Genomic DNA, 72089 nt, shown 5'->3' on the forward strand with positions numbered 1-72089 from the left:
CGCGCCACCTTCAAACTCACCATGACTAACCTGCAAGTGCCAATGGTACGTATATACTTTGTAAGGAAGACCTCCTCTCTAGATAAAACCAATCTTTTAGATTATATCTGTGAACTTTATTTCTAGCTAGTGGTTGTTTTAAAGTTGGAGTTTGGGTTGGAAAGTTTGGGTTAATATTAGGTTGAAAAGTTTGAGTACGTAGAGAGAGAGTATTTTTAGTATGTGAAGAGAGTAAAGAGCTTTAGTAAGTAGTGAGAGTAATCCAAAACCAAACTTCTTTCTAGAAGTTTTAGTATGTAGAGGGAGTTAGTACGTGGAGAGAGATGGATTTGGTATGGGGTGAGAGAAACTCTTAGTATGGGGAGAGAGAAAGTACATCGAGAGAGGTAGTACGTGGAGAGAAGATTTTTGAATAGTGGGGAATAAATCTCTCTCTCTCTCTCTCTCTCTCTCTCTAAAACTAATTTAACTAACTTTCCCACTAAAATATCTGGGTAATAAAGCCTAAATGACTAAGATCACTAGGTGAAATGTACAGCTTGCAACATGTCTTCACAAGGTTGAATCATTGAGTTGTTGAGTTATTTTTTATATTTTATAGACTCTTCTCATGATATGTCCCATAGTTCCACACATTAAGTATTGACATAGAAACAATCATTAACAACTTCAATTGGTCGCGGCTGATAGTAGTGTAGAATGTGATACTACAATCTTGGCTTCCCATTGATATTAGATTAAATACAATTTTCAATCCTTTGAGACTGATTTTGATGAGTCATTAGCATATCCACTTGTTAATGGTCTATTGACTCTAAAAGAAGGTCAAATATAGTAGATCAATTCCCCCTTCCCAATACTGGTGCAAAGTGGTGTGACCTTTGAAGGCCACATGTTGACCATGTTTATTCCATCTCACACAATCTATATAACCAAAGGGGTCATAAAGAGTGACAAGAAACAGGTGACTTGGTTGATCATTATCAACCTCTTCTACTGCTGGCTTCATGCTCCATATGTGAACCTCTATATATAAAGATGCGCTAATGTATGGCTTTACGTGAAGCAATTTTATTAGATCAATGCCATGTCTTTCGATGCCTTTATCTGTATTTATATTCATATTGATCAAGAATTCGATCATATGATATGCATGTATGGTTTTGGCTCATTCAAAACCTATCATGAGAAGGAACTGGAAGCTCGTGAGCACTATGAGGTGACCAATTGACATTCAACATGACTTTTCCTATGTGATTCATTATTCTCCCAATCTATGCAAGCAATTTATTAATGGATGAGGCACATGGTCTTCATTTTGAAAGATCTGAAAGCCTTCACAACAAGCTCATTATCTTTTGATTTAGAATCACATTATGGTATGAGATGTTATTTTCTTCAAGCTATAATGAGCATAATGTGGTCATTTTTCACCTATGTGACATTTTGTCAAATGGTTACTTCAACATATCACATATCACTCCTTCAATTTCATCTTTGTAACCGAACTCTCCAACTTTGGCCCATGGCTATATATAGTATCAATAGTTGATCTTATTCCTCAAAATGTTTCTAGCACTCCCACTTCAAATATTGACGAAAAAATAATTATTGAGGCATTCTGTGAGATAGTTCATGTGCCTTCTCTAGGTATGAACAACCAAATTCTATTTTGAAATTCCATTGATATGGCCAAGGAGTAATTAGGAAAGACAATCAAATTCCATCTTATTGTCTTATCATGCATTTCAACAAACATTTTATCAGATATGGCATGCATTGCCTTGTGTCCATATTTTTTGGAATATTTAATGAAGCGTTGACGTTTGCCCCTAGAGCCAAATGCTCACCTACCCCCCCTGACGTCTACAATAGACAAAAAATTTAATATGGTTAGGTGAGGCTTTCAAATTCTGAAAAGAGGGGGAAAATGGAATGTGACAAAAGGACTGTTTATTCATTCATTTTTTTGGAGAGTTCAAGCAGATCAAGCAGAGTAGAGAAAAGGAAGAAGAAGAAAGTGGTCAGCAGATCCACTTGCTGCAGAGACAGAAGGAAGTATGTTCAGTGTCTCCAGTTGCATGTGACTCCTCTGTTCATTCTATGAGTTTGTTGTTGTTTGTTTTGTTTTTTTTGTCCTGTTGAAGCAGTGATTTCTCTAGGCACCTTTGTATGCAGCCATTAGAGTTGCAAGTTTAAAGTTTATTGAAGTTTGAAGTTTTACCAGTTTAGGGTTGTTTTAGGGTTTTCTGGTTGAAGCCGAATGCTCCCAAATTTTGTAATAGTTTAAATCTTAGTTGAATAGAAAAGAAAGTAGGCATACTTGAATCTATTGTTCTTCCTCTTCTATTCATTGCATATGACAAGTTTGTTTGAAAGGTTAAAGCTTTGGCTTTTTGGTTTTAATGGTGAAAGCATTCACGTTGAATTTCTCTAAGCTATAATATTTCAGTTGAAATAGAACACTCAGCACCTACTACATTTTTGTGCCGATCTCTTCTAGTGCCAAGCATTTCCTTTGTGAGCCAAGCTCACTCGGCATCCGTTGGTGTTGAGCTTTCTCCTTTGTGTGTCAAGTTTACTCGGCACCTGTTGCCTGTCACTCGACACATTAAGTGCCAAGCAATCTATCACTCAGCACCTTCCTATGTCGAGCAAGTGCCGAGAAAAATTGGCACTCGGCACCTTCATGTGCTGAGCACTTTTTCAAGTGCCAAGTAAAGATTTTAGGTTTAGGGTTGTGAGTATTAAATTAAATTTTAATATATTTCTCACATGGTATCAGAGCTTTGAGGCCCCACATCCACAGTGAGTTAGGGCATTTTTTTTCTTGGGATATTTGACATGACAACAGATATAAGAAAGATATGGCAGTAGCCACCATCCTTTAAAGGGCAAAAAAATGATACATGGGAAAAGAAGATGAAGACCATAATGGTTGCAAATGATTTGTGGAAGTTTGTAGTCAATGGATTCAATGATGTGACTGATCCAACTCAGTATGCTGATCTCACAAATACATAGAAGACTTATTTGAAAGAGTCAAGGAGGAAGGATGCTAAGGCATTAAGTTTGATTGAAGCAACAATGACAGAGACAGTATTCTCAAAGATTGCAGCAGCAAATTATGCAAAGGAAGCATGGGATATCCTTGAGATGAACTTCAAGGGGACTGATAAAGTCTGTACTGTAAAGCTATAGAACATAAGGAGGGAGTTTGAGAACTATTAGATGAAGGAAAATGAATCAGTTGCAGACTTCAGTTCAAAGACCTCCAATGTGATTAACCAACTGAAGTCAAATGGAGAAGACTATCAAGAGCAGAGGATAGTGGAAAAGATATTAAGGAGTTTACCTCATAAATATGACAATTTGGTCATGACCATAGAAGAGGCAAAAGACCTCACTGTTTTGACAATGGATGAGTTGATGGGTTCTCTTCAAACCCATGAGCATAGGATCAATAGATCTACATCTTCTACTTCCCAAGAGAAAGCATTCAAGGCTTAGTAAAATCCAAGAGAAAGGGGGAGAGGAAGAAATGGCTCAAGCAAGAACTCCAGAGGTAGCGGCTGAGGAAATGGAGGACAAAGAAATGTTGCAGCAGAAAGCTCAGGAAGAGAAAATGGAGAAAGTAGCTCACAAAATACTTCAAGTAAGAGTAATTTAGAATGATACTACTATCATAAATATGGGTATTATGCAAATGAATGCTAGAAGAAGCAAAATGATCAGTCAAGACAAGAAAATGTGGCTGATGTGAACATGGGAAGTGGACCAAATGCTACTGCCTTCATCATGTGTAACATTGGCAAAGAATGAAGCCCTGAGGTTTGGTACCTCGACAATGGATGTAGCAACCACATGAGTGGCAATGAAACCTTGTTTTCATTCATTGACAAGAGTTTCAAATCTAAAATTAAAATGGGTAACAATGAAACCCTACCAATTTTGGGCAAAGGATCTATTATGGTCCGCATCAAGAAAGGTGAGAAAAGGGAAATACAAAATGTGTATTTCACCCCTGGTATGAAGCACAATTTGATGACCATTGGTCAGCTCATTCAAAATGGATACAAAGTGCTAATGGAGAATGACATGTGTGTAATTCATGAAAAGGATGGGAGTAAGAATTTACTAACAGCAGTTCAAATGATCAAGAACAGAATGTTTCCCTTGAGGATTGAGACATGTTTCTCATCTCAAGTTAGTGCTGCACCTCCCACACAATCAGCTCTAAGGAGTGTGATTGAAGACCCCTCACGGCTATGGCACCTCAGGTATGGTCATCTTGGCTATGCTGGTTTAAATTTTTGGTCAAATAAAATAATGGTAGAAGGTTTTCCATGCATAGGAAATTCGTTTGACAAGTGTGAGGCTTGTATTTTGGGTAAGCAACATAGGCTTCCCTTTAATTTTGGAAATTCTAGGAGGGCTAGATATCCATTAGAATTAGTGCATACTGACCTAGTCGGTCCTATGCAAGTTACTTCCATTGGGGGGAGTACTTATTTCATGACATTTATTGATGATTTCAGTCATAGGACATGGGTGTATTTCTTAAAGAATAAATCTAAAGCATTTGATAAATTTGTAGAATTTAAAGCCTAGGCTGAAAGAGAAGGTGGACACTATATCAAAGTCCTAAGATCGGATAGAGGAGGGGAGTATACCTCCAATTCTTTTGCAAATTTTTGTAGGAAACATGGCATAAAGAAAGAGCTCACAACCAGCTACACACCACAGCATAACAGAGTAGCTGAAAGAAAGAATAGGACCATTGTTGAAATGGCAAGGAGCATCATGAAAGAAAAAGGTCTCCCAACTGAATTTTGGGGAGAGGCTGTGGCAACAACAGTTTACCTAATTAATAGGTGTCCTACAAAGGCAGTCCATGATAGAATTCCAATGGAAGCATGGTCATGAAGAAGATGGATAGTTGAACACTTAAGGGTGTTTGGATGTGTTGCATATGCACATGTGCCTAAAGAGAAAAGGCAGAAATTTGATGACAAAGGTGTGAAGTGCATCTTCATAGGGTACAACTCAGAATCAAAGGCATACAAATTGTATGACCCATTGAACAACAAGATGACTATTTCAAGAGATGTGGAATTTCTTAAAAATCTATCTTGGTATGGTTCAATTGATGAGTCACCAAGCACTTCTAGTAAAGTGCCAATTATGAATGAAGAAGATGCTGATGAATAGCAAGAAGAAGGAGCAAATAGAAGAAAAGGCAAGCAGATTCAGACATTGCCGAGCTCCTCTAGGCATGACCGAGTGTCAGTGTCGAGTACCAATGAAGACCGAGTTAGTTAGCAAAGCAACAATAGTGAAGATTATGATCCCACACTCTCCTCCCTATTACCAAGAAAGACCAAGAGTCTTAGGGAGTTATACCAAGATGAAAGGTATGAAGATTATGATGAGAGTGTTAAATTTGCATTATTTTCTCATAGTGATCCAATATATTTTAAAGAAGCTATTAAGGAGAAGAAATGGTGTAAGGCCACGGATGAGGAGATAGATGCTATAAAAAGAAATGAGACATGGGAGCTAACTGAATTGTCACCCAAGAAGAATGTGATTGGAGTGAAATGGGTCTACAAGACCAAATGCAATGTTGAAGGCAAGACTGATAGGCATAAGGCAAGGCTGGTAGTCAAGGGCTACAAACAACAGTATGGAAGAGACTATGATGAGACCTATGCCCCTATTGCAAGAATGGAAACCATGTGTGCTATCATAGCAATTGCAGTCCAACACAAATGGAAGGTATTTCAAATGGATGTGAAGTCCACCTTCCTAAATGGTGTATTGAAAGAAGAAGTGTATGTGGAGCAGCCACCTAGTTATGAAGTTTTAGGTGAAGAGAAAAAAGTATATAGATTGAAGAGAGCTCTTTATGGGCTCACGCAAGCTCCAAGGGCATGGTACAATAGGATTAACTCATATTTGATGAGCAATGGCTTTAGCAAAAGCAATGGTGAGCCCACTCTTTACATCAAGGTAGTAGATAGTAATGTATTGATTTTTATCTTGTATGTAGATGACTTGATTTTTGCTGGAAATGACAAGGCTCTAATTGGTGAGTTTAAAGAGGCCATGAAAAGTGAATTTGAAATGATAGACCTAGGTCTCTTGAAATACTTTCTAGGCATAGAAGTAAAACAAATGCATGATGGCATCTTCATCTCTCAAGAAAAATATGTAGGCCAGATCTTGGAGAGATTTAAAATGCAGAATAGTAAGGTAGCCCTCACACTAATAGCAATAGGTTTGAAGTTGAGCAAGGAAGACTCTAGCAAGAGAGTGGATCCAACACTATACAAGAGTATGGTTGGAAGTTTAATGTATTTGACTGCAACTCGGCCAGACCTAATGCATGCAGTAAGTCTAATTTCCAAATTTATGGAAACACCAAAGGATTCCCATTGGCAAGCAGGAAAGAGGATCCTAAGGTATGTGAAAGGTACCAAGGGATTTGGAATTTTATATACTACAAATGATGGTTTCAAGTTGGTTGGTTACACTGATAGTGATTGGGCTGGAAGTTTAGATGATAGGAAGAGCACTTCTAGATACATGTTTCATATGGGATCGGGTGCAATTTCATGGGCATCCAAGAAGCAACCTATTGTTGCTCAATCTATAGCAGAGGCTGAATACATAGCAGAAAATGCAATAGCATGTCAAACAATTTGGCTAAGGAGGATCTTGATAGATTTGAATGTAAGGAAAGAGGATGGAACCACAATTTATTGTGACATCTCATCAATTCCATTGTCCAAGAATCCAGTCTCCCATGGGAGAAGCAAGCATATTGAGATTAGATATCAATTCATCAGAGAGTTGGTGGAGAATGGGGATATCAAAATGAATTTTTGTAAGTCTGAGCAGCAGCTAGCAGACATTTTCACAAAGGCATTAGGCATTGGATCTTTTGTACACGTAAGAGAGTGTCTTGGTGTAGTTGATTTGGATTAGCTATGATCTTTTGTTTATTTGGCTCAGGAAAAAGGGGGAGTGTTGGAATATTTAATGCAGCGTTGACATTTGCACCTAGAGCCAAATGCTCACCTACCCCCCTTGATGTCCAGAACAGACAGAAAAATTAATACGGGTGGGTGAAGTTTTCAAATTCTGAAAAGAGGGGGAAAATAGAATGTGACAAAAGGAATGTTTATTCATTACATTTTTTTGAGAGTTCAAGCGGATCAAGCAGAGCAAAGAAAAGGAAGAAGAAAAAAGTGGTCAACAGATCCACTTGCTGCAGAGACAGAAGGAAGTATGTTCAGTGTCTCCAGTTGCACATGACTCCTTTGTTCATTCTGTGAGTATTTTGTTGATTGTTTTTTTTTGTCCTGTTGAAATAGTGATTGTTCCAGGCTTCTTTGTATGCAACCATTAGAGTTGTAGGTTTAAAGTTTATTGAAGTTTGAAGTTTTACCAGTTTAGAGTTGTTTTAGGGTTTTTTGGTTGAAGCGAAATGCTCCCAGATTTTGTAATAGTTTAAATCTTAGTTGAATAGAAAAGTAAGCAGGCATACTTAAATCTATTGTTCTTCCTCTTCTATTCATTGCATTTGACAAGTTTTTTTGAAAGGTTAAAGCATTGGCTTTCTGGTTTTAATGGTGAAAGCATTCAGGTTGAATTTCTCTAAGCTATAATATTTAAGTTGAAATAGAACACTCAGCACCTACTACATTTTTGTGCCAAGCTCTTCTAGTGCCAAGAATTTCCTTTGTGAGCTGAGCTCACTCGACATCTATTGGTGTTGAGCTTTCTCCTTTGTGTGCTGAGTTTACTTGACACCTGTTGCCTGTCACTTAGCACATCAAGTGTCGAGCAATCTATCCCTTGGCAACTTCCTATGCCGAGCAAGTGCCAAGTAAAACTGGCACTCGACATCTTCATGTGCCGATCACTTTTTCAAGTGTCGAGCAAAGATTTTAGGTTTAGGGTTGTGAGTATTAAATTAAATTTTAATATATTTCTCACAATATTCACTTTGTGTGCATATCAGCTGTCACTGATCAAACATAACTCATTCCATCATTTTTCATGTCATATCACTATATAGATCTCAAAGTCATTTCTCATTGAGACATTTTGACAAACAATTCACGTGCTTTGTTTACTATAGGAGTAGGTGTATTCAATACAAAGAGACGTAAGATAACCAACTACAAATAAAAACCCATCCTCATTTCTCATGGTGTCGCAGCTAAGAGTGTGAGCATTTGGAGTTCCCCACCATAATGTTTCTTGAGGTGGGCAATGGTTTTGAAGTTTTTCAAACTATTGAATTAAGCTTCACAACCACAAGTTGGAGAATAGGGTATGAGAGGGCATATATTTGAGGAGATTTTTAGTTACACTTAATTTGATACCTTTCTTATCCATTTAACTTTTGGATTATGTCACGTAGTCCCCCATAGACTCCCGTACACAATCGCACGGGCATTTTCTTTAATTGATTTTCTATTGAGCATGAAGACACGAATAGCATTGAATCACTATGCCAAACACTTCACGTGCAAGTGTATTCTTCTATTGACTACATTTTCCTATGCCAAACAATCTAACACTACACAATCTGGTCAGAGACGTCTACTTGCACATGACTATATCATTCATCGCAGGTGTGAAGATTGGGGTTTATCAAGATGGTTATATCTCTGAGAGTAAACAATATGCATCCCAAACAATGATTCTTCATTGTAGAAGAAGATTTTGATGGAGGTGGTAGCCAAGAAGGCACTTTCAAACCAAGTTTCCCCTACCAAATAGTGCCAATTTTGAAGAAATAAGAAATGTCTCTTGACTCACAAACGCCTAACTCAAACTTGAGGGCAATAAGAAATTTTAACCACTTAAACAATAGAGTTTGATAACTGCCTTCCAAGTACATGTTTTGAGCTCCGATCTTAACCTTTTTTTATGAGATATTAAGATTAATGACAAAGTAGAATTAGACATTTATCTTAAGTCTTTATATGGATAGGTTAAGATTTTGAAGTGAAACACATGTTTTGGAGTCCGAACCTTAAACTCTTTTAAAGGTTAATGGTTAATAATCGAGTGGAAAACATGTATAGGGTGCCTTCCATTAACCTATGACAAATTTTGACTCAGGAGTTAGTTTCCAAAAATTTAAAGTGTTGGATGGAGCTAGGAATGAACCAATGATATTTGAAAGGAAAAAATTCTTAAAAATACTGAGGACAAACAATCATTTCAACCTTTAAAAAAAAGAGTGCATCCATGGAACAACCATAATTTGATATGATGATGATTTTGAAAATTCAGAGAAAATTTTGATATCTAGGCCATAAGTGGCTCTATTTGGGGACAAGGACTGACAAGGACCAACCTCAAATCCAAAATAACAAGAACAATTCCTTATCAATTGGGTTATAGAGTCACATGAGTAAAATACTTTTCGAAAGGGGGAACAAACACCAAAAATGGGACAATAGAAAGGAAGACCAGACACGACAAAAACCAAATAGAAAACAACACACCAACAAAAAGAACAAAAGAACTCCTAACTAGACCATGTGCAAGGTAGGTCTCCCTAAATCTAGTGACTCAAGGTATAATCATGAAAATCCATTCACTAGTTGGGAAAAATAAATACCACAGTGTGCTAACATGTGACAACTCTCAAGTTCCTATGGGCTCAAATATAAAATATAATTCTACTCCTTGAATTCTATTTTTGAGATTCCTAGCATGCTCCACATTTCTGGATAAAGGGATGCATTCAAATAAGCAGGCTTCATAAAAAATCTCAGACTTCAAAATCAGCTCTACTTCTTGTGGCATATTATTGGTGACTCCATTTTCAAAGAGTTGAGGTATATGATTCTCAAGTTTCTAAATGCATCTCTTATTTTCTCCTCTACTTGGCAAGCCCTCTACTAGAATTTCTAGTGGTTGGTCATCATGAAGTCCTAAACTAATTTCTAACACCAGACACTCTTTCTTTTCCATTCTCATTATTAGGGTTGAGTCTTCTATAAAACTATTCCAACCAAGATGCACATTTGTGTTAGATTGAATCTTCCTATGATCTATTTCTTCTTCCTTATCTTCTAAAAGATCATCATGAATCTTTAGGCATTTTCAAGTTAAATTGATACCATCATCAACATGGTTGGTCATAACTTCCAGTTCCCTTCCATCAATATCAAAATTTTCTATATGAATGGTCTTATGATAGTTAAGACAAGAAGATATCAAACCTCGTGTTGGATTGCCTTCATACAATCTATGATGTGAAGCAACCTATCAAGTTATAGCCATTGAACCTTGTCTCTAAACACCCACTTGAGAATCTTCAATATAAATGCCTTCCTCTAAGAATAAAGGATTAAAGTAAACATTTTCTTCATAGAGGAGATTACCATCCAAGGATTTTGAGCACAAGCTTGGGGTCAACATATTATAAGAGATTCCTTCATCAAATTTCTCCATAAGATTCCCTACTAACTCATTACTTCTTTTATCATGGTTATTCTTCTCATAGAAAATCTTTGACATAGGATTTCCTATTTTATGAAAAGACTCAAAAAGAGAATTTCCTTGAAATTTGAATGATCCATAAGACACTAATTTCACTTCCATTAGATTAGAGATATTTTTTGTCATATTCACAAAGCTGTCATTTTCAAAATATTTAATGATATATCTGTTGTTTTGAATTATTGATTTTTCTTGAAGACATCTTTCATGAAATGTGAAAGGTTAATATTCTTGTGGCATGCATAATAAATAATAAAGGCTACATGATCCATCTTCTTCTCCTTGAAGCTAATCTTTAGATTTTTCATTATCCGATCTTTTAATCACAAGTTCATCAATTTCATGAAATGTAAAGGTCTCAATTTCCACAGGGAAAGTAGATATTTGTAAAGGTTAATTGGTTCTTTTATCTCCATCAATTGTAGTGGTTTCAAATTGTGTCATAACATCTAAAGAATTGATGTTGTCAATGGAGTCATCACCTTGAATGATCATTGAAGGATGAATAGAAAGATCTTTTCCACATAAGAAGTCATCACCTGAAGCATTGAGGCACCAAGTACGAATAAAATCAATATGAAATTCACCTTGATCCACATTTCCCTCATCTTCAATCATATGTTGTGTAGTTTCTTTAGAAACATTTTATATTTCCTTTTCTTTCTCATTATTATCAAGATGATTGAATACATTCTCATGGGTTTTTAAAATTTCATAGTGATGCCTTGATACATTAGCAATTCCTTCTTCTTCTATAGATTCCATTTTTGACCATTTTCTTGATTAGACACAAAATTGTCTTCTCCTTTCATGCATGTAGATTTAGATGAGTCCTTTCTAAAATTTGGATTTTGAAATGGTCTACTACCGAGAAAATAATTCTTGCATGGGTCTTCTTTCTCAAGTTCTTGCAGTGTTTAAGTAAAGAAGAATGTACTTTGTCAGGATCTAGGCATGCATTTCCATATAAGCTTTTTAAAAACTGAACCTGATTTGGATCGATGGAAGTATGATTTTGATGAGAAATAGGTGGAAGTGTTGGGACACTTTTTGGACCACCATTATCCATCCTTGATTCACATGAATCATTTTTCTGATCAAATTCTTCCTTATAATGTCATGCACAACTTATTTTTGAAAATGATTTTGGATTGTGAGAGAAAAATTGATTATCTTTACCATCTTCTTGATCTATCTTTCCAAAGTTCGAAGCAAAGATGGATGGATATTTTCTAGATCTAGTTTCCATCCACCATAGAAACTCTTCAAGAAGCTAGCTTGCTTAGGATAAACGAAAATTTGATTTTGCTGAGACACAGGTGCATGAGAGACATTTTTATTATTCTTCATTGCTGATTTGGATGAAAGATATTTTTTGAAAATAACTTCTTTATGTTTATATATTGAACCTTTTTTCAAATAAAGACTCATCATCATGATAAATAAATACATAATATATTCCATCATCTTTCTTGATCATTAAAAAAATTAGTAGAAAGAAGGGATGAACCATTCTAGGATCTAGCCTCCTACCGCTATAGAAATTCTTCAAGAATTCAACTTGTAGAAGCTCATTAAGACTTTGTTTCTTTGCATATGGAAATTATTCCTCATCACTATCACTTTTTACTTTCCCTTTGTACCGAACCATGTGTTAAATTCAAACTTGAAATAGAGTCACCAATATTTAATCTTCTAAATAAAGTCACAAACCTTCATTCCAAGGAAGGTACCTTTATTAGCTAGCATACTAACTATTATTTACTTGACCCTGGATGTGACCAAGATTTTCCCTATTTCTTCTTCGATAACAACTATTCTTTCAATCACCACAATTTTTTGATAGATAGGATCTCTTCGCAAGATGACCAAAAATTCTTCTTCTTCTAGAACTTGATTCACCTAATTATATTACTGAGTGCTTTGTCTAAACCTCCATGCTAGAGCATTCAAATCTAAAATAATGTCTTCCTGCATGTCTTGAAAATCAAGATTTGACTAGAGAACTGGAAGCATATTCTCATGTGGAAACACCGTTTTGCTTCATCAAAGCTGATTATTCTTTCTTGTTCATATCTGTAGTAGAGTCTCCAAGAATCTATTGGTAAATAGATTTGTCACTCTAAAGTTACTACTGAAATTGACCCTGTTCAGCCTATAAATAGTGACAACCATGCCAACAATTGGAGAGATTACTATTGATCACTACCACATTACAATCTTCATCTACATTTGAGTGGGGAACCTCCCTCATATGATGTGTATATTTTCTTTTTCAACATAAATGAATTAAAACTTTGAAAGATAGAGAGAAATCTATTGATGATGAATGCACCACATGACTTCACAACCTTCTTGAATTAACATAAACTGATAATAAAAACATTGAAGAGTTATGCTTGAACATGATCATTATTACCATGTTGATTCATGATTCATAAAAATTCACACAATACCATAAAAATATTCACTATAGAAAGAATCAAAAATTTTATATTGTAGCAATCTAGATTTTAGAAAAAGAACCCAAAAACATTTCTCATTTTATTTTCTTGCACCAAGAACATAACAAAGATTTTCAATTTCATAGACAAAATTTGTATACACTTTCCAAAAAATTTCTTCTCATCAAAATTTAAGAATAAATGTTCCCTTATCCCAAAGTTTGAAAAGCCGCTTTACAAAGCCAAAATGATTCCTTATATAGACAATGAGGTTAAGAACTACTCTTCCATGGTTAATAACTACCTCCAAATTATGTGATTTTGGAGAGGTTAATTAACCTTACAAAAGTAAACCCTAACTGACTAAGATCACTAATTCAAATGTACATCTTGGAACATGTCTTCATAAGGTTGAATAATTGATTTGTTGAGTTATTTGATGCAGAATCTTCTCATGATCTTCGTCATAGTTTGACACATTGAGTATTACATAGAAACTTTCATTCACAACATCATTTGGTTGTGTACTGATTGCAATCTAGATAGTGATACTATAATCGTGGCTTCCCATTGGTAGTAGTTGTAGAATTTTCAATCCTTTGAGACTGGTTTTGATGAGCCATTAACATGTCCACTTGTTGATGGTCTATTATCTCTAAAAGAATGTCAAATATAGTAGATCAATTCCTCCTTCCTAAAACTAGTGCAAAGTGGTGTCACCTTTGAAAACCACATGTTGGCCATGTTTGTTCCATCTCATACAATCTACAAAACTGAAGGGGTCATCAAAGTGACAAGCAATAGGTGACTTGGTTGGTCATTATCAACCTCTTATGTCACTGGCTTCATGCTCCATATGTGAACCTCTATATAAAGATGCATTGATGCATGGCTTTATGTGAAGCAATTCTATTATATTAATGTTGTTTCTTTCCGTGCCATTTTCTATAATTATATTCATATTGATCAAGCATTCGATCAAATGATATTCATGCATGGTTTTGGCTCATTCAAAACCCATCATGAGAAGGAATTGGAAGCTCGTGAGCATGATGAGGTGACCAATTTATATTCAACATGTCTCTTCTTGTGTGATTCATTATTCTCCCAATCTACACATGCAATTTCTTAATGGATGAGGTGCATGGTGACTTCATTTTGAAATATTTGATAGCCTTCACAACAAGCTCATTATCTTTGGATTTAGAATCACGTCATAAAATGAGATTTTATTTTCTTCAAGCTGTAATGAGCATAAGAAGGTGATTTTTCATCTATGTGATATTTTGTCAAAATGGTTAATATGACATCACATATTACTCTTTCAATTTCATCTTTACAACCTATGAAAATTCCTATTGTAGCCACTAATTATTAATCTCCTATTGTAAATGATTATTAAACTATCAAAAAAATAATTCATAGTTGATATCAAAAAATATGGAAAGAAATTCACAACACAATGAACACAATATTTTCAAACAAATTATCCCTAGAAAAACCTCTAATGGAAAACCAGTTCTACAGATGGAAATTTGATGCAGCGCAAGGAAGGAGAATCCCTAAAGGAGATGTCCTAGACCCCAAAAAATAACCACACAATAGAAACACAATAAAAATGCAAGATCTGCTATCAAATCACAACTCTTTATTCATAAAAATAATTCTTACATGCAATGTGCTAGGTTGTAAGGCCTTCCCAGCTATGGGCAAATACAAAGTAATTACAATAACAATTCTACAAGATCCCTCAAGATCCAACTCATACACTAGTTAGACCAGATCCACACTCTAGTAGAAACCTCCAAGATCTCAACTTGTGCTTGCAAACCACCAAGCAACCTCCTTGTTTCTAAACTACAACCACTAGCTCTTCTCACAAACTTGTATCTACACCAAAATCCTGCTGTAAACTACCTCACATTCAACGCTCTATCCACAGACTTAGGAAAACTCACTCCTCTACTTCCTCCTTCTCTCCAAGCTTCTACTAGGAAGAGATCACTCCTTGAAGCTTGATTAGAAACACTAATATGCCTTTCTTAAATAGGCATTTTCCACCCAAGATGTTACCAACACAACCAATATGGGATAAAAGGTAAATGTAACTATCTTTCAACCAATATTTAATTCCCACCCCAATATAACTAAGCACCAACATGTGACCCAACAAATATTAGATGCATGATTTAATAAAATGTCCACAAACTTCTAGAGTTCCACTTACACACCTTGATAAATGGAATGAAAACCATATTTATTTATTTTTTCTATTTATGGCACCTATGCAGCTCAAAAATAGAAATTCCCATTTTTCTCCTTTTTACCTTTTTTATTTTTTATTTTTATTTTTCCTCCAATTTTTTTCACTTTCTCTCTTCTGCAATTTTTTTTCATTTTTTTTTGACACAAGATGCTCCTGCATTAGACTCCCCTAGTAGATAGAAAAGTGTGTCCCACACTTTGATGCCAAAAGAAAGATCTACAATAGTCTTCATCTTCACCAAAGGTTTCCACCTCAATAGGGACAAGAAAATTAATTTGCACATCATCCATTTGTCAAACACCAGAATCTCAACCATCTAATCGGCATGCTCACTCCTAGGAACAAACTAAACATAATATGTCATCGAAAAACCTTCATCCACATCAGCAACTAGTGAATTCACACAAGAAAACAAAACTACATATTAGCAACCATATGTAACCCCACAATAACATATTCCAAAATCTCAACACCAACCATCTCATTGCTCACCACAAGATGCTCTACAACATACAAGTCACCACCAACAACAACTGGATCATCCGTGATTGAGTGCTCTGCAATTTCCATGTTAGACTCAAACAACTGATCATGAAAACCAATCTCCATCACAACATCAACAAGGATAGGAATATCTTCAACAAAAACCTCTAGCTACTTTGCAAGTTTTGTACCAAGCTCCATAAACTAATTAACAAAACCAACCTCTTCCACCTCGACCTTGTTATGACATCTTCTCTCTCGAACAAGTCTATTAATTGGCTAGACAACTCTCTTCTGGATTGGTAGAGCCTAGCTCCACAAAAATCTACAAAATGCATTCCTCATCCTATCCTTATCTCAATTAGTTAAACTAGTTCCAAACTAAGCAACCACCTTCTTAGTTCGATCCACCAAACTAGCTTCAAATCAAGCAGACAGCTTAGAAAAATTACTCTCTATCACATCATGGAGATTTGTAATCATCTTAGGGTCCAATCCTCTCGAAGCCATCTCCCAAGATCTTTGTAAACCTTTTGTAACAAATCCTTCCTATGCTCCTTGTGACAAAATTGAATTTTTTGTAAGTCAGATCACAACCTGCCACCCCACATGAATGATCAAAAACCACATCACAAGTCCAAGACCATGTATCTGCAATCCAAAAACTCTCTAGGATCATGCCTCAACAAGATCAGTCTTCCATCTTTATATCCATCAATCCACTTGTAAGCTCTCTATAATTACAAGTCAAAATCATGATTTTCTACCTCACAACCAAGAGATCTATGACTCTAGAAAGAAACTCCACCACTAGATCAAGATCAACTCAGATCAACATCTCCAACCCAAGTCTCTAAACTACCACAAATTTGGCAATCTGTCTACACACTCAGGAACAACCTTCACTCTAATACCATCTGACGCAGCACAAGGTAGGAGAATTCCCAAAGAAGATGTCCTAGCCCCCAACAAAGAATCACACAATATAAATACAATAACACTGCAAGATCTGATATCCAATCACAACTCTTTATTTATAAAAATAACTATTACATGCAATGTGCCAGGCTATAAGGCCTTCTTGGTTACAACTAAATATAAATCAATTACAATAATAGTTCTACAAGTTCCCTCAAGATCCAACCCATACACTAGCTAATCTAGATTCACACTCTGGTAGAAACCTTTAAGATCTCAACTTGTGCTCGCAAGCCACCAAGAAACCTACTTGTTTCTAAATTGTAGCCACTAGCTCTTCTCACAAACTTGCAACTCCACTACAATCTTGTTATAAACTGCCTCACATTCAGTGCTTTGTCCATTCACTCAAGAAAAACTCGCTCCTCTGCTTCCTCCTTCTCTCCAAGCTTCTACTAGGAAGAAATCACACCTTGAAGCTTGATTATAAATGCTCATATGCCTTGGTTAAATAGGCACTTACCACTGAAGATGTTACCAACACAACCAATATTGGATAAAAGATAAATGCAACTACCTTTCAACCAATATTTAATTCCCACCCAAATAAAACTAAGTAGCACCAAGTGACCCAACAAATATTAAATGCATGATTTAATAAAATGTCCACAAACATTTAGAATTCCACCTACACACCTCGATAACTAGAATGACAACCAATTTAATTAATTTTTCTATTTACACCACCTATGCACCTCAAAAATAGAAATTCTCTTTTTTCTCCTTTTTCCCTTTTTTAATTTTTTATTACTTTTCCTCTAATTTTTGTCACTTTCTCTCCTCCAATTTTATTTTAATTTTATATTTCTTTCTAACACAAGATGCTCTTGCATTAGAAATATATTATTTTCAAAAAATCAAAAGAGATACAAAATTCCTTGCCTCTCACTGATAGAATTTAGACAACATCCTAATTTCTCTTGTTGTTATTCCCCATTGATATCCCCAATGCTATCACTGAACCCTTGCTAACATTGCAAGACTATTTGCTATCATTGAAAACTTATTTGCTAACACTATAAATTCTTATATAAGTTCTTGTTCCTCTATTCACCAAATGCCTCCATTTACCCACCTTTTATTCTACCTAACCAAGAGGTTTCTAGTTTCTTCTTGATCAAGACAACCTAACACAGAAGTTTCTAGTTGCTTCTTGATAACAACCTAACCAAGAATTTTCTACTTGCTTCTTGATAAAAAACTCACCAATAGGTTACTAGTTGCTTCTAGAAGGATTCAATTAACTAAAAAATATTTTCTAATAGATGAACAACTACCCAAGCTACCTAAAACTAACACAACCGAACTCTCCAACTTTGGCCCATGACTATATAGAGTATCACATAGTATGATCTTATTCCTCAATATGCATCTAGTGCCCCCACTATAAATATTGATGAAACAATAAGTCTTGAGGCATTATGTGAGATAGTTCATGCACATTGTCTAGGTATGACCAAATTCTATTTGAAATTCCATTCATGCAGCCAAGGAATAGTGATGAAAGATCATCAAATTCTATCTCATTTTGCTATCATGCATTTCAAAAACCATTTTATCAGATATATGATGCATTGCATTGAGTCCATATTCACTTTGTGCACATATCAACTTTCATTAATCAAACATAACTCATTCCATCATTTTCAATGTCATATCACTATATAGAGCTCAGAGTCACTTCTCATTGAGACATTTTAAAAAATGGTTAATGTGATTTTTTTATTAAAGGTGCACATGTATTAAATACAAAGAGAAGTCAGATAACTAACTAAAAATAAAAGCCCATGCATCCACTTTTCTCGTGGTGTCATGGCTAAGAGTGTGAGAAGTTTCTCATCTCTACTAGCATTTGAAGTCCTCCACCACAATGTGTCTTGAGGTGGGAATTAGTTTCAAAGTTTTCAAACTGTATAAATTAAGCTTCATAGCTGAAAGTTGTAGGATAGGGTATGATAGGACATATATTCGAGGAGATTTTTAGTTCAACTTAACTCAATACCTTTCTTATCCATTTAACTTTTGGGTTATATCACGTAATCCCCCATATACTCATGTACACAATCAAATGAGCATTTTATGTAAATGATCTTCTATTGAGGATGAATACACAAATAGCATTGAATCATTATGCCAAACACTTCACGTGAAAGGGTATTCTTTTACTAATTGTGTTTTTCTATAGTCACAAAGCTTAAGAATTGACACAAATAATCTCACACTGGATAATCTACCCAGAGACATCAGCTTGCACATGACTATATCATCCACTACAAGTGTGAATATTGGGGATTATTAAGATGGTTGAATATCTGAGAGAAAGCAATATTCATCCCAAACAATGACTCTTGACTATAGAAGAAGATGTTGATAACGGTGGTAGCCAAGAAGGCACTTTCAAATGAAGTTTACCCTACCTAACTGTTGGATACAATTGGTTAATTGTGTGCTATCTTTTATGTTACACAAATCTCATAATCATTATCAGTCAGTATATGTCGAGCTCGCTTGGGTAGTGAAGACAATTCTTAGTGTCTATTGAGCATTCTTGTTCTTGCCTAGTTTAGAAGACAATATCTACCAAGTTCACTTAGGCATCAAAGGAAAAGTTGTTGAAAGCAAGTGTTAACCAAGCTCACTCAAAGAACAAAGGAAAGTTGGATGGAACTAGTGCTAATTGAGCTCACTTGGTTGCCAAAGGATTTTTGTAAGTTTGCAGTGTTAATGAGCTTTTGTTGGTTTACGAAGAAAATCTGATGCAGGAGCATCCAGAGGTATAAGGGAAATCCTGTGTCACCCAAAAAAATGTACTTAGACTTAGTTTCTGTTTCATGTCTTTACATTTTTTGATACCCATTTGGCTCAAATAAAGGTTCCAACTCTCATAGTTCAACTATCAGTGCGTTTGAAAATCTCGAAAAAATAGGAGCATCTATTTGGGCCATCATTTCGGTAAACTAGAAGATGTGAATTGGCTAGATGAATGTAATCATGATTTAGAGCATTCCAGAAAAAGAATTAGGTCAATAGGCCCCATGGTTTGAAACTTATTGTAGTTTTTCGAGTTTTGGAGACCTCCTAAGAATGCTTCAAAGTCAGGTTTGGGGCATTAAATGACCTCAAAAAGGATAAAAAATGGGGGACAACTGAAGCTGGTCCATAGGGCTATAGAGCGCTTTGAGAGCTTTCCAAAAATGTAAACGGTTCATCAATCGGAGCTAGAATTCAAAAGTTATGCCTCCCGGAAGTTCGGTTACCGTTTCTGGATTCTTCTAGATTTGCACCGACTTCTAACGTAGCTTTCAGAACCTTCTATTTTGTCGGTGGATGCCTACTAGCGCTTTCTAGAATGTACTCCTAGTCCTTAACCCTCCGGGGTCTATTTAAGGAGATTTTTGGCATTGTAAAAGGCAGTTCGGAGTGGAGTTTGAGAGGAGGTGCTAAAAGGAGAAATATTCTCCAGATTTATGCTATTGTAAGCCCTTAGGGCATGTTCTGAAGTTTATTTCCTTTGTACTATTGGTACTAGCTTATTTTCTTAGTTAATATAATTTCCCTTTTCTGTTGTGTCCATTCTATTCTTAGGTTGTGTCCCCATCAAGTGGTATCAGAGCGGGTTTTCCTGAGTGTGTAGACAGAGCGCCGACTGTGAGGCAGTTTGCACCAGGACTGTGTGGTTGTGGGTTTGAGTTAGAAGATGCCTCCATGAAGAGAGTGTGGTGAAAGGGCCAGAGCTATTGATCCTGAGGAGGTTAGAGCCCTCTAGAGGCAGGTACAAGAATTGCAAGAGGAGCTTTGTAGAGGAGCAAATGTTGCCGTAGGTGACAATAGTGAGGATGACAATGAAGAGGAAGTAATGGGACCAAAAGAGGAAGTTGACGGGGAAGTTCTGAATCCTGTAGAGGAAAGGCTTTTTAGGGCCATTACTAAGTTTGGGAAAAGACCAACAATTGAAGTGGGTATATTTTCAAGAAATCTGAAACCAGATGAGTTGATCGATTGGATCAATGAACTGGAAGAATACTTTGAGTATGAGGATATAAGGGACCCAGATAGGGTTAAGTTTGCAAAGGCCAAACTGAAAGGCCATCCCAAAATCTGGTGGTAAGAGGTTCAACTGGAAAGACTTAGAAGAGGAAAGGAGAAGATCACAAGATGGGAGCGCATGGTGGACAAATTGAAGAAGCAGTTCATTCCTGTGGACTACGAGCTTGATCTGTTTAAGAAGATGCATGGGTTAAAGCAAGCAGGAAGATCAGTCCAAGAATATACAGAGGAGTTTTACTGACTCTTGATTAGAGCGGGGCATGCAGAAGCAAATAAGGAGAAGGTTGCTCGTTATATCAGTGGGTTGTGACCTAGCATCCAAGAGGAATTAAGTTTGGTAAAAATGACCAGCATTGAAGAGGCATACCAGTTTTCCCTACGAGTTGAAGAGAAGCTGGGTAAAAGCATAGATCTGTGTCACCATTTGTGATAAAAAAACCTTTGGTTCATGAATGGTTCATAAGGCACAACACTTGGTGAAGGTTTTGCAAATGGGGTTGCAAGCTTTGGGTTTAACTGTGGAGGAAACTCCGTATTAAGCGCGCTCAGGCTGGAGTAGTACTGGGATGGGTGACCTCCCGGGAAGTCCCGGTGCTTCACCCCTATGAGCATCACCTAGATCCAATGAGTGCTAAGTGTCCCATTTATTCTCATGAGAGATGGATTCATGTTGAATCACTACTCATGAAACATGGGTCATCGAGTTTGACTCAAAATCACACAGTTAAATCCTGATATTCACATCACAATAAAAAAACCTGTTTTGGTCAAATCTCATTTCTCTATCAAAACTCAATTTTTAAAAAAAACTAAAAATACCCTTTTATAGATTTCAGATTCAATATCATCATTATATAAATTTTTGAGTATTTTGATTAGTTATAATATGTTATAATCTAAAAATATTATAAGTCGATATTTTAACATTTCAGAAGATGCTCTCTCAAAAAATGAAAAAAATAGTAAATCATATCAAAAAAATAAAAAAATTATATTTATCACTAGAGGAGAGAATCCTCTTCATGAATATGTAATTTTTTTTCAAGAAGGTATAGATTTGATAGGGAAGTTTTGACGGGAGGAAAAAACTATTGAATTCTGACAAGGTCGAACTTCAGTACTTATAACAAAGAAAATATACATAAAAAATAATTATTTCTTTTTTTGTGCACTAGCTATACATGTCATCTATAAAATATTTTCAAATCATAACAAAAAAAGATGATTTGCACATACTTGTTTGACGGGAACTACATCCTATATTTTTTACAGTTAAAAAAGGGACTTCAAAATAAAATAAAATGAATAAATTCTTAGTCAAAAAAATAATAAAAATTATAGGCATAAAATTCATACAATTCTACACATTTCATCAATTTACATCATCTTCATATTTTAAACGCAAATACCATTTTTTTTTGTCATTAATGTTGAACTGTCACATTCTGATATCACTTTTCTTTATAAAAGGTGACACAGGTTTGTGCTTTTACCCAGCTGAATAAAAGGTTTGAAGGAAGACAAAGAGGGTGCAGTCAAAGAGGAAGGGGAAGCGGTAGATCATCTGGAGGCCACAATGAAACCCAAAAGAAAAATAAAGATGTGGGTACTAGCAGAAACCAGAGGAATGAGGGTTTCAACCGCTCCCATGATCAAGACTTTGGAAATCAAAGAGGAAGAGGTAGAGGACGTGGACAAGGAAGAGGAGGCTTCCATGGTACCTTTTTCCATTGCAATGAAGAAGGTCATCGTGCCTTTGAATGCCCTCAATGACAAGGAAGGACAGATAGGAGAGCTGAGGGCCAAGCTAGGGTTGCTCATGTGGATGAGGATGCACAATCATCACATTCAGAGGATGCAGAAAGAGGAGAGACCTTGGTAAATGAAAGAGTCATACTAAATGGTGAGAATGAACTAGGACAACGAAGGAGTTTATTTCATACCAGATGCAAGTGTGAGGATAAATGTTGTGACATGATCATTGATGGTGGTAGCACTGATAACTTGGCATCAGAAGAGATGGTCTCTAAGCTAAAGCTCAAAAGGGAGAAACATCCCCAACCCTATCAGATTTCTTGGGTAAAAGATGATCATAAGGTCCTAGTAAGTGAACAATGTTTAGTAAAATTCAAAATTGGGAGTTACCATGATGAAGTTCTCTGTGATGTTATTTCGATGGATATTTGCCATCTATTGTTGGGTAGACCATGGCAATTTGATAGACATGCAATACATGATGGACATGCAAACACATACTCTTTGACAAAGGATGGAGTTCGCCACAAATTGAAGCCCATGAAAAAGGAAGGTGAAAAGGTATGTAGCAGTGCTAGGATTTGTCTTGTTGATGGAAGGAAGTTTTTAGATAGCATGAAACATCAGCATATGTCTTATGCTTTGATTCCTAGGAAAGATAAAGAAGGTAGTAGTGAAATACCATTTGAAGTTTCAGATTTACTAGGGGAATTTGGAGATATTATCTCTAATAATGTTCCAGATGGATTGCCACCAGTAAGGCAAATAAGTCATCAGATAGATCTGATTCCAGGAGCTAGTTTTCCTAACAAGACTGCTCACACGATGAATCCTACTGAAACAGAGGAGCTAAATAGATAGTTTCAGGAGTTGCTGAGGAAGGGCTTCATTCGAGAGAGCCTGAGTCCATGTGTAGTACCTGCAGTACTTGCACCAAAGAAGGATGGAGAGTGGAGGATGTGTACAGATTCTCGAGCTATAAATAGGATAACCGTCAAGTACCGATTTCCTTTACCAAGGATGAATGATCTTATGGACTGCTTGACTGGATCTCAGTACTTCATAAAGATAGATCTAAAGAGTGGCTATCATTAGATATGGATTCAAGAAGGAGATGAGTGGAAAATAGCCTTCAAGACCAAGGAGGGTCTTTATGAGTAGTTAGTCATGCCCTTTGGATTGACGAATGCCCCAAGCACCTTCATGCGGCTCATGAATGAGGTACTTAAGAAGTTCTTGGGAAAATTTGTTATTGTCTATTTGGATGATATTTTAATTTTCAGCAAGACTTTGGAAGAACATTTACTGCATATTCGTAGTCTCCTTGAAAGGCTAAGGGAAGAGAAACTACTAATTAATCTAAAGAAGTGTGTCTTTGCAAAAAGGGAGTTAGTCTATTTGGGATTTGTTATATCACCTGAAGGTCTCAAAATGGATCCAGAGAAGGTAAAAGCCATCTTGGAATGGCCTACTCCAAGGTCTGCTAAAGAGGTAAGATCATTTCATGGTCTAGTTAGTTTTTATAGGAAGTTTATTAAGAATATCAGTGGCATATGTGCACCCCTAACTGATACAATAAGAGGGGATAGAAAAGAGTTCAAATGGACTGCAACAGCTGCGAGAAGTTTTGAATTGCTGAAGAAGAAGGTAACTGAACAGCCTGTGTTGGCACTTCCAGATTGTAGAAAAGTATTCCAGGTGGATTGTGATGCTAGTGGTAGCGCTGTTGGGGCTGTATTAAGCCAAGAAGGTAAGCCTATTGCATATTTTAGTGAAAAATTGAATGATGCAAAGAAGAAGTATTATGTTTATGATCAAGAGTTCTATGCAATAGTTCATGTCTTAAAGAAATGGAGGCATTATTTATTTCCAAAGGAATTTGTTTTGTATACTGATCATCAGGCATTACAGTACCTAAATAGCCAAGGTAAATTGAATCAGAGGCATATGAAGTGGGTAGAATTCTTACAGAGTTATACATTTGTGTTGAAGCATAGAAGTGGAAAATCTAATAGGGTTGCAGATGCACTAAGTAGGAGACAGTTGTTGCTTACAACAATGCAGGTTGAAGTAGTTGGGTTTGATGAACTCAAGAATTTGTACCCCAAGGATCCTGATTTTGCTGAAGCATGGAAAGCTTGTAAAGAACCTGTTGCTATAGATAGAACCAAGTGGTTAGACTATTTGATTCAGGATGGCATGTTGTTCAAAGGTAGTCAATTGTGCATTCCAAGGAGTTCCATGAGGGAAAATATGATTAAGGAGAAACACAGTGGAGGGATGGCAAGACATTTTGGTTGGGATAAGACCATTGCCATTCTTAGAGAACATTATTTTTGGCCTCAAATTACACAGGATGTGAAGAAGTTTGTACAGAGTTTCTAGGTTTGTCAAGTTGCCAAGGGGTTTAGTCAAAATACTGGCCTATATCAGCCATTGGCTGTTCCATCAAGGCCATGGGAGGACATAAGTATGGATTTTGTTCTTGGATTGCCAAGGACACAAAGGGGTAATGACTCAGTATTTGTGGTGGTTGATAGGTTCTCCAAAATGGCACATTTCATTCCATGCCACAAAACTCATGATGCTGTCCATATTGCAGACTTGTTTTTCAAAGAGGTGGTAAGACTACATGGTCTTCCAAGGAGTATAGTTTCTGACAGAGATACTAAATTTGTGGGGTATTTCTGGAGGACATTGTGGAAGAAGTTGAGAATAGACTTGAAATTCAGTTCCACGCATCACCCATAGACTGATGGCCAAACAGAAGTGGTAAATAGAAGTCTGGGCAATTTGCTGAGATGTTTAGTTGGAGATAAGCCCAAGGGATGGGATTTGATTCTACCACAGGCAGAGTTTGCTTATAATAACTCTATAAATAGGAGTACTGGAAAATCACCATTTCAAATTGTATATGGGAATAGCCCAAGGACTGCACCATAATTGAGGAAGATAGAACAAGGGGAGAGGACAAGTGCTGAAGCTGAGGAATTTACTGAACACATCAAGCGTCTACATGAGGAGGTTCAAGCACACATTATCAAGATGAATCAAGAGTATAAAGCTAGGGTTGATCAAAGGAGAAGACATAAGGAATTCCAAGTAGGGGATCTAGTCATGGTGCACTTATGAAAAGAAAGATTTCTAGTTGGTACTTACAACAAGCTGAAAATGAAGAAATTTGGCCCCTGCAAAGTTTTGAAGAAACATGACTCAGGAAATGCATATGAGGTGGAGCTACCAGATGGTATTCACATTTCTCCCATTTTCAACATTGCAGATTTAACAGAGTATCATGATGATGGTGCAGATGAGGAGCTGGTTTTAGAGCCATGTCCAATTCTTGCTTCTAAGAAGGAGGAGATAGAGAACATTCTAGATCATCATGTGGGTAGGAGTACCAGAAACAGGCACTATGAAGAGTATTTGGTCAAATGGAAAGGATGGTCGATCGAGGACTCAACTTGGATTTTAGCAGCTGAGGTTTCCCATTTGGGATTTCCTCTACCATCCATTAAGTGACAGGGTCACTTTTCAATGTACCCTAGCTGTCTGATGTAGGAGCATCCAGAGGTATCAGGGCAATCCTGTGTCACCCAAAAAAATGTACTTAGACTTAGTTTCTGTTTCATGTCTTTACATTTTTGGATACCCATTTGGCTCAAATAAAGGTTCCAACTCTCATAGTTCAACTATCAGTGCATTTGAAAATCCCAAAAAAATAGGAGCATGTATTTGGGGCATCATTTCGATAAACTAGAATATGTGAATTGGCAAGATGAATGTAATCATGATTTAGAGCATTCCAAAAAAAGAATCAGGTCAATAGGCCCCACGGTTTGAAATTTATTGCAGTTTTTTGAGTTTTGGAGACCTCCTAAGAATGCTTCAAAGTCAGGTTTGGGGCATTAAATGACCTTGAAAAGGGTCAAAAAATGGGGGACGAGCAAATCTCGTCCATAGGGCTATAGAGCACTTCGAGAGCTTTCCGAAAATGTAAACGGTTTGTCAATCGGAGCTACGGTTCAAAAGTTATGCCTCCTGGAAGTTTGGTTACCGTTTCTGGATTCTTCTAGATTTGCACCGACTTCTAACGCAGCTTCCAGAACCTTCTATTTCATTGGTGGATGCCTACTAGAACTTTCTAGAATGTACTCCTAGTCCTTAACCCTCTGGGGTCTATTTAAGGAGATTTTTGGCATTGTAAAAGGCAGTTCGGAGTGGAGTTTGAGAGGAGGTGCTAAAAGGAGAAATATTCTCCAGATTTATGCTATTGTAAGTCCTTAGGGCATGTTTTGAAGTTTATTTCCTCTGTACTATTGGTACTAGCTTATTTTCTCAATTAATATAATTTCCCTTTTCTATTGTGTCCATTCTATTCTTGGGTTGTGTCCCCAATCAAAATCATTTTAGTGTTAGTTTCTATCGAGTAGGGTTGGCTAGAAAAGGATTTTCTTATTTTCTTGTATTAAGGTTAATTGATTTATCTATTGATTCCAATTGACTAAGGTGATGAATATTGATTATTGTAAGTTGCATTTGAGCCAACTTAACAAAGTGAAAGATATAAGTATAAGGTCAAGTTGTGATTTCAAAGCGTGCAAGTGACAAGTGAAAGTGGATGTGTGAATTATGGTGATGTGATTGAAGATCTATTGATAAGGAAAAGAAGTAAATGTGAAGGATAAGCAAAATATCTTTGTGGTGTAGCAAAGTCATATTCGATTATAAATGATTAAGTACAAGCTAGAATAGAGATATGAAATCAGAAAATTGGTTACAGTCAAATTAGGTCATCTCATTGTTACTCTCTAACCATTGTAGCAGTGATCTAAATCTCTTAATAGAGTTGGCTTAATAACTATTTTCATATCCTCTAACAAGGTGAAATTCCATTGAATTGTTCTCAAGACCTCTAACAAGGTCACTCCTAATAGGATGATTAAATCCTTTAACAGGGTCACACCTAACAATGTGTTTTGTTACTTTTAATAGGGTTGGCTCCTAATAAGGATGACTTCAAAAGAGTGAAAGTCAGTAACTAGTTGCTATTGGTGGTTTTTCCCAAATTGGGATTCCATGTTAAATCCTGGTGTCAAATGTGTTCATGCTATTTTCTTTATGAGTGAAAGTCAGTAACTAGTTGCTATTGGTGGTTTTTCCCAAATTGGGATTCCATGTTAAATCCTGGTGTCAAATGTGTTCATGCTATTTACTTTATGTTTTTGCAACTAATCTAAATTAATGGTAATCACAAATAAAATCTAATGGTTTATATGTTAATCTTTCACCGAACTATTCTAGTTACTACCAAATTACAACATTTTGTGTTTTTACCGAGCTTTAACAATATTAAAATATTTGTTTGCATTTTATAATGACATCTAAGAGATCTAGGATTTACTTTTTTAGTAATTGATTCACCCCTCCCCTCTCAGTTACTTTTGTTATATTTCCAACAATTAGTATTAGAGCTTTTGGTGCTTGCAGAGAAGATTTCAAGGACCCAAGCTAAAGATCAAGATGTCTTACAAAAGAGAGATTCCCAAGCTAAACAAAGATAGTTTTGCAGCATGACGAGGACTTATGTGATTACATCTAGCTACCATCAATGATCCAAGTTGAAAGTATCTTGATGCTGAATATGAGACTCCCATTGGAACATTATCAGGTGAAGACATTCTTGAAAAGAAGAATCATATTATCATCACGATTGATATTTCTTTTTTACTCTCAGTTATGTTGAATTTGATGAGGTAAAATATTGAAAAATTTCTTTTGAAATGTGGAACAAACTAAAAGATAACTATGGACTAGATGACACTGTAAGAAGAGCCAAATTAGAAAGCTTGAGTGGAAAATTTGATCAAATGAGAATGAGAGAAGATGAAAACATTGAAAAATATGTGATCCAACTAATAAGATAGGGTTGGATGCTCTAGTTGGAAGATTAATAGCTTTAAAATTAGATAATTATGATAACTATGTTCCTACTTCAAAGAATATTAAATCTACATTTAAAGCTAAGCTTTCACTCAAATAAAAGGGTAAAAAGTCAAAATCAAGTCAATCAAGAAGTGAAGAAGATGGATCATCAGAATAAAGTTCAAATAGTGATCTTGAAGTCGTCAAAGCCCTTCTTGCAAGGAAGTATTCCAAAGGAAGAGGAAAGTACAAGGGTAAAGTTCCTCTAATCTATTTTTCTTGTGAAGAAATTGTTCACATCACTACTAGGTGTTCAAACAAAGAAAGCAAGGATGAGAAGAAAAGCAATAAGCATAAAGGCAAGAAGGACTCCAAGAACTATAAGAGCTTCAAAGACAAAGGTAAGAAATCTTGTTTTATAGCTAAATATTCTAATAACAATGAAGATGAAACGCTATATATAGCTATGAAAGATGAATCTGATGATGAAGGAGATAAGATGACACTTGTCTCTCATGTTAGCAAAAATGATATATGGATTATTGATAGTGGCTTCTCACATCATATGACTAGTGAAAAAACAAAATTTGAGCGTATGGAATATTATGATGGAGGTAGCGTAAGATTTGGAAACAATGAACCTTGTAACATAAAAGGAAAAGGATGTATCCTGTTGACTAGAGAACTTGTATATGACAATGCCTATTGGGTTGAAACATTCAAGCATAATCTAATAAGTGTGGTAAAACTAAATAACATTGGATTTAAGCTAGAATTAATGAATGGATGGGCCAAGCTACTGGATCAGAAAGGATATGTGGTTGGATTTGGCAAGAAAACTAAAGGTAATCTATTTTATCTTGATCTCAATGATTGTTCATATTTTATTGCTCAATTAGAGGAAAGTTGGTTATGGCACAAAGGGTTATATGTCATGTGAACTTTGATAATCTAGTTAAGATAAGAAAACATAAAAGAGTAATAGGTATCCATAGTTTGAAGAAGCTTGACATGGGTCTATGCAAGAATTGCCAAATTGGCAAGATGGGAAAGACAAGCTTTAAGAGCAAAGACTATCAATTATAAGAAGTCTTGAAAATTGTTCATAAAGACTTATGTGAACCTATTGGAATAGAGAGTTATAATTGAGAAAAGTTTTTCATTCTCTTTGTGGATGACTACTCTACAATAATGACAATAATATATCTAAAAGAAAAATTAGAAGCCTTTCAAAAATTCAAATGGTATTTTGCAAGAGTAGAAAAAGAAACTGGAAAGAAGTTGAAATGCCTAAGATCAGACAGAGGTGGTCAATCCATCTCCTATGAATTCAATAATTTTTGCATTGAAAGAGGAATCAAAAGATAAGTTTCAACGCTTGGTACACCAAAATAGAATGGTATAGCAGAAAGAAGAAATAGATCTATCATTGATTGTGCAAGAACCCAAATGATTGAAAAGAACATTGTTCTCAAATACTGGAAGGAAGCTATCAGCACTGCAGTTCATACCTTGAATAGAGTTTAGTTGAAGAAAGATTCAAACAAGACACCTATCAGCTATGGTATGGCTACAAACCTAATGTAAGTTACTTGAAAGTATTTTGCAAAAAATGTTACATATTGAAAGAATCTAAAAAAGGAAAATTTGATGTAAAAGGTGATGAAGGCATATTTCTAGGACACTCCTCCAAAAGTGTACATGTTATAATTGATGAATTTGTAGAAAAGAGTAAAGAAGAAAGCAACAAGGAAACTAAAGACTATATAAGATTTGTTTATTATGAACCTAATACTCTACCAAATATATCTAAAAGAAAAGAAGCTTAACCTCTTAAGTCCCCAGAAAATCCAATAGCTACCGAGTTGGAGACAATGCAACTTGAGCTGCAAGGCCCTGAGTCACAATTAGACCCTATCAAGCTAGTTCAAACTGAGCCTAATGGAACCAAGTCACATACATAAGGACTCAAGCTTGAAACTAAAATTCAAGAAGAAGATGGTGGAACTCATTCAAAGACCAAGGAGCATGTATTAGCAAGATATGTTAGAAGACATCATGCACCTGATCAGATCATTAGAGACAAATCAGATGAAATAATGACAAGAAGGAAATTAAAAGGTAAATGTTTAATAAGAAGATTGTGTCAGCAAAAAATTTGTTGATGACACTCTATTTACAAGAAATGATGATTTGTGCAAAGCATTCTCAAAAGAAATGAGTAAATAATTTGAGATACCCATGTTTGGTGAAATAAAATTCTTTGTTGGATTGCAAATACAACAGAACAAGAATGGTATCTACATCACTCAATCAGAGTATATCAAGGAGATATTGAAGAAATTTGGAATGGAAGACTCAAGGCTAGTTGGAACACCAATGTCTACTAGACATAAGATTTCCAAAAATGATGATTCCAAAGAGGTAGATGAGACCACTTACAGATCAATGATTGGAAAATTCTAGTATGTTGTACACACAAGGCCTGATATTTCTCTACTAGTTGGAATAGTAGCAAGATTCTCAAAAAATCCCAAGGAAAATCACATGATGGCAATCAAGAGAATCATGAGGTATCTAAAAGGTATTGAAGACTATGGTTTATGATACAAACTTGGAAGCACTAGTGGTGGAATATTCTTTCTTAGAAAAAGACTAGTATCTTGGACAAGCAAGAAGCAAAATTATACTTCTCAATCTACAGCAAAGGTAGATTATATAGTAGCAATAATCAATTGTTCTAACATTGTTTGGTTCAAACAATAGTTGGAAGGAATGAAGGTATAAATCAAAGATCCAGTTTTCATATACTATGATAACACTAGTGCAATAAACATATCAAAGAATCCAATAATGCATTCCTAAAAAAAACATATTCCTATAAAGTATCACTTCTTAAGAGATTTGGTGCAAGATAAAGAAGTTAGATTGGAATATGTGAATAAAAAGGAATAGATTGCAAACATATTCACCAAGCCATTACCTAAGGATGCATTTTTGTATCTAAGAGGTAAGCTAGGGGTCATTCCCTTATCTCAAACTCACTAAAATGAAGTTTAGTGAATGCATCAACTAGAGCCTATTGAGAATAAATTAGTTGGTGCAGAATTGGCAAGGACATATTGCAGATGAATTAGTACTTAAGGTACATTGGTATTTACAAAGTTATTTTCTTTGGCATGTGTTGTCAAAGAGGGAGAATTTTAATATCATATCTCTGAGAAATTTTTGAAACCAAAATAAATTTAGAAACCAGAGAGGGATAAGTCCTCTAAAGATGAAGTATCCAGAAAGAGGGAGAATGTTTTGAATGAATTTGGTAACAACCATTGCAGAAAAAATTTAGTGAAAGGAAGAGCTCATACTGACAGAGGGAGTTTTCAAATCCAAAATTTTATTGTCCTATGACATGTGTCGCCATCAATGCCAAAGAGGGAGATTGCTGGATACAATTTATTAATTGTGTGTTGTCTTTGATGTTACACAAATGTCATAATCATGATCAATTAGTATATGTTGAGCTCACTCAGGAAGTCAAGATAGTTCTTAGTGTCTACCAAGCATTCCTATGTTTGCCTAGTTCAGAAGGCAATGTCTACCAAGTTCACTTAGAAGTTGAACGAGAAATTGCTAAAAATGAGTGTTAACCAAGCTCACTTGGGTAACAAAGGAAATTTGGATGGACCCAGTGCTAACCGAGCTCACTCAGTTGCAAAAGGATTCTTGTAAGTTTGTAGTGTTCACTAAGCTTTTTTTGGTTAACAAAAAAATCATTTCAGAGTTAGTTTCTACCGAGTAGGGTCGGCTAACAAAGGATTTTCTTATTTTGTTGTATTAAGCTTAATTGATTTATCTATTGATTCTAGCCGACTAAGGTGATGAATATTGATTACTGTAAGTTTTATTTGAGCCGACTTGATAAAGTGAAAGATATAAGTATAAGGTCAAGTTGTGATTTCAAAGTGTGCAAGTGGCAAGTGAAAGTGGATGTGAAAATTATGGTGATGTGATTGAAGATATATTAATAACTAGAAGAAACAAATCTGAAGGATAAGTAGAATATCCTTGTGGTGCAACAAAGTCATATTTGATCAGAAAGGATTAAGTCCAAGCTAGAATAGAGATCTAAAATTATGAAACTGGTTGCAGTCAAATCATGTCATCTCATTGTTACTCTCTAACTATTGTAGCAATGATCTAAACCTCTTAATAGAGTTGGCTTTATAGTTATTCGCAAATCCTCTAACAAGGTGGAAATTCCATTGAATTATTCTCAAGACCTCTAACAAGGCCACTCCTAATAGGATGATTAAATCCTTTAATAGGGTCACACCTAACAATGTGTTTTGTAACATTTAATAGGGTTGGCTCCTAATAGGGCTCACTTTAGAAGAGTGAAAATCAATAACTAGTTGCTATTGGTGGTTTTTCTCAAATTGCGTTTCTACGTTAAATCCTAGTGTCAAATGTGTTCATGATATTTTTTTTATAAGTTTGCAACTAAATCAAAGTAATGGTAATGATAGATAATGTCTAATGGCTTATATGTTAATCTTTCACCAAACTAATCCAGTTACTACCGAGTTACAACATTATATGTGTTTACCAAGCTTCAGAAGTATTCAATTATCTATTTGCATTTTGTACTGAGATCTAGGGGATCTAGTATTTATTTTTGTAGTAACTGATTCACCCCTTCCTTCTTATATTTCCAACACCTAATAGTACGAATCTTGAAAAAATAAGAAATCTTCCTTGACTCGCAAACGTATGACTCAAACTTGACCATGTATAGAAATTTTCAACATTTGGACAAAAGAGGTTGACAACCACCTTTAAAATATGTGTTTTGAGCTCAATTCTTAACCTTTTTTGATGAGATGTTAAGGTTAATGATTGAGTGGTAAATATGTGTTCTAGAAATCTACCTTAACTCTTTAGATGAACAGGTTGAGATTTTGAAGTGAAACATTTGTTTTGGAGCCCAAACCTTAACCTCTTTTAAATAATAATAGTTATTAGTCAAGTGGAAAACACATGTTTTGGTACCTTCCATTAACCTATGACAAATTTTGACTCAAGAGTTAGTTTCCAAAAATTTGGAGTGCTAGATGGAGCTAGGAAAAAGCCAAAGATATTTGAAAGGAAAAAATGTTTTAAAACATTGAGGAGAAGCAATCATTTTAACCTTTAAAAAAAAGATGCATCCATGGAATAACCATAGTTTGATACAAAAGGGATTTTGAAAATTTGGAGCAAATTTTGATATCTAGGCAACACAACATCAATATCCTTTTGCACATACAAGGCATACTAACGAAGCAAGGTCACAACCAAGAATCCTCTCTACTCTCATCCTAGCATGTACTATTACTCAAGGCATGGGTGAGTAAAAACAATGACTCTTATTAATTTATTTAAAACCCATTTAATAAAATGTTATCAGTTATTAAAACAACTTAAAATGGGTTACCCAAGAAACCTCTTTAGGGCTCCGATCTCCATTGTAAGTGACTTTCCAAAATACACATAGATTACCTACCGTAAGCTCATGAAAAGTACAACTCATAAAATCACAATTTTTACCTTAGTCCTTTACAAGCAACTAGAAAAAACCTAAAGACAAATCACAATATTTACCTCAATCCTTTACAATCAAGTAGAAAGAACCTAAAGAAAAATCACATTATTAACCTCAGTCATTTACAAGAAACTTGAAAGCATAAAAGAGAACTGATAAAAAATTGAAAGGTTACACCATGAAAATCATATCATTCACCTCAGTTGTATACAGATAACTAGAAATCACTAACAAGCAACTAATAAGAACTCATCATAGAAATATGTGAATACATAACAATGGTCAAGTATAAAAGATCATATACATAACATCATCATACACTGGTACATTTGGGGGTAATTTTTTACGTTAGTCTTTATGACAGGCCAATTTGGCTTGTCTAATTGATTTTTAACAAAATTTGATCTCAATAACACTAAAATTCTACAACAGTTAAGTTTTACATTAAACTTTCAACATTGTCAAGGATATAAATAGAAAAAGAAAAGTTAACTTCATTTCATCACGTGGAAAAGTGTAGGTTGGAGGCTTTAGGTGTGACCAATCAAGAGTTTTTCAATGCCATTAAGGTAAAGTTTATGGATCAATTTTCATTCTCTGCATCCTCTTCTATTTGAAACTTTCTTTCAGGGTAAGGTCTCATCCTCTTCTATTTGCAACTTCCTTAATTTCAATGTAAGGGTTCAACGTATTCTTCATTTTTGTTGTAAGGGTTCAAGGTATTTTTTTTTTTCAACTTTTTTAATTTCATGGTAATGATTCAAGCTAATTTTTACTTTGGTCATCGTCAAATTAAACATTGTTCATATTGCCCAATTTCTCAATTGGATTCTATAAAGATCTAGTTGTTTAATATTTTTAAGTGTTTATTGAACTAAAAAAGTGCACTTGAACCAAAAAAGTTCCCTTGAGTATGATAATAAAATCGGTCTATGCCTTCATGGTATAGAAAAAGCCATATTCTCTGCACAAGACTCTCATTAGTTGCCATGTAATGTTATTGTTGCCACTAGTTCCCATGACTCTAATACTTTGGCAAAGACTAGAATGTTAGGAAACAAGAAGAATTAAAAATGTAAATCAAGAACACAATAATCAAATAAAGAGCAATACTAAATGGGTAAAGATGATAAACCTAGGATACAACCCCTTAGAAATGTCTGAAATGCCAAATGTGTAAAAGTACAAAGTTATGTCACATTTTAGCCTAACTTATTAGAATGATGAAATATCCAATTCAAAATATACCTTAAATATGGGTAAAAGTGCAATTTTTCTGAAATATATGATCAATTTAAGTATTTCTATCCAAAAATCAATTTTTCTCAAATATGTGATCTAGATAAATTCATTCTAGCTAAGTTATATATGGTCTCACACTTTTCCAATTCAAAATATCCATTAAATGCATGTTTTATACTAGTTTGCATCCAATTACTAAATAAATAATTCTTTTTCACAAAAATGTCATTTCAATAATTTTTAGTATTTTTTATGATTTTTTTGATAAAATATAAACACCATTTTATAGAGCTCAAAGTCAAGAATATTCTCATATATAGTTTATAGTGTTTTAATTAGATATATTATATTCTAATTTAAAAATTCTATAATCACATAGTTTAACAATCAAAATGATGCCAATTTTGAGAACGAAATTTTTTTTAAAACATATCAAAAAAGTTTAAAAGTTATATGATTTCTAGAGGAGAGAGTCCTCTTCAAGAATATATAATTTTTATTCTAGTTAAAACAAATTTCTTTTGAAAAATGTGGTGAGAGATGAAAACTATCGATTTCGGGTGAGTTAAAATTTGAATCATTATAAAAGAGAAAATATAGGTCTAAAGCCTATTATTATTTTTTATTGTTCTAGATAAATACATATTATCTATAACATAGTATGAGATCAAAGGGAAATAAGTTTATTTCCATATAATTTTGTGGTGGGAACTAGACCCCTAATTTTTAGCATTTTTCAGTAGCTAAAAAATCAAGAAAATATATCAATTCTTATTCCAAATAATTATTCAAAATTATAATCCTAAACTTAATCCATTTCTATACATTTTATTAGTATACTTCATTTTCAAATTCAAAATAATAATGCTAGTTTTATATCATTGAAGGTGAACATTTATACTTTTGTTAGCCCTTTCCTTTACAAAAGGGTGACACAGGTTTGTGCTTTTACCCAATGCTTGAAACGAAGAATCCTAAACCAATAAAATGTCTTATACACAACCCTCTTTAAAGGGAAAGAAAATGATCAATTATTAATATTATTATCCATACATCAACAAAAAGATTCACATTTTTTATCCACTAAAAAATTTAGTTGCTTTTTAAAAATGTCCCTAAATATTTTAGTTCCTATATTTTCATTTGAAAGTAAAGTTAGTTAAATGAGGTGATAAAATTGCATATGCAGATGAATGTATGCATGTATGTATGTATGTATGTATGTGTATATGTATGTATGTATCTATGTATTTATGTATGTATATGTTAGGGTGGGATGAAGACCGAATCAACAAGAGTAAGGAAAAAGCAAAAATCAACAAGTTTCAATGTAACAAAATGACCTTTAGTGCCTCTAACACCTAAATGATTTTTGAAAACCTATACTATGATAAAATGTGGTTTGAATGGTCTTAAAATATCTACTATAAGGTGATTCAACTAGTTCTTTCCTTCCACAAACTCACTATGGTCATAAACTAGAAATTGCACAAGATAGGCCTAGTAGCCCTAGCAATTAGGTCTCCAGAAAGATTCTAAAATGCATAACTTTTAAGACATACAAAACACTAAGAAAACATATAAATTTTTTAGATACTCTTTATTTAATAATTCAACATGTCAAAAATGATATATAGGGTTACTTTGGAAAACAATCTCTATTTTAATGCTTGATCAACAATTTAGGCCTCTTAGATGATCGATTTGCAAAGAAACTATGAGTGAAACTTACCCCCAAACTTAAAGATTCTCCAAAGTCTCATAAAATGAGTTAAATTAAAGGAATTTGAAATTAATTTGAGTTTAGAGACCTACAAGTGCAAAATCCTCAATTTGTGTTTCAAAAACCTTAAAAACTAGGGCTTCCTTAATCTATACTTTCCCAACACTTTCTTCAAAAACTAATGGATGGAACACCTTGTACTTACCATATGTAGATACAATAAAACATAAAATTAGCCACCTCTTAAGGCCAATGGGCTACTGTTGAAGTGTATCCAACAATTTCAATGTAAAATTCCTTAAATTACTTATGGTGATCACCAAAATACTTCATTCCCTCCTTCAAAAATTCATGTAGAATGGTTAGTTTCTATAATGCATATTGAAAGCAAAACATTCCATGAGAATCAAGAACTTACATTCTTGGAATGACTATTTCACAATTAAGTCATCAAAACTACCTACAAACTAGAGAGTATTATGACAGTCAACAAAATATGAATGGAAACACTTCTGGAAACCTTCAATGAAAGCATGAAAATAGAAGATTAAATTATAGGTTAATGTCCTTGTTTCATTCAAAATAAAATTTTCTTCAAAGATAACCAAAACAATGAACAAAAATCATAAATATTGGAAAACAAAGGTTTTCTTATTAAATCTATGTGCAGTCCATATCTGATCTTTGGAATGTAATCATAGTCTATCAACATGTCCAACAGTTTGACTATTGAAACTTGAGATGGAAATGTTGAAGGAACACTATAGATAGGTGGAATTTTTTAAAACAAAAACCAAGAATGTCTTCCCCATCCTCATACCCCTCTACCCACCAACTATCAAGAGTTTTCACCATGGGAATTAGGAGATATTCATTATTTTCATTCAAACCCTATTTACAAGGTAGGGTAAATAGTAAGCTTAATAAAATCCAAAACTAAAACCACTTTCTCCTATTTGAAAAAACCAAGTTATTACATTGATAAATCCTCAAAAACTCAACTTTCTAAAAACATAACAACAATTGATGTCACTTTGCAAACATATTTTATCAATTTTTAATCTGACTATGCATGATTTTCCCACCAAAAGGATTGCTATTTCATTCCAAATCCATACAGTGCTATTCCAACCACAGACTAGGTTGAAGATAACCAATTTATAGTTCACAACCATTGACCTTACAACTTCATCCTTCTAGGTTTGATCAAAATAATGATTTGACTATTAGACTTCCAAATTACAAGAAAAATTGCAAAAAGTTGCATGACAACTTTTATTACAATTTTTGCAATTTTGACAACTTTTACACAAACTTCAAATAAAGGACTCTACATACCTTCAAAACTATACCACAATATGAAAAAAGATTATGAAACATAAAAATGGAGATTTTTGGTCAACTCATAATGTTTGACCAATTGTTGACTAACCTTTGACTTGCCTAAATGCATATTTGAGATTGACTAAGCTATCTTGTGCAAAATTGGATGCTTATTGACCTTCTATACTATCCTACTTGGTGTTTGACCAACTTATTTAGGACCTAGGGTCCTTGTAACAAGATCTAGAGTTTTGTTGTCTTGCCTTTTTAATCGATGTATATGTATGTATGTATGTATGTATGTATATACATATATATGTGTATATATGTATGTATGTATGTATTTAATAAAACTCACTCAATAGGTAGTATGACCACAAGATTTTAAATGTAACCATATAAGGAATTGGTTAGGATGTATATAAGTTAATTGGTCTAATTTTTGATTAGATGGGTTGATTACAAATTCCTATAGAATTATCATCAGATTAGGTACAATAAAAACAAACAATCAATTTTTTCTAGCTAGCATTAGCTTGAATATTTTATTTAGACCCATTGATTATTATCACAAGCTTTTAAACATAACTAAATAAAGAGTGAGTTAGGACATAGATAGGTTAACCTCACATTAACTATAAACTAAAACACAAAGATTGCACTAGGGTATTACATGATTATAATTATAGAAAACTTCTTGATTTTCCCAAGTGGGTGTATGATGGTGAAGAGATGTATTAGGTGAATAAAGCTCACTAGTGGTTATAGGAATACAACTACATCAAAACAATTAGAAACCATAACTACATATTTGTTAGAGTGAGTAGTTCAAGGGTCTTGATATTATGTATATGGGTATGTAGGCATCCTGGTAAGTAGAGTATGTGTCCAGTGTGTAGACACCTTGGAAATAGTTAGGTAGCATGGACCGTCACAATGCAATATGCACTTTCTCCATTTCGTCGAGGTTTTCTACATGCCTATTATTGGAAGTGCATCCTTTTATCCTTAATGAATCAAAAATTTTGAATTTAAGGTTTTGAAGAGGACCTAAAATAATATCTTTAGTTTAAGGTGCAAGTCAAAAATCATTTGGATCTAGGTGATATTTCCATTTTCCTTAGATATCAATTTTTTACTAGTTTCATTGAAACATGTGGATTTTTACATCTTGCATAGTTTCATATGATGAAAAGGGATCTTGCTAAGATAGGTAGCCTTGGACATAGTTAGGTAGCATGGGTTGTCACAATGCAATATGCACTTTCTCCCTTACCTTATCGATGTAATAGTTCAAAAGCTTTCTACCAATTTGAATGAAGTCTAGAATCAATGCTAATGTTATATTGTTCAAAATTAGTGTCAATATTTATATTGTATAATTAATTTGATTTGTTTAGATGCAATCTACTTGAAGAGATAGTAATATTTAATTATTATTGATTATATACAAGCTACTACAAATGTGTACATATGTTTATAATTGTTATAATTTTATAGCCCGAATATTTTCTTGTGAAGAAAGTCCATGCTTAATAATATGAACCCATAACAAAATAAGGCAGCAATTGCTAGATTGTGGTCTCAATTCAAAATAAATAGTGATGGAAAATATTATTGTCCTTGTAGAAAATGCAAGGGTTTAAAGAATTGAATAATTCTAATCAATTAGCTCAGAGAAATTGTAGGCAACATGATCTTATTGAAGGGGGAAAAGGATTTTCATCATTTGGTGAATGTGGATTCCGAATTGGTGGAACATGGAGGTGTGAATATCAAAGCATAAGGTAATACTCCCATAGAAGAAGATGATCCTATGGCAGAGAACACAATTGAATATGTTGGTATTGGTGTAGTTGATAATGTGCCAGAGAATAGGATTGAAGAAGATTTTATTGGTGCAACTAATGAAGATGATGAAGACAATGATAGTTGCGCATCTAATGATGATGATGAAGAGAACCTTGCTATACCTATAATTGAAAAGGAATATGAGCCCTTTGTACCAAGGCTCCCAAATAACACTTATGTCCATTGTATTGTTGCTGGTAAAATTCAAGGTTATGAATGACATATCTTGTTAGGACTCAAAATCACCTTCATGATTTGAGTACCATTCCAAGTTTTTGAGCCTTATGAGAGCATTTAATGCATGTGTACCTAGCTGTCTGTTTGGGGCCTAAGAGGTGTTTAATGCTTCTAACACTTTCCATTACATATATCCACCCATCCCATGAAGATAAATTTTCATTCTGAGTCATTTCATGAAGTCCTATTTGGGGCAATGTTTAAATCTGCATTTTTGTATGTGTGAAATAGTGATAGGTCACCTAGTTTGCATTTAAATATCTCACACCCAATAATGTTTCATGACTCACCACTTCGGGAGTGTTTAGTATACATATAAAATAACCTATATTTCATATTTCAAGTCATTTTGATATGATTTGATTAGGTTTTGAATCTCTCAAAGTCAGTTGTTTACTGTTATCATGTTGATGTTAATGGTTTAGAATTCTAGGAGGCCCTATTTGACCTATTATAACTTTGACCTAGTTGACCAAAATTAGATAATTCCTTTTGAATTCCATTCTAGAGGTTAGAGAGTTGTTATGTTTTTGATTTGAGATTATGATGAATCTGTTTGATCAATTTTTGAACGCGATTCCATATGCTATTTCTAAAGTTTTACTAGGCCATAAGTACAGATTAATTGGTACCCCTATTCAGGATGTCATAACTCTGAATCTATGATTGTATGAACCAAATGGATTGTACCATTGTTTTATACTTTGAAAATTCTTTAAGTGTGCCAATTTGCAAATCTTGGTGAATCCATTTGCACACTTTCCCAAGTCCATTTTGTTTGCAAAAATCACTTTTCTAACATTATTTCTAGTCCTGCAAATCCAAGTAGCCCACTTTGATCACTTTCCAAATGCACCCTATTATTCATGATGAGCCCAAATCATAGATTTATAGTCTCCTTATGACAATGAATTAATTCCCTAGTTTTCATGCCCTCAAGTGTTAGTTTGATAAGTTTTCAAAGCCAAAACCAAATACATTTTATGGTTTTCTAAAATGTTTGCTTGTAGTTAGTTCTGAGAAGGAAACTTTGATAGTTAGTATATTTTGACCAAGGTGTCATCATGATATGAGATCTGACAGGTTACAAAAATGTGGAACAAAGAAGAAGTATGTCATATCTTAGGGTCTAGTTGTTAGTTTCTATTAGTTTTTAATGCTAGTCAAAGGACCCCTTGACAAGAAATTGACAGTTTACAGAAAATGATAAAATGAGCATTAATTGGTACACTAGTGATGCAACTTGATATCAGTCAATGCCAAATAGTCTTTAGGTTAGTTTGGAATATGAATTGTTTGAAAATAAGTTTTTTTTTAGCTGGACCCACTTTGGGGCCTTGCTGACTTTGTTGGGATGATAAGATGTGGTATGAAGGTTTTAAAGGATGTTGTTATAATTAATTTAATCATTTTAATATGTCACATAGCACACTCAAGGTCAAATAGAGTTGTGACATCATGAAAAAGCACTCAATGTTTATGTGGCTTATGTGATAAAAGATGTGGTAGAATGTTTGTGCAAGTGGGCTAAAATATCATTGCACTCAAAAATTTTATTTTCAAAGTGTTCATAGGTTGCCATTTTCAACATGTCTACTCTATTGACAATCATTTAGATAGTTGGGTTATGTGGAGCATGATATTTCTGAATGTGATTTGGAACACAAAGATACCCATACTGCAGGTCAATATGAATAGATCCTTTACCATTTGAAATAAAATGGAACTATGTCTTCCATATGGTGTAAGAAATGAAAAAAGTTCAACACATTGAAGAATTCTCAAAGAATAATAGTTTGCAATTGCTTGATTATCCATGTGATCTTGTTTTAATGCTTTTCCTCCAAAACATTTGATTTCTTTTCCATTGCAATCAGTAGGTTTCTATTGGATAAAAGTATTGTTATTCCCTTAAGATGAGTGGACACCATTGTAACAATGTAGAGAGCATATGGTGTAAGGAAGTATCCACTGCTAGGTAGGAGGATTAGAGTCAATGACATGTGGAAGGTCTTGAATTCCTTATTCACCAAACAACTAAGGGCATCCCATTCAAATTGATCCCATAGATGGGGAGTTAGAAGAAAGCAATAATTTTTCCTATGTAAATTCATGAAGAAGAGTAGTAGAGTACTTCATCAAGGATGGAGGATGACTAGAAGAGGTGGTAGATTTCATGAGAAGTAGAAAGCATTGAGGAAAAGAACATAACTATATGGAAAATTTTCAGTCATAGTAAATTTGTTTGAATAGGCAAAATAGAGGGAAATGGTGTTTGGCCACATCAAATGAGAAGAAGTGATTTTTTCTTAGCCATATGAACCTAGTAGTATTTTTTAATGAATATTGAGGAAGTACAAAATGCCTACCATTTTAAATTAGATTGCTTCTTTATTTTAAAGAAAACATGATGGAAGAGAGGACATGTCATATCGATGTGGCATCTAAAGTTAGAACTCATTTTTCATAATACCAAGTCTACATGTCCTTGGTATGCATTGAGTAGGAGTGTTTATTTTTTTTCCTCTACAATTATAGACAAACCTCTCCCCTATCACATGGTGGCAAGGTCTTTACATAGACTCTCAATGGAGGATTTTCTCACATTGAAACACATGTGTTGCAAGAGCATAATTCAAGAATATGGTGCACTAAAAGAAAGATGAACATTCTGAAGTGCAAGTGCAATGATAAAAGATGAAAGATAGCACAAAAATTCATTGACCAAGATGTTCATCAGCGATGAAGGTAGGATTTCTATAATCTTTTTCCTGGGGAGAAGATGAAGTGAACAAGTGGAGAAGCCACAATAGAAGCCAGAAGGCACAATCTTTATTTTTCAAGAATATGGTTCAAAGAGGGAGGCCTATGGTTTTGGAAGAGAAATGCAGAGTTTTTATCCTACATTTGTTGGGAAATGTCATTTTGTGATCTTTATAACCCCCACTATTCTCTTAATAAGCATCTAAAAGGCTTGGCCCTTTTGAGAAACAAGCAACTCGCGTGGGCCCCACATGGCCAGATGGTGGAGGAAAAGCAATAAATTCTGAAACAAAATATTGATGGGGAGAGCTGATGTGGCCTAAGGATGAACCAAAAGAAAACACGTGGCAGCCAACTGGGTGAAACAAATGAGGACTCTTGGCACAAAATTCAAGGTTAGAGATTTCATGGCACATCTGAGATTGAGGTTCCAAATTTTTCCACATGGCAAGATCCGACAGTTGACACTTCTCTGCATTGTGAAGTTGCTTGACTATTAGGAAAAAATAGGGAAGCACCTAGCCAACATGTAGCAGTGGATCTAGGTCAGCAATGATGTGGCAAGGTAGATTCCCAACCAATAAAAAGATGCCACATGGTGATGACATGGCAGGTACCCAATAGGAGATGATGTGGCAATGATTGAGCAATAGGAGGTCCAATGAAATGTGGAAATATTTTGAGGAACGGTTAGAGGGTTTCATGTGGTGCCCAGGTGGCAGTGACATGGCATACCCTAACCAATGGTGTGCTACCATGTAATACAGATGGTCAAACCTAGGTTTGACCTAGATGGAAAAACAAGAGAGAAATTTCAAAAGTAAAGTTTAAATATTTTAATATTTCTTTTAAAAGGGGCATGTACATGAATGTTTTAAATCAAAAATGTAATACTATATAGTTTTAACTTTAGGATAAAGTTAATTCTTTGCAAGAAAAATGCAGACCTTAAAACCATTTTAGGAGACTGATTTTCAATTTGATTCTTTGGGCATTCCTGATATGCCAATATAGCACTATTATATATCATTGGAAGTAGGAGAGAATGAACTTTCCATTTTTGGATTTTTTCGCACACGAAGTAGTGTGTTGGAGTTATTCAGGGTTTTGTACCAAATGATCATTTTTCAACCTCGTTTAGTTAGAGCAGTTCAGATTTGATTTATGATAAAATGGTGAACTCAATGAATACCAAAGGCAATAGAAATGTAGTTAGGGGTGAATTTTAACCTCCAAGTTAGTTTATTGAAGGTTTTATCAAAATTTTAAATGCATGTTTGACCATTTTTTTAGGATAGGGTTTCTCATCAATTAGAGGAGACATTTTTAATTTGTTATAGAATGATGATGAAATTATCTTCTTATTTAAGTTGTAGAAAGATGAGAGATAATTTTCAATAATAGGGAATGAAGATTTAAGAGGACATATGTCACTTCTAGATCAAATATGAGATTTCATTCCTTTCCTATATCTTTCTCTTTTTGATGCATTGTAAGGCATTCCAATTTTTTATTTTTTTCATTGTTGTTATACCATTAGGGTTTCAATTTTTACTATGAGACTAGTTGGGGGTAAGTGCACAAAGTTGTGGTGCCAAAAGGGGGGTATAAGTGGACACCTTTTTCCTGAATTTTGCAAATTTTGAACTTCAACAAGAATTTGAAGATAGTTACGCTCAAAATTTTTAGATATGACAAAAAAAAATCGTAGTCCTTTGAATCTAGTTTCTAAACTACTAATTTTTTTTCAAAATGGTTTAGTTTTAGGTCCTCAAAAAAGGGGGCCACAAAAAGTGGTACTGTTTATTCCAAAAAAACATAACACAATACAAAGTGTGGCCCCCCTAAAATTTTAACTTTTTTTTTGAAATTCTTTAATCGCTCTACTCAAAAGTTACTTAACACTATGTAGTTTATCCCTGATTTTTTGGGTAATTTTATAATGTGTATTTTTTTTAATAAATTTTTTAACTAGACACATCCCAAAAATGTGAAATATCTATGTGCTCCCCCTAGAAATAATTGAGAACTAATCTAAAATCAAAACTTTTTTCTTTCAAAGTGTGTAGAATGGAGTCTAGTTTCTAAAAAAATAAGTTATTATAAAATTAAATGAATGAGCTAAGATCTATAGCCCAATTAGTACATGGTGGTTTTTGACAAAAAATGAACATACATTCAAAAGAAATTATAGATGAAAGGCTTGAAATAGTACAAATTAAAAATAAATTATATGGTTAGATAGTTAACACAGAGACCTATAATGCTATGTAACCTGATCTTATCGATACCCAACCATGAGAAATCTTGAAGGGGAGCACAGAAGAAAAAACAATCATTTTTTGTATGTTTGCTGGAAAATTCGTCTCAGGCCTGTTCATCAAATCCAAACCTTTGGGTTAGATCTCCAAGACAAAACCAAGACTTAGGCTTGGGTTTAATTAAGGTTTAAATAGTGCATGTACCCTATAGCACACATGCGCTATTTAAACCTTAGTTCTAAATAGCGTGCACGCGCTATAGTGCGCATGCACTATAGTGCACATGCACTATTAAGATCTAAGTTACAAAAGAGAACTACATGGGGGGGGGGGGGGGTAGGGGAATGGCTATGTGTGCATGTGAAAGAGATAGAGAGAAAGTAGGGGATAAGAGAGGGGAGACAATACAGGATGGGAGAGAGAAAGTGAGAAAGAGTAGGGGTGGCAAAGAGAGTATAGGATGAGAGAGAGAGAGAGAGAGAGTAGGGGTGGCAAAGAGAGGAAGTGAGAGAGAGAGTAGGGGTGAAAAAAAGAGAGTGCGGGATGGGGGAAAGAGATTTAAAGTAGGGGATGGGAGAGAGATGAAGTATGAGAGAGAGTACAGGTTGGGAGAGAGAGATTAAGAGTAGGGGATGGGGGAGAGAGAGACTAGGCAATTGGAGACGGAGTGGGAGAGGAAGAACTTGAGAGAGAGGAGGATGGGAGTGTATATGTGTGAAAGAGAGAGAATATAGAATGGGAGAGGGGGAAGACAAAGTAGCTCAAGAGAGAGTAGGGGATGGGAGAGGGAGTGGGAGAGGGAGTAGGAGAGGGGGAGAGAGGGGGGAATAGAAATGTGTGTGTGTGTGTGTGTGTGTGTGTGTGTGTGTGTGTGTGAGAGAGAGAGAGAGAGAGAGAGAGAGAGAGAGAGAGAGAGAGAGAGAGAGAGAGAGAGAGAGAGAGGATAGGAGAGAGTGTGAAAATTTAAGAGAGACTAGAGGGTAGCACACAGAGAGAGAGAGTGGAGAGGGAGAGAGTGAGAGTGAGAGAGAGAGAGTAGGTAGTGGGAGAGGGAGAGTAAGTGAGAGAAAAATTAGGGGATGGAAGAGGAGAGAGGGGGATGGGTGTGTGTGTGTGAAAGAGGGAGTCAAGAATGAGAGAGGGGAGAGAGAGATAGAGAGAGTAGGAAATGGTAGAGGGATGGGAGAGAGAGAGAGAGAGAGAGAGAGAGAGAGAGAGAGAGAGAGAGAGAGAGAGAGAGAGAGATAGAGAGAGAGAGTAGGCAGTGGGAGAGGGAGTGGGAGGGAGAGAGAGGTGGAATGGAAGCATTTAAGAGAGATAGAGTAGGGGATGGGAGAGAGTAGGCAGTGGGACAAGGACTGCGAGAGAGAGGGGGGGGGAGAGAGAAATAGGGGGGATGGGAGTGTGTGTGACAGATGTAGAGAGTAGGGGATGGGAGAGAAGAAGAAGAGTGGGGGGATAAGAGTGTGTGTATATATGAAAGTGAGAGAGTAGGGGATGGGAGAGAGTGTGAAAGTATGAAAGTAGGGGGTGGTAGAGAGAGAGTACAATGATGGGGGAGAGAAAGTAGACGGTGGGAGAGGAAAAGAGAGAGGGGGGATGGGAGTGTGTGTGTGTAAGAGAGACAGAGCAGGGGATGGGAGAGAGTGTGAGAGTGTGAGAGTAGGGGTTAGTAGAGAGAGAGAGTACAATGATGGGGGAGAGAAAGTAGGCAGTGGGAGAGGGAAAGAGAGAGGGGGGATGGGGGTGTATGTGTAAGAGAGATAGAGTAGGGGATGGGAGAGAGTGAGAGTGTGAGAGAGTAGGGCATGGGAGAGGAGAGAGAGAGTAGGGGATGGGGGAGAGTGTGAGAGTGTGAGAGAGTAGGGGATGGGAGATGAGAGAGAGAGAGAGAGCAAGGGATGGGGGAGAGAAAGTAGATGGTGGGAGAGAGAGTGGGAGAGGTAGAGAGAGCTTGTACAAGATGGGAGAGAGAGAGAGTAGAGAGGGAGAGATAGAAATTGAGAGAGAGATAGTAGGTAGTAGTAGTGTGAGTGTGAGAGAGAGAAGGAGGTTGGTAGAGAGAGTATGACAATGGGGGAGAGAAAGTAGGCGGTGGCAGAGGGAGAGAGAGGGGGAATGGGAATGTGTGTAAGAGAGACAAACTAGGGGATGGGAGGGAAGAGAGAGAGTAGGGGATGGGGCAGAGAAATTAGGTGGTAGGAGAGGGAGAGAGAGAGAGAGATAGGAGGGATAAGAGTGTGTGTGAGAGATCTAAAGAGCCAAGGATGGGAGAGGAGAGGGCATGAGAGAGGTAGAGAGAGTAGGTGGTGGGAGAGGGAGAGTGAGAGAGAGTAAAGGATGGGAGAGAGTAGGAAGAGAGAGAGGGAGGGGATGGGAGAGAGAGTAGGGAGGATGGGGAGTGATGTGTTTTGAGATAGTGTGTATGCACTATAGTGCATACGTGCTTTATAGTGCATACATGCTATAGTGCGTACACACTATCCAAATCACCAAAAAATGGTCAAAAACTAACCTTGGGGCCCATTTCATCAATTTTTAAATTTTGGTCTATTATGCTCTCTGTTATTCTGACAGAAAACATGGGTTTCAACATAGAAAACACTATTTCAACACTTTTGGAAGCTAGCAAACACCAAATTCAATCATTGGATATGTTATTTGAAGAATTTTTGAATATTCCTTTAATAAAAAAGGTTAGTGCAATCCATTTTAAAATATTGTTTGTCAATATATAGATACAAATTTGATTATAATTTGATATGTTATGTAATATATAGTGAATTCATTGAAAATTGTATGTTTGAATGAAATGTTATTTCGAAATGGTTAGAAATTTGACAAGTCATTTGATATATATTGTGTATTCATTCAAATAATTATAATTTTTATATGTAATTGAATAATTTGTAATGTACACATTTTAAGTAATTTAGATGTTTCAATAATTTGACATGTAGAAATCATTATCATGCTAAGGAAGAAACCAAAGATTCAAACAAATGCAGATAGGGAGAGAGATTTGACAATTAAAAGAGATAACATGAAATTACTACGTGAACAAAGAAAATTGCAAAGGAATGATGAAGAATTGACTTTCGAAGAGGATCAAGAACCACCAATACAAAGAAACAAGGAGGAAGAATTAGAAAGACAAAGAGAATGAATGAGATTGTTATGCTCAAGAAGACAATTGAATTATGAAGCTACACCATCCTCTAATGTTGGAGTCATATCGTCTACTACACCATCTTTGAATGTTGGAGTCATATCATCTGCTACACCATCTTCCAATATTGAAGTCATATCATCCTCTCATGTTGAAGAGACACTGATTTATAGATCTGACGATATACACCCTCCATCATGTCATGTTGAAAGCACAACATCAACACATCAAGTAGGTGATATTCCATCTTTTACATCTTATTGCCAAGGCACGTCATCTTCGGTTCAAGGTACGCAATACACTCAACCTTATATTGATGTTCAAAATGTTGAGAGAATTAAAGAGATTAGAACACCTTCTAGAATTCATTTTAGAAAACCAAAATATTTGATGGATATTGATACTAACATTTTGAAATCAATGCCTGACAAGATTAGTAAGCGTACTTGTCAAAGAAAAGTTAATCATATGTGAATTTTATTTTTTGAAGAATTAAATATTACAGGTCAATGCCAATTACTTGTTGAAATGATGAGGAATTTGAAATTTAGGCCTACCATGAAGATTCTCGGGCTAAGAATGATGGATGATTCAAATGAAAGAAATATTGTAAAGAATCTAATGAGTGCTTATGAAAAAGTGGGTTCTAAATCACGCACCAAAGATAGTAATATCACAAGATGAGTACTCGCATCGACAATAGTAAGTAGCCAAATGAAGAAATCTTGACTCATGAGAAAGACAGGAAAAATATTAAAAATTGGTAGAGGTACCTTAAGGAGAGCCATGCTAAGGCATGAGAGATTAGAAGATCCAACAAAAAATGAGTTATAGACATTTAGCGGTAGACTACTGTGAAAGGATAAAGAAATTAGTGAAGCCTTGAAATCATTGATCGAAGATTTTTGGAAAAATAACACACGTGTTTCTCCTAATCAAAGAGATGTTGTAAGAAGGAGGATTGGTAGCCGAAATCATGAGCCACATGCGAAACATTTTTTGGACTCAACTCAAACACAATTTATTGCAAAATTTATTGGTATGTATCCTCAAATTTGAATAAGTCAAATATTTTTTGAGATGGTTAAACCTTTTTATGTAAAAATAAATAACACATGCACAACTTGTTGTTGTAGGATACATATTAAATTTTTTAACCATTTTGATGTTTTTAGGCACATATGCATAGTTTTGCATTCTTAGTTTGTTTTGCAGGATTGTGACATAAAAGAGCCACCAAGATATTCAAGAGAATTCATATCCAACATTTTATGTGAAATGGGGGATGTCCAAAAATTTTACAAGACATCATGCTTCGATGGTATGCGCTTATTTTGTGGTTCTTTGCAACTTTTATCAACTTGTCAACATATGGATAGTACACATGCAATTGGAAATGAAATAGTAGATTATGGAAAATTCAAGACAATGACATATGCACCAAAAAGATGGGAAACATGGTAAAAGATGTGATCTAGTTATTGAAAATATTCCAGTGTATGTGTTCATGAAGATTTTTCATGAAAAGATTATTTACGAGTATGCAAGGCATACCCATAGAGCTCAATGGTTGGATTTGCAATTGACGTTCTACAAAGATACGTTTGCATTGGATACCATTGTTTCAATTGTAGATTTTGCAAAGAACTACACAATACAACCACAAAATGAGGTGCAAGCAAAGTAGTATACATCTCAATAGGTTTCCATATTTGTTCACATAACATTTATGCATTCACCTACAACTACAGAGGATGACAGGAAGATTTTGAGGGAGTACCATTTTTACATCAGCGATGATCAATCACATTCTACGAAGTTTGTACATGGTTGTTTTCAACTATTTTATAGAGATTTGGCTAGCAAGGGCATATCATATCGTCAACACATTATTTGGTCAGACAATTATGCATCTCAATTCAAGAATGCACGGATGTTCTATTGGTTGAGCAGGATGCATAGGTTGTGTAGAATTTAATATATGTAGAATTTCACAGAGGCTGGTCATGGTAAGGGAGAGCACGATGGTATAGGCGCATGCATTAAAAGAGCCTTGGATCATGAAAAACTAAAGTACAAAGATGGAGCAATATTGATAGATGCAAAATCCATCATCCAATGGTGTAATGCTACAATGGGTCCAAGTAAGGAAGGTGAGTCTACAATTCATAGATTTTTTTGGTTGATAGATAATACTAACATTGCACCATATCAGGATTGTTGCACACTAACAAGATCTAGTGAGTTACACTCTTTTAGAAGCTTTGATGTAGGTTCATGGAGTATCCACACATGAAAAATGGCATGCTATTGTCCATCATGTGCAAAGGAAAATTGGGATGACTGTGAGTCAGCTGAATGGGTGGACAAATGGGATATACAAGTTTTGGACCCAATTGACACCTATCATCCCCCACAAGCACTGGAAATGGTAGAGATGGATTCATCTATTGACTTTGACCACTTGTTAGATCTAGTGCAAACTGGTAATATATATATATATATATTTATATTTATATATCTTCGTAATTTCAATATGTAACTTTATAACTTTTACGCAAGTATTTTTTGAATTAATGACCGCATTTTGTACATTTGTCACTGCAGACCATGTTTTTGCTATTATTGCACCTAAAGAAAATGAAGAAGGGATAGATTATTATTGGTGTTGTTGTGTTGAAGCCAAACAAAAATTGGATCACTCAGTTATAGATGGTGAATGTTTAGAGTACCATGTCAGTGTGGTGGTTGTAACAGGCACATGGCTTAGATGATATCCTATGAAGAATCCTAACTTGTGGTTATTCAAGGATTGGCAATCAGAGAGGAAGATTCTTCATTATTCAAACCTTGTTGTTGCATCAAATGTCCACTTGATAAAATATGGTAGAAAACCACATAATAAGATTCTTTGGAAAGTTCATGAGTTAGACCATGAGGCAATACTTGAGACATTAAAATGTCAAGCAGATCCAGTTGGCTCATTAGATAGAATTGGGAGAGAGAGAGAGAGAAAAAGTGATCAATTGGATCCAAATACAATGTTACAACCTCTTCCCTAAGACTATCACATGACTAAGGTGGACCATATTGTTATGATGTGTAAGTGATGAGATTTAGTTTTGATTTGTTTAGAATCTAGGTACATTATTTGAATTTATATTAGATTCTTTAATAGGACCCATTTTTAAAATCTTATCTCAAACTTTTTACTGTGCTAATTCTTCATTTGTAGGTCACCAAAGAAGAGGGCTAATAAAGTTGACGCACAAGTGATAAAGGGTGAGATGCCAAAATCATCTGCGAAATGGTATTATCAATTCACATCCTCAATAGTTATTAGTGTTCTTTGTTCAAGTACCATTGTATGCTAATCATCTTATGCCTAGAATTGTAGAGGTTAAATTATGTCAATACTAAGGTTTGTAGCATCAATACTAAGGTGTTTAGCATCAATTGGTCATGCTAAGTATAGTAGTTGTATCATGAATCCTTATGAACCAATATGACTAAGATTATTGAAAGAAGACTAAACCATATCATCTATCTACTCCCTCCTTATATAAGAGTTTGTCAAACAATGAGAATGAAACATTGATTATTACTCCCCCCTTAATGTGAAATTTTCATTGATTTCATTTTGTAAAGTTTTAAGTCACTATCAACCTTTATATCATTGTATTCTTCTTATCATCAAATTACACAACAATGAGAATATGAATGATGACTTCTTCACATGAACCTGAGAATTATAAATGCTACACGTTAATAAATGTTTGGGCTTGGTCTTTACCATTCGAGCTTATAATACAATACATTGGCTTCATTTGTATTTGGAAGTATTTATTATGTTTGTTCCAAAAGTCATTCTTCATTTTCCAATATGAAAATGTGACTATCATGAAAGGCATAGTCTTATAATTTGTAATTTGTATAATGGTATAAAAGCTTGGTTGTGGGTTTGAATCCATACAAACTATGATGAGTGAATAGTGTCATGCAAAACACCCTTCATTTCTTTTTCTATTTCAAACACATTCAACCATAATTACCACCATTACCACTACCAAGGGATGAAGTCTTGTAGGCTTATAGGTAAAATTCTGATTGGTAGTGATCTCCTTAACAAGGTCATCACCAACATTGGTGATCTTGCTATGAGGTGTTCTAGTATCAGTGTCCAATGCAATGCTCTCCTTCTAGTTGAGAAGCATATTTGACCCATTCTTCTAATTGCTTCCATCCCCAAATTTTCCATTTCCCTCATGACCGTCCTTCTCATGCATATATTCTATTTATTCTTCTACCTCCTCCTCCACTTGGCCATTTTGCAACACCATCTGGATGGAACTCTAGCCTTTCTCAAAACCATCATACATGACCTCTCCTTCTTCAAGATATTCTATAAAAAGTTCCTCAACCCTTGAACCTTTCAAAAGCCCAATCTCAATGGAAGGCTTCTAGACCAAAGGAACTAGTAGATCTAGTTCTTTAATAGAAAGAGACAACAAATCCAATTTCCTAGTGACTAGATGGAAAATTGGAGAAATCATTTCAATTAGTTGTAAATCGAAAGGAATTATAAGTAAACTATATCAATATAATAAGTAACTTAGTAATTATATTAATATAATATAATTAATAAGAAAATGAATTTATTACTCTAACATATAGTACATTATTTTGCACAGAAAGGTGTTGAATTTGATGCTTAACAGATTTACATACATGTGTAATAAATAATAAGTGTTGTAGCTTTGGGATCAACACTATAAAATGAAGGATGTCATACTACATTCACAGAGGTACCAAAATATTTTATTTGATATGGAGACAAAAGAAAATGTGTATTCTTCTTAACTACATTTGAGTCTCATGTATTATCATTTTCAGCTATTGACATCAGAGATTCCTTTACATCTTCATCATTGTATTGATCAATGAGTCCTTATTGCACTCACTAGTTCTAAGCCAATGACTAAGTTATGAAAGAGTTTACATTAAAATTTTATTAGTACTGAAATTCAATATAAAATTCATAGCCACAATTGAGTGATAACTTTGATGGTTTTTGTAGGCTCTTATTACTGTTGACCATTAGTGTATCCCTGAGGTGTATATATAGAGGAATTATCAGCTAGCGATAAGAAAATAGTAAGTTTTATGTTTAAATATATATATATATATTTTATATATAATAGTTATTTATTCACATATAATTTTGATTGTAACATGTCAAGTTACAGAAGATTCTAGACTAATGGACTAGTGAGCATGTTAAGAAGACCTTGTTATATACACCATTTCCCACTTGTTGGCAATTAAAGACAATTAGGTATTTATTTTGTTCCCCTAGTTGGAAAGAGTATATATCTAATGATGTACATTTTACACCTATATGGCATTATTGGGCATATGTTTTGTATAATTTTTTTCTATGTATGTCATTTTTTACATAAATTTCATGTATGACATTATTAGACATATGCTTATGATGTTTCAAATTATTGATAAATGAATTATATGATATTGTTAGACCTTATGGAATCAACTTTGGTTTTTTGTTATCACATTGGTTTGATGCTTGTATTACCGGATTAGTTGATTGGATGCTAAGCTTTGATGATTGTGAATTTTAAGATATAATATTTTGGAAAATCAAGAAATTTCATAATGCATATTACCTTAGACCCATACAAATGTTTTTATATATAAAGATCAATAGTTATCCATAGCTTACAAAGTTTAGCACCTTTATGTTGGTTGAATTCTTTGTTGAAATTTGTGACTATGGCTACATGAATGGTTTGAATGTATGATTTTATCACATGTTCTAGATGTTTTTGCATGTGAATGGTTTTATGCCACTTTGATTTTATGCCTCTAAAACACTATATACAATGACGCTTCTTGTTAGCTTCAATAAGACCCTATCTTGCTCAACATGCTAAAACCTCAATAATGATGTTTTTTTTTGTTCATAGTTTGAATACCCATGTTTGTAGAGTTTGATTCTATTAGTTTGATTTTATTAATAGCCCCATGATATATTTTTAAATATTCCACATGTTTGGTTTTATATTCAATCAATCAACATATTTTCCTTTTAATTCTTCCACATTTGGCATATCCATCTAGCAATGAACTTATGATACTCCCATCAATAAGTGCATGATTGCATGGTTTTATGGTGGATGTCCCTCTCTTTTTTAAATTACAATTTTATTCATCTACATGAGTAAGGGAGATCAATTCCATTTCTTTCAATTGTATTTAAAGGTCATTAAAGTTTTTTCAAACAATGTGATTAAATAAATATTATTCAAAATTTACCTCTATCATCAAGGTTGATTCATTCCTCCAAAATTGAAAGCCAAACTTGACATAGAAAAGTAAAGCAAGCCTCAACTATATTCTCATTAAACACTGTGAATTCAAATATCTTTGATGGGGCATATCTCAGAGCTTGTGTGAGGTATGGATGACATTCTAGTTCCTACAAGACTGTGTTGTAGAGACCTACAATAACCTCACTCGCTTTTTGGAGATCGCATTCCATTTTCATTCTACAATGCCATCTCGAGTGATGTTGAAACTTGCAGTGTTGGCCAGTACAAAGTTGGAAACTGCCAAATCTCTTTCATCTTTCATCGTGGGATCAAAATATCTACTCCATTAGCTCTAGGAGGCTAGGTAAACCTTATCTCCAACCTTTTCTTATCCCCTTCAGTGCTCAAACATTCTCAAGCATGCTGAACCAGAATGTCCCTAAGGGTCACTAAATGCCACAGGGCTGCAATCTTTGACGAGACATATCTCAGAGTTCGTGTGAGATATGGATGAGATTCCAATTCTTACAAGACCATGTTGTAGAGACCTACAATAACCTCTCTCTCTTTTTGGAGATCACATTCCATTTTCATTCGAAAATGCCATCTCGGGTGATGCTGAAACTTGCAGTGTTGGCCAGTAGAAAGTTGCCAACTGCCAAATCTCTCTCATCTTTTTGTTGTGGGATCAAACTATCTACTCCATTAGCTCTGAGTGGCTGGGTAAACCCTATCCCCAACCTTGTCCTATCCTTTTCAATGCTCGAACATTATCTGACACACCGAACCAGAATGTCCCTAAGGGTCACTAAATGCCGTAGGGCTGCAATCTTTGATGGGGCATATCTTGGAGCTTGTGCAAAGTATGGATGTGATTCTAGCTCCTATAGAATTGTGTTGTAGAGACCTACAATAACCTCTTTCACTTTTTGGAGATCACACACTGTTTTCATTTTACGACACCATCTCTGGTGATGCTGAAACTTGTAGTGTTGGCCAATACAAAGTTGCCAACTACCAAATCTCTCTCATATTTCATCGTGGGATCAAATTGTCTACTCCATTAGCTCTAGGTGGTCGGGTAAACCCTATCCCCAACCTAATCTTGTCCCCTTCACTACTCAAACATTCTTAGGCACGCTAAACCAGAATGTCCGTAAGGGTCACTAAATGCCACAGGGCTGCAATCTTTGACAAGGCATATCTTGGAGCTTGTGCAAGATATGGATGAGATTCTAATTCCTACAGGACCATGTTGTAGAGACCTAAAATAACCTCTCTCACTTTTTTGAGATCACATTCTATTTCATTCTACAATGCCATCTCGAGTGATGCTGAAACTTGCAGTGTGTGATGGAAGGATCTTAATTATATTGTTGGAAAGCGTATCTAGCATGTCATTTTTGGAAAGAAAAATCATGGAACTTCGTAAATGTTTCATAAGTTAATGAAATGTGTTACTACCAGATTATGTAAACTTAGGATTATATGATCTCCAAGAGTTTGGTTATGTTCTTTAGCGCACCTTCGATGCAAGCTACTATGTAGCTTCTACTCCCTCTTTGTGAGTAATGTTAGTCACTTTGTATATGTAAATTGGTTTTCAATTGGGTATGTTATTTTCAACCTTAATAGTGATGAAGGATTAGATTGAATTAGCTTGTAACTATCTAGCCACCATATTTTCTGTGATTCCATCAAATGTGGGTTTTGTTCGTATTTATTTATTTATTTTTATTTATTGTGCTCTTGACCTTTAAGGCTTTGAATTTAAACTTGTGCACTTTGGTTTTTGAAATTTTATGTTCTTGAGGTGGCTAGGAGGTATCTTCTATGTTGCTAGTTATGTGTTGTGATGTTCTCTATCAGGTTCAATGTGGAACATTGATAGAATGTATAAGGGAGTAGATTGCGAAGAACATACCATTCTCCTTTTTGTAATACACTATTTATTATGTTTTAATTAAACTCACTTCTAAATCCTATCTTCCACTTGGACCCATTCCTCTTTTGGCAATCGCTAAGATTGCCAATTCTTATTAATTCAAGTAGAGACAAGATGAACTAGATTAATACAGTGACCTATAGATCGAAGGAGGATGGTTAAGAAATGGTCTACCAGAGATCAACCAAGGATAAGGATAGCATAGTAAGAAAATGATTATTTATCTGGTGGATATAAGTCTTTTATATAACAAACCATTTATATGCATAGTAAAATAACTGAATATAGATTTGAGACATATTGATCACCTGTTGTCTGATCATCTTCACAAGTATGCAACTTTTGTTTCACTGTTTCACGCGGGTTTATTGAACTTTCTTTATGAGGTCATTTATATATGGTATGAGGTTGAGTTCATATGGGCTATCAATACTTTGACTATACTTTAATTCAACAATTATGAATATGGAAAAAAAAAGAACTCATTGTATTTTGAAGTATTGAGAAGATGGCCTTGCCCTTCCCCAAGAGTTTCAAAAATGGGAGACATTAGGTAAGAGAGGGAAAATTTTATTATCGCTTCAACGCACATGACACAATTCGAAATGAAAATTTTGATGGTAATCATTTTGTGATAAGGGAGAGACTAGGGATGATCATTGTTACTATCTCTTTAGTAGTGGATTTTTGTTTTCTCTTTAATTTGGTGGTGGGGGGTCAGTGGTAAGTCTCCTTGGATATTCCTTCTTATGATGTTAGTGACAAGTGTTTCTCTTTGAAAACACATGTACAATCTTTTTTAAATTATTAGATAAAAATAGGGAATTGTAAGTATTAAACATGATTAGCTTTTAGTTCCTAGAAGATCTTTATTTCCCCATCAATGCATTTAGAAAGTTAAGTTTTAAGAAGATCATAAATAGAGAAAATTAGAGAAGCAATTTAAACATTTATATTTATTGGAAACATGTGAATCTTGAGTTTCCTCTTCCTTTTAAAGAATGTTCCTTAGCTAGCAGACCTAATTCCACATTCCATAAGAGTGTCATTGCACTAAAGATTGAGGAAACCAACTTCTCTAAGATAAAGCTTCCTAGTCAATAATAATCTAGCCTATTGAGGTACATAATACTTCTCAATTAAACTTTTGTTAATTCAATATTAATTTTGTAATTAACAACAATTTCAATAACTGTGTATAGGGGGTGAATGAGAAAACTATTTGAGGTCCAATTTGAAAATATATTTGTAAGGATCTCGACCAATGTTCACAACTTTGATGATTAATACATTCATTCAGGCTAGAACCTCACTACAAAAAAATAATATATAAAAAGGGTAGTGAATAACGTCATGTCTAGACCCAAATCAACCAATGAAATTCAAATCAGCATAATGTGGAACAACAATATATGCATTGAGTGGGTTGTCATAAAAAAGCTTCAGAATAAAATTCATGTCTAGAATTAAAAGACCTTAAAGAACATTTATGCTTGTAACAAAAATGGCCATTCGAAATTGAATATGATTACAATATGTAAAATAGCATTACAAGAACTTGTAATGCTCTTGTGAACATCATGTTAATTCTTGTAAGAATCCCTAAGATGCTTGTTATACTCAAAATTTTGTTGAACTTGAATTGATTTTTATCCTGTTGGTTAATTGGCTTAGGGTGATATATGCTTCTTGGATGGAATAATGAGTTCATGATTAACTCTGTATTAAGATTCATAGCATCTTCTAGTTATTTGCAAAGGAAATTTATAAATTAAGCTAATGTCATATGGTTTTCTTGAGAAAGATGTCTGTGTTCTTATTGATGGGTACTAATGACTGTCCACATTTAGTTCTTCAATATCCTATTTGACAAGCTTTCCATAGACATTTATTTGCCATACTAAGTATTTTTGAAAACATATTTGAGTAGAATCACTACAGTAGATACTACATGATGTTTTAACAAATAAAGTAATGGGTTAAAGACTATTATTTCCAAGGTATTATGTCATAGTATTTTAGTTGTAATGATCTTAGACTAATGATATTCTTGAAGATAACTTCGACATGCAGTAAGAAAGATAACCTATAGCCAAGGCTATATTGTGCCTACAACCAAAGTCATAAATGCTCACAGCCAAAGCCACTAGTGCACATAGCCAAAGCCATGGATGCTTATAGCCAAAGTTACGAGCATTTGCAACCAAAGCCATGAGTACATGAAGTCGATGATCACAATTGTTTACAACTATTCACCAGAAATAATTTCTTTGCAGTTTTTGAGAAATACTAATAAAGCAAAAAAGAACATCTACTAGTTGTAGACATAATGGAAACTCTCTAGCAATTTAATTTAATTTCATACATGCACATATCTAATTTAATGTCATACATGAACATATCTAATTTAACGTCATACATGAACAAACATATAATATAAAATGATAACCAATAATGTCGTATATGAACAAACAAATCATATATTAACCAATAATGTCATACATCAAATAAATTTCATATGTACATCAAATGTGTATCGAATATGTCTCTCTGATTCCTATATATATACATGGGGAAGGAAACAAGTCTCTCTCTCTCTCTCTCTATGTGTGTGTGTGTGTGTGTGTGTGTGTGTTGAATATCTCAACTACATCTCGTGGGAAGGAAACAAGTCTCTTGACATCCTTTGTCATTGTGTGGAGGGAGACAATGGAGATGACGAGGCCCTCCTAACACACTCACTTAACCTCTTGTTGAGGCTCTTCTCTAGGTCCAATTGATACAAAGAACGTAGATATGAATCAATATTTATTATACGTTGAAATCAAATATATGTACACACAAAATCAATTATTTTCTTACCATCAATAAATACTCACTCTGTAAGTCCACCTCAAATGCTCATGGACAATCAGGCGTGATAGGACCCTACAAAAATTCAATAAATATAATAAATTATAAATAACATTAGAAATTTTGAGATTAACTATTATAAAAAAAAACTTAAATGGAAAAAATTATTTCATACCTCTGTTAGTGGCTATGAGCTAGCCACAGCTGCGGCCACTCCACTATCAATAGATTATCGCAGATGAGGAGATGTTTCTGACATCATGAGTTGTATGTCATACAATACACATTATATCTAACATGAAACATGGAATAAATATAATCAAATGAATTAAATTAACATGAAACAAATGTACCTGTGTGAAGCTTGTATGATGTCTCTGCTCTGCATCTATGGTAAAGTTTGAGGGTCCTGTGGAGAACTGATGCACATGCATAATTTTTTTTGTCAATTCTTAATATGATTACGTAATAAATATATGTATTAATTAAAATGATTAAATTGATACATACCTCAGGACTTGTCGAAGGGACAAAAAATAGGCTTGGAGGATCGCTGCTAGGTCTAGCAACACTTTGACCCTAAATTTTGAACAATGTCAATAAATGCTAATTAATTAATCATTCACTATACATATGAAATGTGATCAAATTAGTAATTTACCTGTTTCAATGCCAAATGTCTCATTCAGGAACTGATTGGTGACAAGCCCATCATCCACACCATCTTCAGCATGAGTGCCAAATGTGCATAGGGATCCGCCTGAAGTGCACATGTGACCATGATGAATAGAAGGCTCCCCCTCAAATAATGGGCTCATGGAATGGATGAGGGTTTGTATCAAAACATTAATGGTCCCTAGAGTGTTGGCCTCTACACGATCCTTCACAACTGAAGGAACAATCACATGCTTATGCTGTGGATGGACCATAGGTTCCCTAACTACATTAGGGTCATGACGTGCTCCTGGCCTCTCAAATGATGACCCACCACCTCTACCCTGGGAGTTTGACATATCAAAATAAGTGGGGATCTCCCCAAGGACAAACTCACAATATAATTTCTTCAAAAAATACATGGGGACCTCGTGATTGTTGCAAGGAGGGGCATAAAAAACCATCCACCATCTATCCCAAAAATTATTTCTAATAGCATAATGTATGCACCAATAGATGGAGAATCATTTAGTACCCTCTTTAATAGTATTTTGCTCACTGGGTTTTCTAAATAATGCACATATACTACATTTTGGTATTTCTTTTTTTAAAAATTTTCCCATGATGATTTATTTGCATAAAATATTTTTGTTCATCCCTCTTAGCCCGCCAAATATCTAACTAACCACTAACTGAGGCTATCTGAGTGTTAATGAATTCAAGGAATGATGCCAATTGAGCCCTCATTGGATTGGTTTGTCTGAATTCTTTCAACCGAGCAATGAGTCTTTCTAATTCAGTTTTGCCTCTCTCTATTTCATTTATTATATTTTCTTGTGTGCCTGGCGGAGGTCTTGCAATTGGTTCAAGTTGTGGAATTTTTTGTACTTCTTGAGGAGGGTTTTGATTTTGAGGTTCTTGAGGGTTTTGTGGATTTTTTGGTTGATTATGGACATTTCCTAATTAAAAATCAATTGAAATTGAAATAAATAAACAAATCTAAATGAAATTTGTAAAAACCCTACAAAACAATATCAAAAATCAATAAAACAATATGGAAAACATATTAAAAAATGCGAAGTTAAGTTTATATCACTTACCTCATCGTCGTGGGTGTGCTCATTGTCTTGGATTTTGTCAGTGAGGAGGCATTTTGGAAAATGGTGGTGAAATTTTGATGTCAAACCCAGATATGCACTATTGGAGAGCCAAAAAACAAGATGAAAATGATGGGCTATGGGTCTGCAGCCCATCACATACCTTTTTTTTCATCAGAATAGCACGTATGCACTATTGAAAATCAGGAAAAAAAAAAAAAAAAAACTTGTCATCTTTTTGGCACCACAACTCAGTGCATATGCCCTTGGTTCCAATTTTGGATAATTTTCACTACTGTGATACCATTCTCTTTAACATATTTCTCTTGTATGAAAAATAGTAAATAAAGCTAATATAGATAGTTCTAGTCTATTTAGTATTTTCATGAGTTATTTATATTCATCTTGACTATATAGTTTCATAGAAATGAATAAAATGAGGAAGAATATTCTTAGTTTCATTTTGATTCTTGTCTCCTATCTCTATAATCTACAATGTTGTGTGGTTTAGGGACAAAGCACTTAGACTTATTTGTATCCCCTTAAGGTTGTTTGTCTCATATGTTTTGTTGTCAAAACAAAGAGCCAAGTAAATGCTTGATATATTTTATAGGGTTGTTGGTTGTTTGAGAAGGATATTGCATGGGTATGAGATCTTTATGAACATTGATGTGTGATTAACAAAGTGATAGGGTAGATTTGATATCTTGATGTATGGAATATGTCACTAGTATCATAGATGTATGCGTTTCATTTGTAGAACTTCTCAATAGATAAGGAAATTATCACCTATAGGATCAACTTGGTCTTACTATTGCATATTTGGGGATTTGTTGAAATAAAACTATAATCATCTATTTTCCCTTTCCATTTAATAGATGAAAGGATGCCCTCACTCAGCTTGTCGATTTCATAGAATTTGCAATTTTCTACTGCACATCTTTGTAATTGCATGAGTATAGAAGAAACAAGGGTTTTATCTAATTTTTTTAGATTTAGTTGTACATTTTTTGAAACATTGGTACCATATGGAGAATCTAATAGGTCCACCTACCTAGGTTTTGTAGAGCCTAAAGTAGAAGACAAGTCTAGCCTTATAGTTTTCCTAGTGTTTGAAAGGATATGTTGTAGATGGGAAGTAGCCACCCCTAGATGTATTGTGTTCTCATTGAGGTAATTTGAAACCATGAAATTTCAAAACACCAACATATACAATGTATTAATATAATGTATGCTAAGGTATAGTGTCATTTTTGTCATCTTATATGCTAGTGTACCATTAATGTTCTTTATATTGATATCAATATTTTTCCATAGGTTGATAGGTGACTGTTTGTTACAACCATCAAGCATTCTACCTCATTGTTATCAAGAATTATCGACCATTATGACAGATATTGGAATGGAGTATCAAAAAATACATGCATTTTCCAATGATCATATTATATATCAAAAACAACATGAATTTGAAATATAATGCCTTGATTGTCACATTAGTAGATAGATAAACTAGATCAAATAATGAAAAAGGCTCCTCATAGGGTTCTTCAATACATTCCCATTATTCCACGTCTACAACAATTATTCACATGTACTAGCTTTGGCACAATTTATGGATTACCATGCATGCAATAAAAGTCAAGATGACATTGTGTGAATGCTTGCAGATGGTTCTTCATTTAAGAACATAAAAGATAGCTGGCCAATATTAAAACAAAAACCTCCTAATTTGAAGCTTCTATTGGCAACAGATGGTGTCAATCCATTTGGAGAGATGAGATTTGTTTACTTGGTTTGGACTATTTTTTTTATTAATAATAACATTCCTCCTTGGATTTCCATAAAGAGGGAGCACATAATGTTGGCAATGATTGTACTAGGTATTTTTTCATTTAATAGTCATCTAAATTAATTTATAAATACAATATCAAAATGGTCGTAATAATTATGTTTTGTTTATATTCATTCAACCAAGTAAGTACCAAGTGAAAGATATGAATGTATTTATTGATCCCTTGATTGATGAGATGTTGGAATTATGGAATGGGGTCACTATGTATGATATCTCTAGACCAATTGGTGAAAGACGATTTCAATTCTGTGTAATGCTTGTATGGATTATACATGATGCCCCTAGACTAACACATTTTTGTGGTATGTAAAATTATTAACACATATATTTTATTGTATGTTTAAGTTGCATGTGATAATTGTAAATATAAATCTTATACTACACATGTTATCCAATTATACACAATCTTGTAAGTGTTCAGAGAAAGGGAAAATTTGCATGTCCAATTTGTGGTCAAAAGATGAAATCTGGCCATTCAAAAAATTTAAGAAAGCAGGTGTTCGATGAGCATAGACACTTTATCCACAAAAATCATAAGTATTGAATTTCAAAAAAAACATCTTTTCAATGGGAAAGAAGAGACAACATCAAAGCCATCAAGAATGACACCTCACATGTGGAAGTTGGAATACAATAGAATCAATTGTCAAGGTAATGTCATTCCATCAAATGTAGGTTTTCGTATGAACTTTAAATTTGGATACTATCTTTTTTTTACTAATGATATAATTTATGTTGATTAAGGTCATCAAGGCATCAATGAGAAACTTCCAAAGGGACTTTAAAGTTATCCTAGATAATTTAGTAGGTTGTCATACTATGAGCACCTCTTAATTGTGCATTTGTTTGATGCTATGCATATTGGAAAGAATGTAACAGAGACACTACGGAAAATATTGGATGGAATGTGTGACAAAGAAAAATTGGTCAAAATTTTCAATGACATTGATGAAGCCAATCATGCATTGAAGTGTTTCATTGAATCAAACAGAAATGGAAACGCGATTAATACAAGCAACATTCCTTGGTTATTAATGCAGCAACAAACTGGTGCCATATATGAAGCCATAAAAAAAACTAAATTCCCATGGGATATGTTGCAAACATAAGCAGTCTCATATTAGAGAAAGTTGATTTTGGGTTAGGGTTGAAAATGTATGATTGGCATACCTTTGTCAAAGTAAGTTATGTTCTTCTCTATTTACAATAGGTTTGTAAAACATCATGTAGTTTTGATTGTTTTATTTTATAATATATTGAAAAGATAATTTTATTATTACTGTAGTATGTTCTACCTCTATCTCTCTTAGAGAACTTTGACAACATGAGTGTCAAACATGTTATATATGATCTTGGGAAATACATGAGGTTAGAAGTGTTATTTTTTATATTCTTGTATAGAAGTGTTATTAGTCTCATTAATATATTTTTGTGTGATGACTATTTTCTAGGTGGTTTTCATCTAAAGAAATTGTAAAAAAATACATAAAATAATGGAAGAGAAAAATTCCTTAGCATTTGTGTGAGATGCAAAAGTGCCTACCTTCAACTTTTTTCAATGCACAACAATGCCACCTCATACATCTAGTTCAGGAGATCAAATTGTGTGGACCTATACTAACTAGGTCAATGTGGATGGTTGAGAGGCACTTGAAATTTTTTAAGGGATTGGTTTGATAGAGAGCACATCTTGAGGGTTCCATAGTTGAGGAATGTATGATCTACCAAACCATGGTTTACATTAGTGGATATCTTTCCAAGTTTTCATCAAAGATCTATTTAGATAGCATTTGAGATAACAACTCCATGAACAGGTTTGAAGGGGAGTACTTGATGGGGAAAGGTAGATTAAGGAAAGTGTTGAGCTATCATTTTACATGATGCTTAACAACATGAATCCTTTCAAAATCCTCTCTTAAATAGTTAATCTTAGATCAACTCCAAGGTTCCAGGTGATCTTGCGACCTACTAGAATCTACTTAGTTAAAGATAAATGTATTTGTTCACAAGGAGGCCTTTGCTGGTTCAAACCAGTTTCAGATCAAATGATCAATCTACTTGCTATTTCAAAATTAACCACAAAAGAGATATATATTTTGGTATTTTCAATTTTTATGATGAATGAAATCTAAGAATGCCACTATATCAATTCCTAATTTAACCAAGGGGTTAGTAAAACAAATAATGAAGATAGGGTAATAAGAAGTTTAAGAAAATAACATAAAAGGGAAATTCCTAATGGACATAAGCTATAGAAACAATGACTCTACAAGTTAAGCCTTTGCAGAAATTGTAGGTAACCAATGAAAGTAGGAGCAATGCTTCCTTATTTCCACTGATGCAATTGTCGATGGGAATTTAGTAATTGCAAGATGATTCACTTTTCATGAAATCACAAGGCCATAGAAAGTGCACTCATGGGAGACAAAAAGCTATTCAGGAACAACATGATTATCTCTTCTCAAACTAAATATGTTAGAAAAATTTTCAGACCCATAGGAAATACCAAAATTAAAAGATCGCACAACCAAAAATAATGCAATAAAACTTTTGGATCAATTACACTTCATAAACATACATTCACAAAATATTACAATCCCATATTTATAAGAAATCATCTCCTCAATTTGTGTTGAGAGTGAGAGATATCTTCATGCAATCATATGCTTCTAATTTCATAAAACAATCTAATTATATACAAATGACTATCTAACTAGTGCTTACTAGGAATCCATCCATTTTTATGTCATTAATTGGATGCATGAGCCTTTACATGTCATAAAACAAAGAAATCATGAGAGAGAAAAAATAAAAAGAAAAAAGAGCCTTTAGTTGATGTAGGAGTGTCTGGAAGTGTCAAAAATAGAAGTTCAATTTCACTAGGTATCTCTCGGAGTTAAACTATTGTTAGAATGCATTTTTGATGCATGGAAAGATCCAAATTTAGAAGTAGTAGTTAACTATTAGCACACCTCAGAAAAATTACACCAGTGTAGTAGTGCACCTCTAAAGTCTTGGAAATCTTCCAAAACTTTGAAAAAAGTGCAACAACACACTAGCACACCTCTAAATTCTTCAAAATCTTCCAAAACATTGAAAAAGTGAACTAGTGTAGTAGTGCACTAGTGCACCTCTAAATTCTTCAAAATTTCCATGGCATTAATCGAAAAGCACTCCTATGCACTAGTGCACCTTGCACACCTGTGCAATAGCACACCTCAGAAGCTCAATTTGCCAAAAAGTCAAAGTTCTCAATTTTGAAAATGGTTTCTGGGTTTTTCTCAGATGAGGTTTGGGAGCACTCTAGTGTATTTATTTTGCTCCTTTTTGATGATTTATACTCTCTTTATAGCCAAACACTTTCATACATTTGAACTCCTTCTGCTTCTTCAATCTGAAATCCCAAGGCACCTGTGTTGAATTTTGTCATTAATAATTGCATAAGATGAAGAACCTATTCTACTTCATGTGTCCAACCTTTGTATCTTTGATCTTTTCTTCTCTTCAATTGTTTGTTCCTTCTAGGTTAGAGACTAGGTGATCCAAATTATCCAAAATTATCAAATATTTGAGACTTTTCCATACAATTTTCTAGGTGCCTTTAACTAGCGTTTCGGAGTTCTTTTGGTCAAAATTTCAAGTTGAAACTGTCATCAGTCCCTAAAATTGGGTAGCAAAAGGCTCACCATTTTATGGAATAAAATTAGATTTTGAGTTCTTCTTTCCAACAGTGTAAATGATTCTAAATTCTAAGCTCTAGGTCAAAAGTTATGACCCCAACAAGTTGAGGATGCCTTTTTACCTACACAAAGAAGCAAACATTAGTCCAGATTTTTTAAAAAATAATTAAATAAACCCCAATTATGAAAAAAAAGATGAAGAACATAGAAGCATTAAAAAACATGCAAAAAACTTCATTTTAGCCCCTGATAAGAAAAAAAAGAGTGCACCTGGTGCACCTCAGAGGTGTGCCTACTGTGCATCATTCTTTGTTAAGTTTTAATACTTGAGTGCCCAACACTACACCTCACAGGGTGCACTGATGTGCACCTCATGATTAGACTTAGGAAAAAGTATTTTTGTTTTATTTTTTATTTTTGGTAAAGTGTTCTTACTAGCACACCTAATTAGGTGCGCTACTATGCACTTTAGTTTAGGTTTTTAAAATTTTTTTGTATGTGTTTTGTGTAGGTGGGAAGGCTAAGTGAGAGCATTAGTGCACCTCTTGGAGTTGCACAACAGCATAGTTGTGCACTTCAAAGAGGGAAGTGCTTTTCCTCTTTAACTTAGCACACTAGCACACTTGGTGAGGTGTGCTAGTGCATATGTTAGATATGCAAACATGACTTTCTCTTCCAGAATCTTAGTTTCCAAAATATGGGTTCTCAAACTGGGATCCAGATTAGGTCAAAAAACATTAGAAAAAGATTTGGACCCCAGACTAGGGATCCAAAAAGCTAAAAATAAAGTAGGGGGTCCCATTTCTTCTGTTGTGAAACCACAAAAAATAGCCCTAAAAAAAGAAAGAAATGATGAACGCATTTTTTCATCAACAAACATTCCTTGGATATGTGTCAAACACTAGTTGAATCTCAAACACTTCAAACAACTTTCAAGTTCTTTGATAGCCAAAACTTCATAATCCTAAATCTCCAAGTTTAGTTTGTGTTTAGTGTATTGATTTCCTTTGACATCTCATAATGTAATCTATCAAAAGTTTCCAACAACTTGGAAACAATTTTTGACCCCTTCTGGTCCATTCATTAGGAATCTTCACGAAAGTGGTTTATCAATCATTTGTTTGACCAAATGAGAGAATAAGTTCTGAGAGCTCTTAGTGGGTTGTCACTTTTTATTTGAAGTCCTAGGTAATCTTTTTGAAACACCTTTCTTTCCTTTTTAATTTTCTTTCTGTACCCTAACCACACTTAGACTATGTGGCCAAGACATTGGTGTTGTTTCTTGGATTCAATCTTTTGTGAATCATCCCTTACATTCTTCTTTTAAGAACTTTTTAGAAACTCTAACACCAAACAATGATCTTTGCAATTCCTTTGAGAAGAACCTTTTGTTTGAACTAGTATGGTTTGGACTATCCCATGCTGTCATTGACGTTGGTTTGAAAACACCTATGATAGTCAATTTTTAAATTTGCAAAGTTTTGAAAACTTGTTGATCTACAATTTTGAATTCAAGATTGAAAGTCCCCTATTATTGCAAGCAACATCCATTCCTCAGTTGGTACAAGAAACAAAATCATTAAAATATTTTGACAAAGAAATACCTCTTCCCAAAAGTCAAAACCACTAATGAGATATGTCAAGATAAAATCTTGAGTGCATCAAACCCCTAGACTAACACGACTAAAAAAGAAAAAGAAACAAAAAGAAATGAAAATCTAACAAAAAGAGTTGACTCAAAGCAAACTAACACCTAACTGGAAAGGCTAAAAGACTAAGAAAAAAAAAAAAAAAACTTATCTATAGAAAACCTTGAATAATAAGAATGTGGTGTGGTTGTCAGTATATTTCTCATGATGTGAAACCCTAATGAACCACCCCATATAGTCCTAAGAAAAGGTAATTTGTCATTGTACTCATAAAAATAAAATTTGGATAATCTCAGTTCAAATTCTAAGCACAAATCACACAAAATTATAAGTTGTGGTAACTCTTCGTGACCATGATTAATCTAGAAACAAGTTCTTTTAGCTTTACCATCATATTCAAATTTAAAATCATCAAATTAAGATGGATAAATGAGAAAATATCACCTAATCTAGTGAATCTCCCACCATAGGGGTACACTCACACATTGTAATCGATCCTTTTAGTGGCCTTATCTCATGGTACACAACTTCATGTGCACATGGAAACACTTTAGGTTCCTTCAGATTAGAAAATTCAATCATCAACCCTCCTTTTGAATTACAAGATTCATTAATATCATCAATCAAGATGTTTTTTGCCTCATATCTCAAAAAATCTTGTTTAGAAACATACTTTCCCTCCATTGTGATCTCCCAAGCTAACAAGAAATTAGGACAATTTTCTTTTGAATGGAACCCAAATGGATGGATTATACATGACTCATTTATTGCATGGTTTGATATGCATGTGGAATACCTACAAATAGACATTTCCTTAGTCAAGCTTGAGACCAAATTGAGCATTCTATCCATCTCTTCTAATGACAAATCTTATTTTGAGGGAGGTATCTTATCATTATTCAACAAGGAATCAATATCATAGTAGGAAGAATTGGTATCTTCTTCTTGGTAACTTTCTGATTCAAAAATCTAACCAATCTTAAGATCTTCTACATTTCTATCACTTTTTGCAACTTCATGGAGTTTTGGAGCTTCAAAAATTTCCACGTCCTGAAAAATTCTTGGCATATCAACACTTATTGAAACATCAAAACTTGGAAGAATTTCATCATTGAATGGGAACACAAGCTCCTCTTGATCTTCTTCATCATTTTGTCCTCCTGCTGATTTATCACATGATTCAAATACTATTGCACTAAATTGTAAAGTTTGTTTGTCCATTATTTGGGCAGGCTAATCCAAAACATCATTGTGCCCATATCCATTTTCACCTAGTATCATACCTGCAATACCATTATTCTCATTGTTGATGTTATTGTAAAGCCCAAAATTCCTGTTTTGACTTTGAGAATATTTTTTTTGAGCATAAAGTTGTCTTGAATGATTGCCTTGATTTCTTGAGGAATTGAACTTTATTTTGATGAGTTCATTGGATAAAAGAGACATCATTTCCTTCATGGCCTTAAACTCTCTAGCCATATTGTTCTTGAATTTAGTAGGAGGAGACATCTTTTGCTCAAATAATATAGTCTTTTTGGGCTCATACCCTAAGTATGTAATTGTTGGCATTGGAGCAACAGTAACTTGCTTTGTGAATGAAATAGCCTCTCTAAAGACCTTTTCAATGGTATCAATGTCCCTACGTGGAAGCCTTCTTAGAAAAATAGAAGAAAATGAATCCATTGTCCAAAAATAGATATGGATGGCAACCTCTTATGGTACAATGTATGGAAACTCCATTCTTTGATACATCCTATAGAAGTAATGATTAAACTGTGAAATAGTCTCCTAGGGATCCCTCTTAATTGAAATGAACTGATGATGTAGGATAGCTAGACCAATATAGATCTTGAATTGATTTAGAAACTTGCTCTCAAAAGAGTTCCAATCCCTTATAGATGCTAGTAGAAGATTGAGGTTCCAATTGAATTCTATTTCTCCCAAAGTGTAAGGAAATAGTTATCATACCACATCCATATGTTGAATCTAGTTTCGATTACAAATCTCCTTGAAATTTTTAATATGATCTTCTACCATTCATGATTCTCCATAGATGAACCATGGTAAAATCTTTTTAGGATTATTGGGCAAGTCATGTAATGGACTAGTTAGATTCAAAGGTGAATTTTGTAGCATTGAAGAAAGACATGGTGCATAATGATGGGAATGTGTGAAGTAGAATGTAAAGTGAAAAATGATGATGGAATGTGTAATGCGAATAGGTGGAGCTTTTAGAATCCCTTGATCACTGTGATGCTTGTGAAAGTGACTAAGTTCTAGGAACTTGTGTTTATTCCAAAAACTTGTAGCTCTGAAGAAACACACTTTCTGAAAATAGCACACCAGTGCACCAATGCACCTAGTGCACCTACACACTAGCACACCAGGGCACCTACTAAACATTCACAGACTTAGATTTATTTATTTTATTTTTTTTTGAACTCCTAAAAATCATAGAATTTTCAAACAATAACTTAGGTTTTTTGAGCTGAATGGTTTTCAGGCCCTTCTAGTGCCACTTCTATTGATCTATTGTTTTGCACAATGCTTAATTGTAGGAATCCTTTCAAACTACTCTCTTGAAAAGTTAATCTAGGATCAACTCCAAGGTTCTGGGTGATCCTACAACCTACTGGAATTTGTTCAATTGAAGATAAATGTGTTTGTTCCCGAGGAGGCCGTTGTTGGTTCAAACCAATTTTGGATCAAATGATCAATCTCCTTGCTGTTTCAAAATTAACCACAAAAGAGATTTTTTTTTGGTGTTTTCTATTTTTATGATGAATTCAATCTAACAATGCAACTATATGAATTCCTAATTTAAGCAAGTGGTTAGTAAAGAAAATAAAAAAGATAGGGTAACAAGAAGTTTAAGCAAATAACATGAAAGGGAAATTCCTAATGAACATAAGCTATGAAAACAACATGTCTACAAGTTAAGCCTTTGAAAAAAATGGTAGGTAATCAATGAAAGTAGGAGTGGCACTTCCTTAATTCCACTGATGCAATCGTCGATGGGAATTGAGTAACCAAAAGATGTTTCACTTTTCATGAAATTGCAAGGCCATAGAAAGTGCACTCATGTGACATGAAAAGCTATGCAGGAACAATATGATGATCTCTTCTCAAACTAAGTACATTAGTAGAATTTGTAGACCCATAAAATCCACCAAAATTAAAAGATTGTACAACTAGAAACAACGTAATCAAACTTTTGGCTCAATTACACTTCATGAACATACATTCACAAAATATAACACACTTAGGCAAGAATCACTACACTCCAAATGCAAGCGCCAAAAGCATATATTATTGCAAAATAATGATGGCCTTGATTACAAATTACAATCCCATATTTATAAGAAATCATCTCCTCAATTTGTGTTGAGAGTGAGAGATATCTTCATGCAATCATATGCTTCTAATTTCATAAAACAAACTAATTATAT

Source organism: Cupressus sempervirens, chromosome 3 (assembly GCF_028749045.1).
Source record: "Cupressus sempervirens isolate cs-2001-9-10 chromosome 3, ASM2874904v1, whole genome shotgun sequence".
NCBI lineage: Eukaryota > Viridiplantae > Streptophyta > Pinopsida > Cupressales > Cupressaceae > Cupressus > Cupressus sempervirens.